General features: G+C 35.8%; 1 protein-coding gene and 1 long non-coding RNA gene across 2 annotated transcripts; both read left to right on the top strand.

The window, feature by feature from the left end:
• Positions 1-2264: 2264 nt before the first annotated feature.
• On the top strand, positions 2265-15725 carry LOC125668345 (uncharacterized). Its single transcript, XR_007367543.2, has 4 exons — positions 2265-2502; positions 2738-2833; positions 9094-9175; positions 15497-15725. It is a non-coding gene; the product is annotated as an uncharacterized LOC125668345 (long non-coding RNA).
• A 4232-nt stretch (positions 15726-19957) lies between these two features.
• Positions 19958-20645, top strand: LOC125672361 (uncharacterized). Its single transcript, XM_056163738.1, has 2 exons — positions 19958-20012; positions 20113-20645. The coding sequence occupies exons 1-2, from the start codon at positions 19958-19960 to the stop codon at positions 20604-20606; spliced, it is 549 nt and encodes a 182-aa protein (XP_056019713.1). The 3' UTR covers positions 20607-20645.
• Positions 20646-61913: the final 41268 nt, after the last annotated feature.

Here is a 61913-nt window from a genome sequence, read left to right as displayed (position 1 = left end):
ACCACACACGTTTAAGAAAAACTAAATGCATAGTGATGTAGAGCAGAAAGGCCTCTGCCCAAATTGTAAATTTCATGATCCCCGGGGTAGGGGCTCTGACTCCGAGTCGGGGTCAAACTTAGTACATTGTGTTTATGTGTCAAACATCTTTAGTGCTATTGATACTAAATTGATAGATCGGGTAGTCCTTTACCAAAAATTGTAAATTTGATGATCCCCAGAGTAGGGGTTCTGACCCCAGGGTCGGAACTAACTTAGTATATAGTATCTATGTGTAAGTTTGTTGATACTTTATAAAATGTAAATGCATACTTAGGAATAGCGGAAAAGATGTACAAAAAATTGTGAATTTCACAACCAAGGGTTAAGACTTTAAGATGGGTCCAAATTAGTCATATCTTTTAATGCTTTAATGTTAATACACCTGTTATTTAAAGCGTTTCACCAGTGTATGCACTTTTGAGGGCTGTGAAGTTTTAAGAACACAATCATCTTGTTTTATACTGTTGCTGAATATTAGAATTTAGCTTAGATATTCAAAACAGGAATCTTTTTCTAGATTGCATAGCCCATATGGAGTAGTGATACTTTTTCACTAGTATTCAGGCGACCGGTAAGGCCTGTGGACCTCTTGAATATTCCTATAAAGCAGAATTTATTGAAAAACTTCTGCGTGAGAAGAAAAAATCTCTTGCTGTGGCCTTCAATTCGACATTTATACATGTTTATATCGACGACGTTTTATTTATTAACAATAATAATTTTCATTCATATGTCGATTCAATATATCCCTGTTAACTCGAAATAAAAGACACCACAGAGTCGTCCACTTCTGCTTCATACTTAGATACATGTATTTTATTGAAAGTAGATATTAACAACAAATTAACAACTCAACTTCATGACAAACGGAATTATATCATCTTCTCCGTCGTCAACTTCCAATATTTATGTACATATGTAGCAATATTACATTATCACTTGCATATATTGTTTATATCTCTCAAGTGATTCGATACGCAAGAGCTTGCAATTGTTCTGGATATGGTCAGTTTTGAAATCGAGGCAGGCTACTGACAAACAAGTTGATGGTGTAGGGCTTTCAATACTCTCGTTTAAAGTCCGCAATTTCCATGGTCGTTATAACGATCTAGCTTGCCAATGCAACCTATCATTGAGTCAAATGCTGTCTGACGTGTTTCATACCGATTCTTAGGCCGTTCTTGGCACACTCATTTTGACTACAAGATAACTCCGTTTACCTGATCAAGGTATAAGGCGCACGGCAGATGTGACCGGTCGACAGGGGATGCTTACTCCTTCAAGGCAAATGATCCCAACTCTGGTACGTCCAGGGGTCCGTGTTTGCCGAACTCTCTATTTTGTATTGTTTATAGGAATTATGAGATTGATCACTGTTTATGATCTTCACCTTCAATACATACAATCGATCTTCGTCACATTCAATATTTTCACTCGGAAATCTTGACCTAAGCAGGGTACCCATGACCGTAATTGTATGGGTTCTTGATCGTGTGAACGCTAACTGTTTTAAGGTCATAAGCTATTTGTACACTTTTCAAAATTGCCTGTTCCATTTGATCAAACTTCATATGACACAAGTTTCAAGTCTAACTTGTGGTTAAACAAGAGAGAAGGTGACCTGCGTTAACCCCTACAGACTATGTTCAAAAGAGATCCAAAGATTTGCACCAGCCATATCGGGATGCACCAGTGCATGAGATGATGGTGGATTTGAATCACAAGTTTTCTGGTATTCCACAATTCATTAATAAAAACAACGATGTGGTTTGAAAAATGTCGCCTGTCTGGATACACATATTGCATTTTTCTTAACATGCGGATAAAAAAGAATACTACTTTTGTAGCAAAAATAAAATAAAAAGTTCTGCGTGCAATTAATTCATCTGAATTTTTAATAGATCAAATAAACGTCAGATAGTTTTTATACTTCGTTACGTCAAAAAATATCTTATATATCGTGTTGAAAAGAAACTTCTTGGAGTTCCGTGAAGTTTAAAATGTTGCACTCATTTGACCTTTGACCCATGATTTCACAACCAATATCATTCTCAACATAAATGGCCTTCACAACCAATGTCATAATGAACAACCAATAATCTCCTAAATATTCCTACGGGCTGATATACCCAATATCTGGTTTCGTGGTTGCCTCGTCAATACCAACATGACGATGTTGAATGGTCATAAAATGCACTCAAAAATGTGTCATCAGAGAAACCGTTAACTTAAATTTTTCGACACAGACGCTTGAGCTAGATCATTTCCAAAACTTTAATCAGTTTAAGGTTTTTCACAGTGCATACTAGACCGTGGTTAGGTTTATTTCGTGCAAAGGATAGTTTTTGTGTTGTTATTTAGTAGGAGTGTTTAAACATGTTACTTCACGGCCACAGCATACAATAGTGGATGTAATTGATAGCTGATACATTTTTGCACATTGTCATTATAGCGGGGAAAGTAAGTACTCTTTATCATATATTCTTTAAAATGTTTAGAGAAACGTTATATAAAATTTATTTGCACATGATGAAAAAGTCACCGTTGATATCTTTTTCTTACCTCAAAAAGTATACATCTTGGTCAGAGACCGATTGCGTAATTGGATAATAGATTTAAGATGTTTGTATTGTTTGTTGCACGTCGTTTAACATGTACCTAATGTAACTGTTGTCAATGACTTGATTTTATCTAGGTGATTTCAAAACAATTCAAATGATTGCCAGAAGTGTATTGTTCGCAGCCGTTCTTGTGCTCCTGTTCCTCAGTTTTAAAAACTCTTCATCTCAAGGTATTCATTTTGTTTATATTTAATCACTTTTCTTACGGTGTGAACGTATAACTCGTCCCATTTTTCCTGAATTTTGGTTGGTTGTATATTGTTTAACATCCATCCGAAGAATTTTTTCATTCATATGGAGACGTCGCAATTGTCGAAGGGCTGCAAATGTTAGGCCTATGATACAGGGACTGTACCATAAACAAGGGGTTTGAAAAAATAGTTGCCAACTGGAATAACGTTTAACTAAATATAAAATATATCTTTAAATCAACTGGTTTTCCAGCTAGGTTAAATCAACCGTCTCTCATATCCAGATTTCACTGGATAATAACACTATGTTGTCATATTTAATTTATTGATATACAGCATTGTCCTTTCTGACTCGTGTATTTTGAGTCTACCAAAGTGTAAGTCAAGTCCTGACCTATATTAAAGACGAAGGCAAGTTACTGCTGGAGACGAAAACACCCATATCAAATACCTTTACACCCCTGTAAACGCGCGACCATTAACTCGGACGCGATTGGTAACGCGGATTGTTTTTTCTGTATTCCTTTAGCATGAGGTAAGAAAGAAATTGCGATATTTTATATTTCAGATATTTCTCACGAATTTCGTGATCATGGGACAATTGATAAGTGCTCATAATATTTATTCACCTGTGCATGTCACGCAGAACAAATTCATTTTCCTGTTTTCTTTGCATTTTCCATAGATATTTTCACCTAAACGAAGCATGTGACTAATATAAAAGTGAACTTTCGTACTTTATTTAATGAAAAAGAATGTTTCGAAAACACATGTCAATTCTCATTGACATTAAGGTCATAATGCAGCAATTTCTCTAATCGTAGAGTTGGTATCATACCCTGTAGCTTTCGGTTTGATTTGTACATCTCTCAAGAATTTATGCGATTGGTAACGACGTAATAAGCGATCGTGCAACCTACAATAATGATAAACATGCGATCCTACAACAATTAGCAGAAATTGCCAAAATAACAGAATTCCTTTTTATTCACATTGTTTCACAGTTGTCGGTAAACACATGGTTTCTATGTGATAGTCTGATGGTTTGAGAGCAAAACAAAATGAAGTTCGCGTTCATTTAGAAGACAGTCTATACATTAAATTTTAAGAATCAATTGTAAAACGTGGATCTATTCTGGCCAGCGGTGAATTAAACTACATGTACTCTGATGAAAAGCATGTCAATGTAAAACTTATACGGTACCAATCTACCATCACGACAGAATTATATCAAATTGAATGAAGACTTCGAAACTTCAGATTTCAGATACATACAACAAAGATCAGCAAGGTGGTTTGAAATACATGAGATTGATCACTGTTCGTTATCTTCACCTTTCATACATCAGCAAAGGTAACAGGAAGTACGTGTTATGCATCACTTGGAGTAGATACTTTGAAGAAACAAAAACAAAAATGACAGCGTAATATGTGGTGTAGATTGTAGAGCGACCTAATTTTGACGAGGAAACCAAAAAGCGCATGGAATATAGAGTTTTACACGAAGTTGATGCAATCGCTACCACCACGTCTAAACTTTTGTCTTGCATATTCCCTCCATATAGCTACTTCGAAGAAGGTTGTAAAAGTATCTATTCAAACAAGGATGAAAATTGTACGATAGTTAGCCCTGACGAAAGTATTAGATCCCTTGAAGATGAAAACCCGTGCTTATTGTATGAAAATAAATGCAAACCATCGGAAGCATTTTCTAAACATGCGTACGACAAAATACCGAAGTATTATGCTGTTCAACTTCTGTCTTAGATGAAAGCCTATGACTGTCAAAAACTTTTGTTCACTTGTTGGTCAGAGGTTTCACTTACAGGTTTTATTGTTGAATTCGACGAAGAGGTGTGGAACATATGTTGGGATGAGCTTTTGAACGTTTATATCAAATTGAATGAGGACTTCGAAACTAAATTAAGTGTCGAATCCAAGAATATCAAAAGTCTCACTCAGAAATGTTTTGATGAAAAAGTTAGTTGTAGAATTTAAATTCTGCTTCGCAATACCTCCTCATGATACGAACAATTCGCTAGGTGTTTCTTATCTGCAACTATTGAAATTAGCCGATGAAGGTAAACGGAGCAAATACAATGCAGACTTTAAACAAGAGGCCCAAGGACCTAGAATCGCTCTTCTGATAAATTGTACAACCCCACCATTTCTATTCTTAGCCTCTTAGTATTCTAAATCTTTAGTTAAATCCTAAGAATTAAAAAAAAAAGTAGGTCAATGTGACCTACTTTTTGGTTTACACATTTTGAGAACCCAAGAAATATCAACTGACAAAGTTTGATGATTTTAAGCCAATTAGTATCTGATTATTGAAATATAGCTGTCAAATTCCAATCGTAGGTCATGGTGACCTACTTTTTGGTCAGCGAACTCCGAACATGCAAGACGCATCAACTGACAAAGTTTGATGACTGTAGGTCAAATAGTATCTGAAATATATAAATATAGCCGTCCAATTCCAAAAGTAGGTCAAGGTGACCTACTTTTTGGTCGAAACCCTTCGAACATGCAAGACCCATCAACTGACAAAGTTTGATGACTGTAGGTCAAATAGTATCTGAAATATATAAATATAGCCGTCCAATTCCAAAAGTAGGTCAAGGTGACCTACTTTTTGATCGACACACTCCGTAGACTCAAGATGCATCAACTGTCAAAGTTTGATGATTGTAGGTCAATTAGTGACTGAAATATATAAATATAACTGTCAAATGCCAAAAGTAGGTCACAGTGACCTACGTTTTGGTCGATACACTCCGAAGACTCAAGATGCATCAACTGACAAAGTTTGATGATTGTAGGTCAAATAGTGTCTGAAATATAGTAATTTAGCTGTCAAATACCAAAAGTAGGTCACAGTGACCTACTTTTCGGTCGACACAAACCGAAGACTGAAGACGCATCAACTGACAAAGTTTGAGGATCCTAGGTTTTACAGTGCCCAAAATATGCATCTAAAATTGAAAATGTGAAATTTGAATATCTGCAAAATTAAAAAAAGTAGGTCACTGTGACCTACTTTTTTTATAAATATGTTTCAAGGCCTCAAGATGCATCAACTTACAAGATTTGATGATTCTAAACCTCTCGGTATTTGAAATAACAACTTAAAATATATCTATAAATGATAAGCCATAAAATTAGGTCACGGTGACCTATTTTTCAGTTGACGCATTTCAAGGTCCCATGATCCACCAACTGACAAGTTTTGATGATCATAGGCTTCAAAGTGTCCAAGATATGCATCAAAATTAATTTTAAAATAAATACCTGCAAAATTCAAAAAGTAGGTCACCGTGACCTACTTTTGAGACAACTTGACACAAGGTCCTAAGATGCATCAACTTTCAAAATTTGATGATCCTAGTCCTTATAATGACTAAAATATCAAAGATTTAAGGAAATATAAATTTAGGTCAACTTTGAAGTGACCTTGAGACCACGCCCTTTGCCCCAGGGTAATGCCTTGAACAATTTTTAATCTACAACATATCCTCATCCTTATATGTAAGTTTGGTGATAATCTGCCCAGTGGTTCTTGAGAAGAAGATTTTTTAGCAACCACTACTTTTGTTTGTATTTTCCTGATTATCTCCCCTTGTTAAAGGGTCACATCCCTCTATTTAGTATGTATGAAAGCCCTTGGGCCAATGATACCCTGTAACGAATTTGAAAAAAAAATGGCCAAGGGGTTCTTGAGTTAAGCCCTTTTTCTAAAAAGTTTACGCACACCGCACAAATGGCCATAGCATTAGCTCTTTGAGCCTTCGGCTCAGAAGAGCTAAAAAATTACAAGATCGTTTAATTTCTTCTGAGTCGTGGATGTGTATAAAATACAACTTGAATTCAATCCCCCTTCCAACCCCATATTTGATAAGGTCTCCTTAAATGTCTATCTAGTCAATTAAATAATGATGTCGACTATACCCAATTACTTATATACTCATGGACAAAAGAAACGTTACACCAAAATGTATAACTGTAATTTTATTTCATGAAAATATAATATAATTTGGGAATAAAAAAATAAAATTTGAATGTTCAAACACAACAAATATCTAAGGTTTCCCGAATCTGAACATACACAAATTACGGAGTCAAAGCCGGAAAGTGTTAACTTCGGATATTCAATTCACAATGTCAATAACGAGTGAAAGAACCAATGTTATCGATAACAGCTTGACAACGACGACGCATAGAAGCAATGAGACGATTGATGGAGACCTGAGGGATTCTTTGCCATTCTTCCTGCAAAGCAGTTCTAAGCTGTTCAAGCGTTTCCGGTTGATTGCGGCGTTGTCTTACTCGACGGTCTAATTGGTCCCAGAGGTGCTCGATTGGCGATAAATCGGGCGAAAGTGCTGGCCATGGCAAGATGTCGATGTGATTGTTGGCAAGAAAGTCTCTGTTGGCTCTTGCAACGTGGGGGCGCGCATTATCCTGTTGGAAAATTCCGCCATTTGCAGCGATAAAGGGACGGACATGTTGTGCAAGGATTTCATTACGGTATCGTTGTGCATTTAATGTCCCAATGATCGGTACAAGATCTGTTCGTCGATTACCACTTATTCCGCCCCACATCATTACACTTCCGCCTCCAAAGCGGTCATGGCGTAGCACACATCCATCAGAGAAGCGTTCACCGCGTCTACGGTACACGCGTGTTCTGCCATCCACTCGGCGCAGCATGAAACGTGATTCATCACTAAACAGAACGTGATTCCAGTCTGCAAGCCTCCATCTCAAGTGACGTCGAGCCCATTGAAGTCGTTCTCGGCAGTGTCTTTGGGTCAGCATAGGTCCTTTGTATGGGCGTCGTGCACGTAGACCTGCAGCCGACAAACGTCGTTGAACTGTTCGGCGACTGATTCGCCGCAATCCAGGAATTCCAACAGCAGTGTTTGCTGGATTTTCCGTTCTGTTCCGTAGATGACGTAATCGTATCATGCGGTCCTGCCTGGGCGTTGTTACCCTAGGTCTTCCAGATCGGGGGCGGTCTGCTGTTGAATTTGTTGTGTTGAAACGGTGCAATAATCGAGAAATCGTGATCCTTGCAACCCCAAATCGCCGTGCAACGTCGGCTTGCGACGCTCCAAGTTCCAACATGCCAATTGCTCTTTCGCGACTGGAACTGTCGAGCCGGGGCATTGCAATACGCGAAGATGTTGGAAAATTTTGATGTTTTTCTTACTGCCTGAATCACCTTGAGTAGTATTTGATAAAAATGAAAATGATTTTCTTTGCACGTGCAATGCGATATCCACGAAACCATGTTTACGGGTATCAACGATAAATTCACGCATGACTAGGTTTTAACATTTGTTGTGTTTGCCAGTGTAATCAGTAAAGCATGAAGTGTTGTTAAACAAGTTTTTATTTATTTATACGAAAAAATATTGTTTTACTATAATTTTTTCATGTGTAACGTTTCTTTTGTCCATGAGTATATATAGTTGTCCGCACTTTTTGCATTATACGATCGCTTTGTAAACAAAACGATCCCCCGTTGACGATCGCCTCTTTATGTAAAATCTATTCAGAGACGCTGATAAATGCACTTTTTCGTAATGCATGTAAAGTTTGTGTTACTTTGATTCGTAAAATAACAATAATTTTGCAATTAAATGAGCCATTATAAACATAAATGATTTGACGGCAAGGACTTTCAGAAATTGGAGCAAAATGCATTAAATGGATTGCATATACACTAATATTTGTGGGAATAAATTCTTCTAAATACATGGTAAGGCTCATAAATTGTCAATACTATACTGATATCTTGTACAATTTTAAACTACATAAAGCGGCGACACATAATATTAATAACATCAAAACTTACGCGCTATCAAACTATCGTTCTAGATAACTGCGCCCGCGTTACCGATCGCGTCCGTGTTAACGATCGCGCATTTACAGGGGTGCTTTATCTTGTCATAAATTGTCCATTTTGACGTTTGTATTTTTGCTTTGTAACTGGATATTATTCTTTGCCATAAATTCCCGGTATGATTAAATTTGTATCTTGAAAATGCTATTTCTCTGTTATGTTTTTCATTTCTCATTTAATATACACGCTGTTGTTCATTTAATATACACGCTGTTGTTCATTTAATATACACGCTGTTGTTCATTTAATATACACGCTGTTGTTCAGTATCATCATTGCTAGTAACCCAGATCCATTAGTTTCCAATAAAATCAGTTTATATTCTTGACAGACGTAGATTTCGACGAGTTCTACTCGGAAGAAGTTCCTGTTCTACCCCGAATCTGGTGGATTCTGAAAAAAGTAACGAAAAGGTGAGCAGTTTTTCCAAACTTTAAAAGTTACCTTCACCAACGAAATCAACCCAGATCACGTTTGTCAATATATATCAAAAACATATACATGTACACAGGCAAATAAGCTTCACGTGAAATGCTGTTCACGTAAATTTCATGTGAATTTTATTTTCGTGTGAAATCATATTTGATGCTCTTTTCTCGCCTCTTTTGGTCTAACTCTGAGGATGTTTGGGGAAGGTGTTCATATCAGAAACATCGCTGAGTATTATTTGTTGGTTGTATGGTTTTCTGAAGAAGTGGACAGACCTTAAAGTGGTTTCACCACAAACGCTAACAGAGCATACATCCAATTTCCTCAACTCCTAAACGATAATTATAGTTGTAAAAAAAATAATAAACCAAGACAACATTTATTCCAACGTTCATTGCTGGAAATATGTCTATACCTGTCCAGGCTATCCTTAAAAAATGTTTGTTTGGAATTTGCCTGGGGGGGGGGGGTCTCAGACCCAAGAGGGAGGGGGGAAATTATTTTTTTTTTATTGTAACAGTAGTTGAATTTAGAATTGATAATAAAAATCACAATATTAGGCAGTGTATAGATTTATTTTTTTGGAATTTATTTCCTTTAATTCTGAAACAAACAAAAAGAACAAAGGTAACTGTTCCTATCAAAATTTTTATCACTGAGTCTGCTTTAAAGGATTTTTCTTTGGAATGTCCAGTCCTTTAACAAGGCAGTCAGCACAGACTGGTAGAACTGCACGAATTTTTTTTTAATACATGTTGGTCCATCAGCTGATGCGCAATAACAGCATAGATCTTTTCTTGTATCCCTGGCTGCTTCTGAATAGTAAGCAAATACCATGTACATTGTACAGTTCAACTGTAAACGGACAAACACTTTTCCATGAAGTACATCACCTACAAAGAAATAAAAAAAGGTTTGCATGCCATTACAAATATCATTTTTATTTTGATATGCTAATTTTTATATTTCTTTTGAATTTTAAAATACATTAAAAATTACAAAGCAAATTATATCTAACTATTTAATATAGATGATATAAAAAAAAATAATATAGATGATATAAACCTTAGTACATGTAAGTGTAAAAATGCCCTACCTTCAGGAAAAAGTAGAGATCTACATGTGTAATCATACTTTTCTAGTGTCCTGTGTCCCGAAGTGCCAGAGTCTTCTTCGAATAGATTCATCTTATTTTTCCACATTCACAGCATACAACTGTTGACCTTACATGTTGGGCAGTCAGAGAACTGTGCTTTACTCCCTGATATTAGATGCAACATCGGCCATGTTTTTCACAATACAAATACATTAAAGGAAATACCTAGCAGATGTTCTGTCAAAATGAATACATATATCGAAGAGTACCAGAAATTAGTCATTAAACATACCTGTGATTCTTCTGCAACTGGCTGTAGAAACCTTGGCAGAGGGTCGTTTACTGTCTGTTGTTGGTTCACCCAACACCTCAGTCAACGGCTTGTAGTGCAGTCTGTCAGCTTGCAGGATAGGATCAGGTAGCCATGGCAAGTGCATTGGAGAACAGCACTTAGGGTCCTTACATTTACGAGTGTACTGGCGCTGACGACAATGATTCTCTATTAGTCTTTGGTATCCTGAAATTAAAATGACAATCTACATTAAAATACTGTCTAAAGGACTGATTGCAGAAATTTGATAGAAAGAGGCTTCTAAATCTAATACTTTTAAAATAGTATGAACAATTACCCTGTTTGTTGGTCAAGTGTTTTTGCTGATACTTTCCAGGTTCAAAGGTCAATAAACTGCTGTATCTGTTCTTCTATAGACTTTACAGTCTCCGCCTCCTCACCAGCAGCATGTGGGCACTTGAAAGGCAGACCCTCGAGTGCAAGTCTACGTGTGCGGTTTTGGAGTATGTTCTTTATCTCAGCAAGAGATTCCAACCACTTCATTCAGATCAGGCCCTTTTTCTGATATATTTCTAATTTGAGCCATAGTATTTTCAGGATTTGCTCTGTATTGGCATCATATTGATTTCTGGCAAGTGAAATGTTCTAAATAGACAGATTTAATACCGATATTATCCGTTCAACTGGGTTTGCCGATGAATGTCCTGGTGCTATTCTTCCAGCAATCAACATGTCGAGGTTTAAATTCCTTAATAGCACAAAGAGTTTCACAGAATGGTATGTGAGACTGTGGTCAGGTCCACCATAAGAATATATCTGTTAGTCCCCGAGGGTCTCTACAGCCCAGGAGCTAAGTACTTTGTAACTAGCTTGAAAATATGGATGAATATTTAATTGCTGTGATAAAATTTAGAAATTCATTTCAAAATTAAGGATTATCTCCCTCATGCATAGCTCTTATCCTTAGACGAATTTGACTCCACTTTTTTGACACGATGTTTTTCCCTAAAATAGCTCTGAGAGTTTATTGTTATTACGGATTTCAAACATTTCGGTTGAGCATCACTGAAGAGACATTATTTGTCGAAATGCACATCTGGTGCATCAAAATTGGTACCGTGTAAGTTTTACATCATATGGTGTTTATATATGATCTCAACTGATTCGATATGCAAGAGCTTGTTCTGCGTATAGTCAGTTTTTAAATCGAGGTAAGCTACTGAAAAACAAGTTGATGGTACAGGGGTTTCAACAGTCTCGATTTAAGTCAGCATTTCGCAAATTCTATGGTCGCTATAACGATCTAGTTCGTCAATACAACCTATCATTGGGTAAAATGCTGTCTGACGTGTTTCATACCGATTGTTAAGCCGTTCTTGGCACACTGATTTTGACTGCGGATAATTCCGTTTACCTGATCAGGATATAGGGTTCACGGCGGGTGTGACCGGTCAACAGGAGATGCTTACTCCTCCTAGGCACCTGATCCCACCTCTGGTGTGTCCAGGGGTCAATGTTTGCCCAACTATCTATTTGGTATTGTTTATAGGAGTTATGAGATTGATCACTGTTCGTTATCTTCACCTTGCATCATAAGGACAGGCTTAACTGGCAGATCATTTTCTGTACACTTCTGTTAGTTGGGGCCTTCCAAATGAACACCAAGCCCCTAACTGATCCTCCAGGATTAGACAAGGCAGTCTTTTGAAGAAAGTCAAATCTCTCAAAGTTGGTTTTGAATGGTAATTCTACACGAATGTCCTCATCAAAAAGTATATATTCATAATAGTTCATCTTAACCAAACATGTGTCAAGGATTGCATAGTTGGGCAATACTTTTTGTGTCTGTGGAACATAGTATAGAAAAGCATCCTTAGATACCTCTCGGAAGGTTTTGTGTACATTGCTGGTCATTGTTTGCCTTGTCCAAGTAATCGACATAACTATCAAAACACTTTGCCAGTTCAAGAATATCCTCCATGATTTCTTTCCACTTCCTTGCAAATGGTAGAGATACCAATTGAAATAGAGCTGTGCTGTGAGATTTTAATTCCACTGATAATAATCTTTCTTTTTTCCTTTCTTGAAGTCAATGTAACCACAAAATCTCAGTAGCCTGCATAAAAAGTAAGCTTTTATACAGAGTCAAAAATATAACATATCAAAATTAATTTTAAAATTTGACAAACTGCAAACAAATCAAAAATGTGTAATATGAACAAAGCATATTTTTCAGCTATAAGGATACCTTAATTCAGATTCCTGGTTATTTTTACTTGAAGCTATTTTCTGTTGAAGATTATTCAAATTGTCATTGACAATGTACCACAATGCATTCAACAAGATATTTACATTCTTCATAACTTCATAAGTCATTCATGGAATTTGGGAAAAAACAGTCTTTCTGCCTTAAAAGATCCACCATATCATTGTATAACTGATCTTTAGCTCTGACGAAATTTTATACCATATATCAAAAGTTGAAAATATTGTATTGACAGTAGTAGAGATGTGTTTTTATGCTTCATGATATGAAGCAGTAGTAGAGACTGAATTTTTATCCAGCATACGAATACCTGTACGCCAATTGTATCTTGTCAAGTCAAAGTCGACCACTTTGTCAATTTACTACCATGTTTTATCTAAATTCTTTCTATTGTTTTATCATTTCCTTTATAGCTCTTGCAGGTCTTTTATTAGTATATTATCAATGATTATTAGCACAAACATTGTACAGCGCATAGAAACTATTTGTAATTTTGTGCTTTATAAATGAATAAAATAATGTTTTTCACTAACTGGCCATGTACACATTGTACACTATCAACAGACATCAAAGGATTTTATTTTAAAACCAATTATACAAATATACAACTCTCTCTATAAAACATGTAGGTATAAGGAGAAATACAAACCTGTAAACCTAGTGTCATTGGTGTTTTTCTCCACTGCTGATTTCTCACAAAGTGTCCGAGTTCGCATGATGTGATCGAACGCATTGTTGCCACATTGATGAAGCACAGAATCAACACTTTTCCTACTTACAATTTTGAATGTAACATACTTCCAACACATCGGACTTTTCCAGTTCGCTAGCGATCTCCAGAAGGATAGCATTCCACGTGTTTTGAGGATTGAAACTGTATATTCTGTTGCTGATTTCCATGTCTTTGTCAATGAATAAAGAAACGCACAGTGGGATGTTTAGTTCCTCGGCAGAGGGACGCTTTTTGCATCGGTCTGACATTTTGGCGGCTTCTATTGGTCAACGACGATCTTTTAAATGCTTTGTTACAAAGAGCAAGAAAAAAGGGTTTTACTGATTCAACTTGTTAAAATGAAGATATCAAACCTGATGTGAAATGGCGAGTTATTAGATGTCGGAGCGAAACTTCATGAATACAAATTAAAAAAATTATCAATAATTTTGTCAATACGATTCTTCCAGCGGACATAATTTTAATGAGGCGGAAGGCAATTCCATATAAACTATAATTTTATTTTGGCCCAATAAAGAAAGCCTTCAGTCAAAAAATCAGAACACAACAACCACAACTAGGTCAGAGTTTAAAGTCCCAGAAAAGAAAATCAATTAAATTGGACTTCAGCAATCAAAAACCCGAGCTATCTGGATTAAAAACAAGGAAAAGCACAAAAATCAATGATACTTATGACTGTACTGATAATGAAAGAGATGCCGCGGAGTGAAAAGTGTTGTGTTTGTCACAAAGTTCCAACCAGATGAATTCAAACATATTTAGTTTGACCTTTGTAAAACGGACTAAAAGTGATTATTTGAAATTGGACTCTCTTAAGATACTATACGCCTGTTAAAGTCATTCGAATCAATGACAAACTCATTTGTCCTCACCGCAGATGAAATATAAAAAGTTATTATCAGTCACATAAAATTTTATTTATTTTGTTGTATTTTCTGAAATATGTATCGGAACTTTTTATTTCATTATATTAGAATTGTTGAAATTCATTTATTGTTCTGTTAATTATAAGTCTGTTCACATTTCATGAGTCCCGTGGTGACCCGGGTTAGAATAGATCCATACTACCCCCTTGCTTGTCGTAAGAGGCGACTACATGTAAATGGGGGCGGTCCTTCGGATGAGACCGAAAAACCGAGGTCCCGTGTCACAGCAGATGTGGCACGATAAAGATCCCTCCCTGCTTAATGGTCATCAGCGTCGAGCATAGGCCTAAATTTTGCAGCCCTTCACCGGCAGGGCATATAAGTGAAATATTCTCAAGAGGGACGTAAAACAATATTCAATCAATCAATCACATTTCATGAGATAACAACCTTTTTTCACAAATGTAGCACCATTAAGCCGCCATACAGTGTATTTTTATTAATACCGCGGTATCGTAGGAACCTTGTTTTCAAATGTATATGTTATGGCCTCACAATCGATCACTTGTAAACAAGCAATTGCACTGATATATGTTTGTTTAAATAAACAACACTATAAAAAGTATTTACAAACACTAACGACTGCCTGGAATCAGGCCGACAAATCTTTAAATTGATTGTTTTGCTGTTTTCCGCCACACTTAACATTTTTTCAGTTATCTGGTGGCACCCAGTTTTTATTGGTGGAAGAGAGAACCCAGATACAATGTAACTGGGAAGAGACCACCGACCTTCCGAAAGTAAACTGGGAAACGTTAGATCACTTACCGGCGCGAGCGGGATTCGAACCCACGGAGACCAGAGGCCGTGTAATATTGAGCACGATGCTCTAACCACTCGGCCACGGAGGCCCCTACCACTTTTTAAAGGAATCGAAATCAGTATCATAGGGCCCCGGCATATGATGTTTTTGCTACATGTACTTTAACATTTTCTAAAAATCCATTCCATTCCATTTTGTATATGTACAACAAATTTATTTCGTATTGCAGAAGGATAATCCCTATGTACTTTAAGCTTACAGTGGAGGAAGAGCTGGGAGATGATTTTTTTGACGGACCGCCTTAAAGAAGAATGGCGTAATTAATTGACTTCATGTATCTAAATAACAGTATACATTTAAAGAAGTGTTGCTGTAGATCAATGTGATATAAATGAAATACTCCTCTCCGTTGTATCGAGTTTTATAGTTGATAATAATAAAAGATGTGTTAACGTGAATTACCACAATTATTGTTAATTATTGAAATTAAGAATACGCACGTGATTCTTATTGTCCCGTGGGGTTCCGAGGTAGAATAGGTCCTCGGTATCCCTTGCTTGTCGTAAGAGGCGACTAAATGGGGCGGTCTTTCTGATGATACCACAAAAGCCGAGGTCCTGTGTCACAGCAGGTGTGGCACGTTAAAGATTCCTCCCTGCTCAAAGGCCTTAAGCGCAGAGCAAAGGCCTAATAATAATTACTGCCATTCATCGTGAGTTCCAATGTATTTAGGAACAAAATGAGTTTTGCTAAAACGTCTGTACAACTTCCTGTGAAAACATTGATCTTCCAAGCTTTTTTGTGAAGAAGATATGATTACTAGTTAGTCGTTCAGTACACAGGGGCTAAACCCAATTGGGATGAACTCTGTGATACCATAAATATAGAAAAATATGAGGAAGTAAGTAGTTTATATTTGATGTGAACTTTTAATTAATATATCCGAAATCTTCCACATTAGTCTGAATTTCGCTGCTACCATGGGCGAGAAACCACCTGGTGACCTAAATCGGTAATTGGCCTAGTGAAAATAAGCAGGTGAAATCGAGAGAACGATGACGTATATCTCTGTTAGATGTATTCTAAGAACTTGTGCCTTGAAAGTTGGCATGCAAGTAGTTAAAACATTAATCTATGCAGGGAGACCAACAAATTACGCACACCGCACCTAGTTTCTGATTTTTAGGCGGGTAGCTTTTTATCTGGGTCAGAGTTAGACCCCTTTCTACTTATATTTATGGTACGGCGGCGTAGAAAGGCCATATATAAATATATTATTCGTTCGGACGAATTAGCTATTTGTTCGGACAAATTAGTAATTTGTTCGGATGAATTAGCAATTTGTTCGGATGAATTTGTTATTGGCTATAAGGCAACGCCAATGCCGTAGTCAAACATCGTAAAGTGTTGGTAGGGGAGCACAAAACTTAGATTGGGGCACATGCTAAAATGGGATTCAATTCTAAACTTTTCCATATAAACGTCATGAAGATGGCGACGGTAACCTACATAATCACCCCCAACCCCTGAAATAACAAGCTAAAAATGGTAGGAATCCCTACACCCTGCTCATTCTTAAAAGTTTGATGTAGGCCTCAAGTCGTCCCCCCCCCCCCCCCCCCCCCCCCCCCCGGGCAAAAGTTTATTAAATGAAAATTTTCTGTATAACGGGCCATAACACAATCAATAAGGAAATCAATTTTTGTATGGGACGACAATAATGCAATTATGCGCCAATCAGAGCCTATCTAAGTTTTTCAACGCAAATCTGTATATCCGAATTTTATACCAATTTTATGGTATACCTTTCTTTATAGCAAATAACAATTTTTGAACAGAAATTTCTTGCACTAGAATTAAGGGGAGGATGTTATCAAACAACATTTGATATAAAGATGAGGATCTCGTTTGGGGTTCCAGAAGTGTAAGGAGGGGGCACATACATACTCTTGTCCCCACTCCCTACTTTTGAAAGTGTTATGGGGACACGAGCAGGCGCGTGGCCTCGTTTTTGAAAGGGGGAAGCTGGGGGCCACCCAAAAAGGATTGGGGGGGGGGGGCAGCCAAAAAGAGTTTTAACATGTAAAAAAGAAGAAAGGGAAAAATTTTAAAAAGTGGGGAAGGGATCAGCCCCCCTCCCTCTGTTGCTACGTCCCTGACGAGTATCCGTTGTCAGCCCTCCCTACAAGCCTATAGATATCGGTATATATATGATGAAAATGTTCCTTAAATTCAGCATACATACATACAGACAGACACACAGCGAGTAGGAATGAATGAACCCACGGGTGATGGAGAAAGGAACGAAGCGTAATCAACCGTGGGCTTCCGACGATGCCGAAATATATACATGTAGATGTAGGTGGGTACCTGTAAAGTGCGAAACGAAACGAAACAGATTGTATAACCGAACTCTTTTATTAGAAATGGTATCTTAGGCCCCTGTGAAAATTACCACATATAAATAAAATTCACCTCCCCTTTGATGTAGGCTTTCAGCTTGACTGATACACAGTTTTAAAAGCTGGAAAGGGGGGAGGTGGTGAGTAAGCAAAATGTACATATCCGAAGTTGATTAAATATCATGTGCAATTAGTTTCAGATCCATAAATTTCAGAACGGAGAGTTACAGTCTCAGAGGTCTGGCGAAACACACTAAACAAGGGGTGGGGTCGCTGGCGTTGGATCCGCCTTTGGACATAGATCCATTGTTCTAAGAAACTGGTGTCTGAGAAATTTGAAAGCAGGAAGAGGTGTAAACCTTTTATTTTATCTCTAACTGCTGAGGTGCGAGTACTTTCAATAATGGAAAAAGTTAGATAGTATACCATATTATATCGAGGTATGCTAGTGACAAACAAATTGATGGTACAGGGGTTTCAACAGTCTCGATTGAAGTCAGCATTTCGCAAATTCTATGGTCGTTATAACGATCTGGTTCGTCAATACAACCTCGTATTGGGTCAAATGCTGTCTGACGTGTTTCATACCGATTGTTAAGCCGTTCTTGACACATTGATTTTGACTGCGGATAACTCCGTTTACCTGATCGGGATATAGGGCTCACGGCGGGTGTGACCGGTCGACAGGGGATGCTTACTCCTCCTAGGCACTTGATCCCACCTCTGGTGTGTCCAGGGGTCCGTGTTTGCCCAACTATCTATTTTGTATTGCTTGTAGGAGTTATGAGATTGATCACTGTTCGTTATCTTCACCTTGCATACATGATGGTCAACTTTCGAGTGAGGCAATTGAAAAACTGGAAGCAACTACGGATTTCAGCACTTTGAGTAAAACTGCCATTCTTGAACTCTTAAAACAAGCCAGAGAGGAAGTTTTATGGAAAGAGACTTCTTCAAGACTAGATTTTGACGATCCTAAGAGTTTGTCAGATACTGATTATTACAACCTTACAGGTCTTGTAAAAGAACAGTTTGATGATCTGATGAATTCAGTGCACAACATAAAAACAACGAAGTCCAGGTCCATTCGAACATGTGTTGCGATTCTTCTGACAAAGTTAAGATCAGGACTAGACAACCAAATGCTGGCAACTCTATTCAATATGAAAAAAATTCAGGTAATAATTTAAAAGTACATTTTCAACAAGAAATAATTTATTTCAATTTGATCTCTGCCAATATATGTATCGCTTATAAAGTTTTAACGGTAGTAATGAATTACTTATCTTATTCATCCAAATCCAAAGGGAATATGCACTGACAAAATGTTTCATATATATGTATTGTTAATCCACGTTTTCAATTTAACATTATTATCAAATTCTAATGTTTTTCATAGATAAGAAGAGCTGTCCATTCAGCTAGAGAAGCACTGTTAACAGAATTCGTTCCTCAAAATCTTGGATTTGCACATGTCAGCAGAGACGATGTAATTCATCAACATACACGGCCACTTGCCCAAGAAATCTTTTCAGATATGTCTTCCTCTCCTGCTATTCTAGTACTGGATGGGACATACATATATATTCAAAAGAGCGGTAATTACACATTTAGCCGGAGATCTTACAGCCTCCACAAGCATCGTCCTCTCTTGAAACCGATGATGATTGTCTCAACTACAGGCTACATAGTCACTGTCTTAGGACCGTACCTTGCTGATGCCAAAAATAATGATACCTCTATACTGAACCATTCCATTCGTTCAAACACAGAGGAAATCAAAAGGTGGATAAAAGGAGATGATATTTTCGTCGTCGATAGAGGATTTAGAGATTCGGAATCCATACTACAAGATATGGGGATTAAGTTAGAAATGCCAGCTTTTCTTCAAAGGGGACAAAAGCAGTTAACTACAGAAGAGGCAAACTGTTCTCGATTAGTAACCAAGGTAATACTAAGATTTAGATTAGAATAAGAACTGCAGCATTTCTAAATATTAAATCAACTCGCACTCCATTATTATTTTAATAAAAATGTAAACCCTATACTTCGATATTACTTTTTAATTAAAAAAAACACCGTAATATGTTATTAGGTCAGGTGGGTTGTAGAGTCCATGAACGGGAGAATTAAGACATGGAAATACCTAGGGAAGACATTGCCTAACAGCCAAATAACATTTATTGGTGACTTTATTCGCATAGTCTGCAGCATATGCAACAAATATCGAGCACCTACATGTATAAACAGTGGCACGTACGATAAAGACATCGAAATAAGCCTGTAAAATGACAGCCCTCGCCAAGCAGTCCAATGATCTTCAGGAATTTGTACAGAAATATGGTTAGTATTATGCCAACTAAGAGTGTTATATATACTAGTATGACTTTTATTCACACAATAGACATAAAATCTAATTGTTTTTCATTCTATTTATGAACAGGTTTGGATAAACGATCAATGAAATGGGTAAAACTAGATGCTGCATCCGATGACAACATGCCATTCCAAAAGCTTTCAGAGGAAGAAATAAGAGATCTTACCATCGGTGTTTACCAGCTGAAAACCGCAAAATCCTATTCAGCAGAACATTTTACGGAACAGGGTTTGTTTGAGGTCCTTGTCAGCGATGGGATTTCAAATATAATAAGTGCCAAAATTCAAAGTCGCCAAATAAGTGCAAAAAAGTATGCTCTGTGGGTGAAATATAATGATGTAACAATTTCAGCGTGGTATTGCTCTTGCAAAAATGGTGCCCGCGTTGTCGGGATGTGTGGACACATTGCTTGTATTGTATGGTATTTATCGTTTGGAAGGTATCAAAGATCTATTTCCGGTGTCAGAGACTGGACGGACACTGTTGAGGATGCTGCTAGAGAGGTGGACTTTCCTGATAGCGACAGTGACGACGATTGTGTCAGTAATCAAGAAGAATGAGTGATTTCTGCAGATAAATTTAACAAAATAAAATTGGACATTGCAGTTTATATCAAATATTAATACAAATGTAGTAAATTCCACTTTCAACAGCTTTCTATAAACTTCATCAGAACATTCCCTACTGTGTAAGAATGATATTCAGAAATTCTTCATATTGAGAAAAAATATCAATACCCAAAATAAAAGTAAACAATTTCTAACAATTGGTGGAAACATTTTTGATAATTATGCTGTCATGACAACTGGGAAATGTCATCATTTTAACAAAATCTGTTTATTGTAAGTAGTTTGTGCACCATGTTTTTTCTTAGTTTTTAAAGATAATTGAAAATTAAAATACACTCAAAGACGATTTTGTAGGATTTATAGCAAAATCATTCGTTTCCATGGCAACCTGGATTGACTTTATGTCTAACCCTTCTTGAGAGATTATAGTATCTTTTTATTTTAATCTATTTGTTCTGAAAGATTTTGCTTATCGATAATGGATTTAACACACCTATCTTGAAAATATAATTTTTCTTTCAAAATCTAGGGGTAGGGGTTGGATTATATTAAGCGATTGAACCTATATTTAAACTCTCTATTGTACATTTAATAAATGAAATATATATGAAATTATGCTATTTTGTTATTTTACATAGTCATATGTATTCAATTACAAAAGATAAGAATTTTGCATTTTGGGCCGTATAAGGCACATACCGTACTTAGTTCTTTACTCGTTCTACCTTCTGTCAATTCAAATGAGGGAAAAGTTAAGACTATCATACATATCAACTGAATAATGCAATAAAACGCACCAAATCGACGAATTTCAACATTTTATTATATTAAATAAAGTTTTGATATATCACATATTGCATGGTGGGATATACCGGGTTACCAGTCGAGGGTTTTGGAGAATCCTGAAATTAGATCACAATAAGGTTTTAGTATCTTCCACAAATATGTAAAACAAGGTATATAAAACGACGTCGAGAACTTCCTTATCCACACTGAAATATACAGATCGAAAATGACGTTCACTTACCGGTTAAGGATTAGTGTCATGCTACCTCCCACTGAAAATAATAAAATATGTACATATATTTTCTTCAATTTTCATATATGCAAGTCGCTTTAATTTCTCGCTTGTTTGCCATTGTAACATTTAACACATTTAACAGGGGATGCTTACTCCTCCTAGGCACCTGATCCCACCTCTGGTGTGTCCAGGGGTCCGTGTTTGCCCAACTATCTATTTTGTATTGCTTGTAGGAGTTATGAGATTGATCACTGTTCGTTATCTTCACCTTGCATTTGAATTATATTGGAGTATTTTATGCCCCCCTTCAGAGAAGAGGGGCATATTACTGTGCACCTGTCGGTCGGTCGGTAGACCACATGTCCGCTCAATATCTTGAGAACCAGGCACCTGATTGTAATGATATTTCATATGTGGGTTGGTTATGAGTAGAAGCTGACCCGTATTGATTTTCAGGTCAATCCACTCTTGACATAGGAAGATACTGTCCGCTGAATATCTTAAGAACCCATTCCTAGACGGACATTAAACTTGGTACACTGTGAGGAGTACATGGCCTCTATTGATTTTGAGGCCACGTGGTCAAGGATCAAACTGGACATAGGATTATACTGATGACTCAATGTCTTGAGAGCCTTTTTCTTGACAGATATCAAACTTGGTACATCTCTTGGAAGTAAATGACCCCTATTCATTTCAAGGGTACAACTGGACATAGGAATATACTGACCACTCAATGCGTTGAGAACCCTTTACTTGACGGATATCAAACTTGGTATTGCGAGGAGTACATGGGCCCTAATGATTTTGAGGTCACATAGGTCAAGGGTCAAACTGGATATGTCACCATTGACGTTGAAGGGCTGGAAAACTTAGGCCTATGCTCGACGATAAGGGCCATTGAGCAGGGAGTGATCTTTATCGTGCCACACTTGCTGTGACACAGGACCTCGGTTTTTGCGGTCTTATACGAAGGATCGCCCCATTTAGTCGCCTCTTACAAGCAAGGGGTACTGAGGAGCTATTCTAATCCGGATTCCCAAGGAAGAGGTGATAATTATACGTGTAGATAATAACGTTCGAGTTCCATTCGTTACTTCATTGATATAAATTAGGCAACAAAATACCTTTATCCATACCTTCAAGTTCATCCAATGATATAGAATTGATGCTCACAAACTTTAATGACATTTTTGTTTGTTTTAAAATCTCGGTGCAACTTCCCAAACGATGTCTATTTTATGATATGAACAACAATATATTATATGTACTTCCTTTGACGAGAGTTGCTGAGGTGTATATATTGTCATATAACACTGGGCGCGCTTGATTTGTCTACACCGTTGAATCCTGGTGTAGTCGGTTTACATCTTATAATCAAGCGCAGTTTGGTGTATTGTAGAATATTCAATATGGATGTTCAGCAGGTGAAGATATCCTCATTGGAGAATTAACGATTTTGATGCAAATAAATCACAAAATAAATAACTATTAGAATTAAGACTTTTTAAAACAAAAATGCATTTTTGATGTGCCTTTATAAATACCTACATACCTCTGAAAAATACCAGGTCATACTCCAAAAGATTTGTAGATTTTTCTTTTTAATGATTGTATGAAATATCAATCGTTTTCATTTATTCTTTAGAAAAATATTTTAAACTCTTGTAAATGATTACATACAAAATTTTCCGTCTCACCATTTGTCAGCCATATTGAATTTTTCAGTGCATTTACCAAAACATGCCCTTAATTTAACGTCCCTCTCGAGCATTTTTAACACATATAGAGACGTCACCAATACCGGTGAACGGCTTCAAATTTAGGCCTATGCTCGTCGCTTACGACCATTGAGTAGTGAGGGTTCTTTATCGTGCCAAACTACTATGACACGGGACATCCGGGGTTTTTTTTAAGGTCATCTCCTAGGACCCGTGACATTCACGCCTGATGACGAGGGTTTGGCGATGGAACTGTCACTACTTATTTTATCGACTTAGGTCTGTCGCGGTCAGGATTCGAACCCCGATCTTCCGCATGCGGCGCGAATGCTCTACCTCTAAACCACTCCAGGGGTTTACAGGGTGTAGAAGGTGTACCAAAAAGTGTACACCTTTTCACTTGATTACGGAAAGGTGTGCATTTTGTGGTCGGTGTTGACAACTCAAGCGCGCCCTATGCATGAATAAATTAGATTCCATAACATAATCTTTTTTAACAATAAAACGTTTTATCAAAAAACCATAAAGAACATTCTATTTAATTTTCTTGGCTTACTGCTGATTCCATTATAAAATCACTTGTACATGCGGAAGCTGACCCACACCCCTCTCCTGTATGTATCGTCACGTGCTGCCATATTAGGTAATAAAGGTAGCATCATCGAACATGGTTTAGTTTTTTCTGTCAATTCGAGAAGAAAAACCTCGTTGTTTCTGGACTTCACCTCACTTATTTACTTTCTCTGTGAACCTCAGGGTTCACGAAATGACTTTTGTCACTAGTGGAGCAACAATAAAGTACGAAACGACTATCAATGCTCTAGGAATAGCTTAATTCATAAAAGTAATATATATATGAAAATGCATGTGGGTTTTTTTCAATTCGTGTATTCCATCCTGGAACCCATTTTCAAATCGTTTTAGAATAGAATGGAATATGATATTTATTCAACTAACATGACAAAGGAAAGCAAAGACAACTACACTGTATGATGAACAGAGAGTTAGCCGTCAAATCTATCAATGCATAACATACACACAAAACATATGTTCATGCAGTTATGCCAGTACAAGCATAGTAACTATGATTGATGTTTTCCGCCACACTCAACACTTTTTCAGTTATCTGGTAGCGCCCAGATTTTATTGGTGGAAGAGAGAACCCAGATACATCTGGTGTATCTGGGAAGAGACCACCGACCCTCCGAAAGTAAACTGGGAAACTTTTTTACTTACTGGCGCGAGCGGGATTCGGGATTCGAACCCGCGCCGACAGAGGTGAGAGGTCGTGTGATTTTGAGCGCGATGCTCTAACCACTCGGCCACGGAGGCCCCTCATAGTAACTATGTTGCAGTAATCAATTATGTTGCAGTAATCAAATTGTATGTTATACATGCACATAACTATATAGTATATGCAAGGTAAAGATAACGAACAGTGATCAATCTCATAACTCCTATAAGGAATACAAAATAGATAGTTGGGCAAACACGGACCCCAGGATGTATGTTGTTTTCTCTATTGAAATTTACAATTAAATAATCGGCATAATAAAACAGCAAACGCAGGATCTTCATTTGACATAATCCATGTAAACAGATCAGCATTTTTAAGCAGTACTAGGTTGTGAAAGGTTTTATATACTAGTATCTTATTTAAATATTCTCCTCTATGATTATTATCACATATTACTCCTAGGCAATTGATCCCGCCTCTGGTATATCCAGGGGTCCGTGTTTGCCCATCTCTCTATTCTATATTGCTTATAGGATTTATGAGATTGATCACTGTTTGTCATCTTCACATTTCATAGTGGACATTCGAGTAGAAAATGTAATTTATTCTCTGTTGAACTTGAAATACAGTGTTGACAGACTCCCTAACATCTAGTAAGAATTTCATTTTTGTTCCCCGCGCAATGAAGTTGCGGATGGTATAATGTTTTTGACCCGTCCGTCAGTTATGGTGGCTGATTTGTGCCACTTTACAATTTGTCGCCTTTTCGAGGCACAAAGACGACAGAACGAAAAGACGACAGAACAATAATTAGCGAATTTTCGTCTTGAAATAACGAAAAGACGACAAAATACAGATTTTCCCGTTATTTTGCTATCTGATCTGATAGGAAGTCAATATAAAATTTGCTGTGTTTTCGATAATTTGTAAAATGGCACAAATCAGCCACCATAGTCAGTCCCTTTTTGGTCAGCGCAACTCCTTCGAGACCGCTCAACAGAATTTCGTGAAACTTTGTAGTTAATAAGGATACACTGTATAGATGTCCATATTCCCAGGAAATTCTGATAAAATATCACATTAGAACATGTCCACTGCACACGAGATAAAGAATATAAAAATTAAGAGTAGGGCAAACATGGGTCCCTGAACATACCACAGATGTCTAGGAGAAGTAAGCATCCCCTGTTGACCAGCCTCACCGTCAAGGTCGATTCGATTCTTCTAATATATATACGAGGGCTTTTCAATGTGTATTGTACCACAGCGCGATAACGCTTTGTATGTTTCGTGGATGATGATACTCTTGAATAGCTCTATTCAATACCTTTCCAACGGTATAAACACAGCCTTCAGATCCACTTAGTTTTAAACTTATAGTCATTTCAATAGCGCCAGTCGTTGACCACTGTTTAAAATTGGTTGAGAAACGGGTTGAGAATATCGAAGAAATTAGAGCTTATATAAAGTTCGCAAAAAAAAACTTTGTCATTCGGTAATGCAAAATTTTTACTGAATTGGGGGAAGTCTATGGGTCTGATATTACATCAAATGAGACAGTTCGTAGGTGGAGAAAGAAATTTCTGACAGGCACATAGTCCGTCTAAGATGCAGCAAAATCTTGCCGACCTGTGACTTTTACAGGCAAAGCAAATGTCTCAAAAGTCAGGGAAATAATTGAAAGTGATGGCAAATACACGATTCGTGGTATTGCTAAAACTGTTGGTATATCACTATCGCGGGTGTATTTCATTTTGAAAGTACGAAAGATTTCTGCCAGATGGATACCGCATGTATTGACAGATGACCAAAAACGGGTACGAGTACAGACCGCTAAGCAATTGCTCAAAATGTTTCCCAAATTCAATCAAAGACAATTTGCAAACATTGTTACTGGTGACGAAACATGGGTTCACTATTTCGAACCAGTAAGAAAAATTGGAAACAAAATACGGCTAACTAAACACGGTAGAAGGCCTGTAGTTGCCAAAAGAACCATAAGCACAAAGGCTCTTTATTGCATATTCTTTTCATGTGATGGTATAGCCGTACAAATTCCGGTGTCGAAGGGCAAAAGTGTTACAGGTCGGTATTACCGAGATGTAATACTAAATAAGCTCAAGAAATATCATAAACGACGCCCTGTGTCAGGATTTAGGCATGTTCGTCTACTTCATGATAATGCTCCATCACATACATCTGAACTTGTGAAGCAATTTTTGAAGTCGGTGAAAGTTACCGTCTTGCCACACCCACCATACTCTCCAGATCTAGCCCCATGCAACTTTTTCCTTTTTCCAAAACTTAAAAAGTTCTTATCTGGTCGTCGTTACAAGTCCTGACAAGCCCTTGGCTCAGCCATCAGTCAGTGTCTCAGAGGTCTACCTAAATCAGCGTACCGTGGCGCATTTCAGAAATGGATTCAGATTCTGAAATCATGTTTTTCAAACCGCGGAGAATACTTTGAAGGGATGTAATGTTCATTTCACTATTTGAGTCGAATGCTTTTGAGATATCGTACAATACACATTACATATCGAACAGCCTTCGTACAAAATAAGTTATTTTGGTCAATCATCAAAGTTAGCTGGAGATATACGGACATTTTGTGTAAATTTTTAAAACATCTGTGTCCATGAGAAAAGCTTTAAAAAGTGTCGCTCTTCCTTTATATATAATTAATTTTCACCGATGATTGTTTCAGAGTAGTACCCAGGTAAAGTTTAGCTTTTCTTGAAATTTCTCAACCCAGTACCATGTAACAGCAGTATCAAGATAAGATGGATGTTTCCAGTTCCATTTAGGAAGAACCGGTGTTACGCTCTGTTGTATGAGCTGGAGGCTATCTAAAGTCCTTCCTCTAATTTCATTTACCTAAAACGTTTTTCGAATAATAAATGAGATTTTTCTCTGGATGTTTGTCGACAGTACTGGAACTAGGATACTACCAGAGTATTTTAAAACTTTTAAATCTGAGTTTAGATCTAAAAGCCCACAGGTACATGTAACGAGGTGGCCAACAAAGTTCTCTGACCACCAGTTGCAAAATGTACATTAACATAGACAAGCCACGCTCATAGAAACGTGCAATTCATTCAGCGTGTATATCTTCTATAGTCTAAGCAAATTCAAAGGGTTATTCGGATATTTGAAATTAACAGATTAAATCGCCCGATTCCTGATTTATAAAATGTTTTAAAGAAAATAATTGTAATATGCAAATACGTGTAGTTTTCTTTACCTGATTCAGATATATACGAAACAGCAAGGATGTTTGAATTACTCGAAATATTTTAAACATATTAATCTGATTGATATTTCTCCAAGAAATAATGATTGATTGATGGAAGGAATGTTGTTTAACGTCCTCTCGAGAATATTTCACTCATATGGCGACGTCCAAGAAATAAATTTACAGTAAAACCAAAGCATGTATCTAACGTCAGAGTGCAGTTGTAATTCTAAATGAAATATCAGATCTAAATACTATGTATCTGTTCCGAGTATTCCTCATGTGTATTTCTATTTTCTATAAAGATACACTGATAAAGCATAATCATTGGTATGTTCACACCATGCGATTCTCTAAGTTCGATCCCGGCAGGCCGCATGTACATTTATTTGATTTGCTTTCAATTATTAGTTTGTTATTAAATCATTATCGTAGATTTATTTTATCTTATTATTGTTCCCTTTTTCCAAAATGACATTCTTGTCGACCGGCTAGAACTAAGTCTATCTGTAAGATATATTTCAGTCTTGTCTGACGTGGAGTTTCATTCTATTTGTGTGCATGTAATATACACGTACACTGTAAAAATGCATGGGGAAAATTCTTCAGAAGAGGTGGTTTCTTTTATTTTATCTTCAATGTGTCTTGAAATATATAAATGTTAACGACACTCAAATTGAACGTGATAATGTAACGAAAAACGCGACCATTTCGTTTTAACTTTCAATTTTTTTAATCAGACAATAGAATCAGTATTTATGTTTCTCAGTGGTGCACAATCTCACCACAGCTCTGTTTTTGCTGAGTTGCAAGACGAATAATCGTAATTCCATGATTATACGATTTTTGCATACTGCTACTCTTTCTTTTATTTCCATAGCGAACGAAATTTTTATATGTTTTTTTTTTCGTCGTGTTCTGTTACTTTCTTTCACAAGTCACTGAGATAGTTAGTACAAAATAAAAGTTCATTTATTTGCTGAATGGATATTGACGGGGCTTTCATATTTCCTTGTGACAAGACCTTTCCTTGCCTACCAGAATTACGTTTCTGTCATCAGTGTTTCACATACACATTAATTTTATGTTGAAATTATTTCATGTTTGAATCACTGCCATGATTAGCAGCATAATGCCTAAAAAGTCAAAGCGTGTATGGCATAACTACCGTTTCGTACAGATTCTGTAGACCGTTCACAAAGTGGGCAATGTTTCTTGCAAGGCGTTTTGTACAAACCGTTCATCGTTCCGTGCAAGGATCGTTTCGTATCAATCCGTTACAGGGTATGTATATTGTTTTCAAAGTTCATTGTTGCGCGAGTTGCAATTACATATAATGTAAATTAAATCACACTGGACTTTTGAATATCCAGACATTTCAGTTTCTGAACGAAAGTTTTGGGAAAGGATTTTTTTTAAAAAGTTGTGTATCTTTACTGGTGCAATCTAATACTATTAAATATTCCCTCGGTTAACAAAACGTCATGGCAGCAAAATAAACTCATGTACGTGGATTGAATGACTGGATACTTACAAATGAGTTATATTGAGACCATGTCCGACTCTATCATATCTGGCCGCCATATAGTCCATCATCAGCAAGTCTGCCATTATATTTCGAGGCTTCCTACTGAAATGAATAATCTTATTTTAAAAATGTTTAGCAAATTTAAATCTTTGCATGCCACAAATGTTACTGAATTTTCGATTAGCCCCTTAAACAATTGCATGGAATGAATTTCGCTACCCCGAGGCATCATTTCTGAATCCGTATGCATGTATGTAAACGTTCATGTGCATTATCAAGTAATAGTGTTGGATTTATTTTATTAATAAATCTACATTAATGTATATTTAATGTTTCAATATGAATTGCCATTATTTTGAAATGTGTTATATGCCCACAGGCAGGTTTTTTTTTACAAAGTTGAAAGACTAGCGACAATACTTGAAGGGCATTTGTGGGCAGTTAGTGACTATGATAGATTGAAAGTAGAAATAAGGAAATAGAGGCAGAGCATATACTTTTGAACAAGTCGGCAAAGGGTAAGCAAGTCATAGTGAAGGCAATAGAAATATGATAAATATTGCATCATTGTTGTAAGCTTTTTATCACATCACACAGTGTTATCTTACAGAAGTGATTTATAAGCTGTACATTTATGTTTATGATTATAAATGTTGATATATTTCAGTGATCTATTCGGGCAATAATTTTTTTCTTTTCATTTCAAATGCAGAAAAACAAACAAACACTTACAAACACATCATGGCTGGAAGATATGGCAACAAACTATTGATAAATCATTACATACATTATCTTCAAATAAACATTTCCAGTTTAACCATCTTGTTTTGAACACATCGACTTCGTTCAATGTTTTATACATTTTGTCTTCAAATTTATATGTTTTCAAGTGCTTGACTACATTCTGAAATAGTAATTTTTCTTTTGGAATATATTATACCTTTTGCCAAGCAATATTATTAGATTTATGGCTTCATCTTCTCCAGGGAGACCTAGTATTACTGTAATTGCATCTAATTCTAGTCTTTTTCTACATTTTTTCAAATATCCATTTTTCTAAAAGGGACCATAATGGACTAACATTTGGGCAATAAAAGAAAACATGCAGAATTGTTTCAGCTTCAATTCGACACAGAGAACATAAATTATCATCTCTGATTTTTGACAGAAATAAGTACTTATTTGTGCCTAGGATTCTATGAATAATTCTAAAATTGGACCATATTAACCTTGTATCTCATTTTGGTTTATTGTACTTATGGGAAGACAAAAATATGTCATATATTATGCCTTAGAACCTTTCTTATGCAATATTTCCATAAAATATGGCTGAAAGGGTCTTGTAGTGGAGTTTGACTTGTAATTTTTAACATTAGGCCAAGAATGCCATATTGCTCTTTTTATTTCCACATAAAAAGTGAAGTGGGGGGGGGGGGGGTAAGAGAAAAAAAATTCAATAATATCTTTAAAACGCATATAGTTGCCATTATCATCAAACAAGTCACCTACAATAGTAAACCCCTTTTCATACAAAGACTTTGAAAAAGATCACCATCCTATTTTGAATGTTGCATTGTTTTTCTTGAAATTACATGCATTTCTATTTCGTTGTCCCATATAAAGTTATAGTGAAAATTCAAATGCATTATGGTTTTTTTTAAGTTTGCAGTGTATATTATTCCAAGTACTGTAAATGGTTCCTCTGTCCACTAAAGTCCTGTATCACTACAGAATGTGTCTGTTGAATTAATTTTGGAACCAATTCATGAAGCGTTTGTTTTTGTGATGTTTGGTTTAAGTCCTGAAAATTTGGAAAATTGAAAAAGATCTAAAGGACTCTATAAGCTTTTTTCTAACCATCTAGAAATATTACAGTCTCATCAGTATATTGAAGTAAACATTTTTTCTTTGCCAATCTTTATTTCTTTTATGTTTTTGTTTTTTCTTATCATGTATCCCATGATTTCTACACAGATATTAAATATATTGGGAGAAAGAGGGTCCCATTATCGACAGCCCCTCCCTATTTTGAAAAATTGTGTAAATATACCATTTTGAATAACACATAACTGAGCTTGATTATAAAATACATGTATCCATCTTATAAGGTCAGGACCATAGTTGAAGAATTTTAGTGATTTGTACATAAATTTCCAAGAAATTGAGTCAAATGCTTTTTTAAATCAATAAGCATGCAATTAATTTCTGGTATATTTCTGTTCTGCACACATTGAAGAACATCATACATTATACGTGTATTTTCACCAATAGATATATTTTTGAGAAATCCATTTTGGTTGACACCTTGGGAGAGGGTGAAAATAGGTTGTGCCTGCTACCCAATCCCATTCACTTCTCCGATGAATAAGGTTTAAATTAATTAAAAGCTTATTACATAAACCTTCACTTGCTTGAACGGTAGCTCCGTCAATATATTATTCCAATATCAGTACGTCCGCATTTATATTTCTAAGCTTCCTACTAAAATGAATCGTCTTTGATTTACTGTGTCAAATAATAGTAGTCCATTATTAGTCATTTCGAGGCTTCCAACTGAATGAATGGTCGTTTTATTTACAATGTCAGACAATTAATGTTGAATTATGTTTCATTTCTTTCATAAAAAGAATATTACCTTCTTATTGCGTTTGTCTCGCCTCTCAATACTGCAGTTCCCGAGACAAAAAATGTCAGGAATACACTCAATACTAGAGCAAATGTGACAGCGCTACTCTGGAACATTTTTTTTTTTCTGTAAAAAACAAATATGCAGCTGATTATATAATAAAATAGTCGACAGCAATCAGTTCTCACATTCAATGTAATTATTTTACGTCGTCCTTATAACTGAACTTGAGCAATCACTTTCCATCAGGTAAATTAAAAGATGCAAAGTCATATGATAGTTAATATATAGCTGCAATAATGTAGCCCTATCCGATTTTTTTTTTTATTCTGACGTTTTCGGGATATATAGGGCTACAATTCCATAGGGAACCAGGGGCCTGTTTTACAAAACAACTTACGACAGGGTCGCAAGTCTTAAATTATATTACAGTTATTACTTTGAGTAAATGCAAGGTGAAGATAACGAACAGTGATCAATCTCATAACTCCTATAAAGGTGAAGATAACGAACAGTGATCAATCTCATAACTCCTACAAGCAATACAAAATAGATAGTTGGGCAAACACAGACCCCTGGACACACCAGAGGTGGGATCAGGTGCCTAGGAGGAGTAAGCATCCCCTGTTGACCGGTCACACCCGCCGTGAGCCCCATATCCTGATCAGGTAAACGGAGTTATCCACAGTCAAATCAGTGTGCCAAGAACGGCTTAACAATCGGTATGAAACACGTCAGACAGCATTTGACCTAATGCGAGGTTGTATTGACGAACTAGATCGTTATAACGACCATAGAATTTGCGAAATGCTGACTTCAATCGAGACTGTTGAAATCCCTGTACCATCAACTTGTTTGTCAGTAGCTTACCTCGATTTAAAAACTGACTATACCCAGAACAAGCTCTTGCATATCGAATCAGTTGAGATATATAAACACCATATGCAGGTGATAATGGAATATTGCTACATAAATGTGGGAAGTTGACGATGGAGAAGCTGAAATCATCCCGTTTGTCATACAGTTGAGTTGTCAGTTTGCTGTTAATGTCTACTTTCAATAAAATATCTTAAGTATGAAGCAGAAGTGAACGACTCTGTGGTGTCCTTTATTTCGAGCTCACAGGGATATATCAAATCGACATATGAATGAAAAAATTTCTGAGGTTAAATTTTCAACATTTTCAAAAAATATTTTGCATTTGGATTGAAGGATCTTACACTAAACTAGAAAATCTCAGTATGTAAAATTGGTCGTAAGTTGTAAGTTCTTTTGTAAAACGCGCCCCAGGATAGGAATGGTTGGAAATCAACTACTATTCGAGTAGAGACTAGACAAGGAAAAAAGACAAATTTATGATCAGGTTTAGGTCTTTAACCAAGTCATTAAACTGTGACATTTAGGTGATCATGAATAATTTAGCTATATTGTTGTATTACTATGCTAGATGTTTTAATGAGTGTAGTACTCTTATCTACAGAGATACATGTAAGAAACTTGGATGTAAACTAACAATTCATGCTATTTTTCTGAGTCCAAGGGACATAACTTAATGAAAAATCAACGGACCAAGACGAAATTCGAACTTGATCTGTAACTTGTTATGGCAAAGCAATGTACCAAATAATTATTTGTAAGAACAGAGAAAAAGGTCCGGAAAACTGATAATTCATGCTATTTTTCTAAGTCCAAGGGCCATAACTAAGTGCAAAATCAATGGACCGAGACGAAATTCGAACTTGATCTGTAACATGTTATGGCAAAGCGACGTACCAAATATCAAATAATTATCTGTAAGAACAGAGAAAAAAGTGCGGAAAACTGGACTGACGGACGGACGGAGCGCAAACCTAAAGTCCCCTTCGACTTCGTCGGTAGGGGACTAATTAATGACTGATAATAAGTTCCTTGTATTAGTCCCAAATGTTTGTTTATACACCAAAAGGAGTACCAACTTTGTGCTTGGGCATGTCTAATAAAGGTGTTTTTCATTAAATATCATGTACAGCATGTAAAATTCTTCATCTTTTTGTTTTTGCGAGATCTCGTATGTGGATCTACTGAAAAACCTAAACATTGACAATCAGCGCGAAAATGTAGTTACTCGAGCCATTCCCACAGAGAAAGGAAAATCATATTGTTGCAGAAAAAAATTACACTCTGCTGTTCGTTCTTTAACTTGATATCAAATTTAAACCTTTCCAATACCGACGAAATAGCTTTCTCCTCCATACTTGTCCATTGACGTAAATACTGTTATATGGCATTTGCAAATTATTTGACAATCGTAAGTTTGAATTTCAGTACATCAAATATGGCGCACCAATATGAATCGAGAAATTGGAATACACAATGTATATCGAAATTGTTGAAAACGGTAGAATAGAGCCTCACAAATCGTAAGTTGCAGGTTGTAAATTTATATATTGACTAGGAAACACAGAATATAATTTTATTTACGTAAAGAAAGTCAGCAAATGTTTAGACTGATCGAAAATGTTGCTGCACCATTACGGAGACCCTAAGGAAATGTAGCCCTATCCCTAAAAAGAGAAATCGGAGAGGGCTACATTATTTCAGCTAGTTAATATAGCATACATGTATAAACAGAAAGACGAAAAGGTGAAGATAACCAACAGTGATCAATCTTATAAATCCTATAAAGAATACAAACACGGAGCCCAGGACATGCCAGAGGTGGGATCGAGAGACGTCACCTAAACTACAACAGGTGCGCACGATTCACGTAAGAAGAAACGACGGAGCGTTAAAGAAGTACTCTACATCGTTATAAAAGCTTACTTCCTTCTAAAGGGACTGGTTCACGATTTTTGAGAAAAATATTTTTCATTTGTGATGTTAAACATTAAAAATATAACTCATTTAATGTTGACTTTCTGAATGCAAGAATAAAAGCAATATTTTAGCCTTAAATCTGTGTTATGTAAATAAAGATTCGAGTCTTTTAATGTATACAAACAAACCAGTGAAACAATAATATTGTAATATAAAGCATCTTAATTCTGCAGAATCACAAATTTTAACTTTTGGATGACACATTTTACCCAAAGAATGGTTGAAATGTGAAAGATATGATAAACTTTGATCAATATCCATTTCTTTTGAAAATTTCGTAAACAACAATATACCACAATCTTCGTTTACAAAACAAATAATAAACTCCCTAAAATGAGCTTATGTGATAATGTATAACCTTAATTTTCATTGAAATCTTTTAAACATATTAGACAGTAGATTTTGGTCATTAAAAGTGAAAAACAAAATTTTGGGGGAAATCGTGAATCAATCCCTATAAAACATGGATGAGAATATAAATATCAGTAACATTTGTCTATTCATTTAAACAACACATCGCCTAGCTCAGTAGATTGGCACGTCGACTGCTGAACTGTAGATCGCGGGTTCGAGTCCAGCAGGGGTTTAAAAAAATTCAGATTGTTATCTACTAAAACAGCATTTTTTGACTATTTTAAATAAAGTAAATTTAAAAAATTTCAATTTCAAAGTATTATTGTACATATCCTCCACTTTTCACTTTTAGAGCGAGATTAATATAAGCCTTTTGGCTTGTTTCTCAATCTATTACATGTATAAGACATTGTTTGTAAACATTATTATATCGAATTATTTACGAACAAATATTGTTTAAACTAAAGAAGATTTTTTCAAACTAAAATTTAGTGTAAATAAGTTATTTTATGAAAGTTTAAAATAAAGAGAGCGGATGTAAATTTGATTAGATTTTGTCGGTTAGCGTATAGTTTTCCTGATAGATTATAATAAAAATGTTTTAATCCAGCATTTTCTTTAGGGTTTAATGTTAAATTTATAAAGAAATTTTTGAAATGCGCAAAATGATTTTTAAAACTCTACTCGTGAATCATTTTCTATGTTGATGTCTTTTGTATAAGTTCTGGTCTGGAGGTTATAAAACTTCTACCGTACTCATAATCAAACTCGGCCATATTTGTTTTCTTTACAACTCTCAGCAAGCTACCAGCATATAAATCTTGAGCATGTACTCCATTTGAGTATGAGAATGATTATAAAAGTTTTATAACCTTCACTTTTGAGTATGAGTAAGATTTAGAGCTCAGAGTTTGAGTTTGATTATGAAAACGTGCTCAAGAAAGTTTTAAAACCTCCGGCCTAGTTTCCCTTTGATGAACGCTTTAATGCTACTAATATGTATCGGATACGCTAATGGAATTTAGACTACTATCTTTATTACAAAATATATACATGCATACAATAAGATATGATCTTAAAACAAAAAATTGTAACTATAAATGATTAAAATGTATATTATCATATTAGATGTTTTAAGAAATCCGACCTTGGCATTTTTCTAGTTCTAAGAAAACGGAAGAAGAAATGAATTATATTGTGCATGCAATATTTTGATTTGCGGTTTGATTCTAACATATCTTGCAATTTATTAATTCCTTATCCACCAATACATTGCAAAGTAATGCTCACTTTTACGCGTTCTACACACGTTCTATATGTGATTTGCCATTATTTCAGCATATACATGTATGTATGTTGAACATTATATGCTGCATTTTACTTCCGAATTCTATCTTAATGTGTCCGAATAGTTTAACGTGTTGCATTTTTGTTCGATATATTTATATATCTTTAATATTAATTAAAGTGACGTATTTAAACCCAATATACAACTAGAATATTTGCGTGAAGCAATCGTACATTTAATTGTGAAATATTTGAAAAAGAAAGAAAAATCCATACTGTTTATCTTTTGTATCGTTTTCATTTCAATTTCTTCATTGTAATGATGTTTTAACTAACTATTTGAACGTGTAAATATCTTAATATTTTATTTTCAGTCAAGATTATTTATTTATATTTATGCGTTAATTAAAAGCATTTATTTCCACTTGAAAAACTATGAAATAAATGCATACCAAGCATCAATATTAAGTCAATGAATATTACATAAAAACTTTATCTTTGTGTCAGCATAAAGTTATGTTTAGATAACAAATAATACTCTTTTGTATCTATAGGAATTGTGCGATTGATTACTGTTCGTTAATTTAACTTTGTTTTATTTTAAACATATACAACTGTAGACAAAATTTCTTATATTCCTAAATTCTCCAGAAATATAAATGACTTACATATGTAATATCTAATTGAGATGTAATACACTGGTAATTAATCACTAAATATTGTAATTCATTTCCAAATGATATCGGTATGTTTAATTAGAAATAGTATTTTAAAATTAATTTTTTTTTAAAAATCTATTTTTAGAATAAATAGCCGGACATGCTTACCTTTTTTTGTTTCCCGATTGTTGCCTAAAATTCAAATGTACAAAGACAAATTCACTTTTATATGAATGGAAAAAACACTATGTTTGTTCACAACAGGGAGACTTCCGCAACAGACTTCCAATAATATATTTCATTGCTCAATTGTTGCCAAATAAGTAATGTTGACATGCTGATGGTCAGAACATTCGTCAATTATATTAGACATTTTGATATATTGAAGTAATTTTTGTTTCCGAAATTGTCAAAAGTATGAGTGAGTACTTTTTGTTATTGATGAAAATTACATTTTGTATTATGACACTCCTATCTCCGGCACTTTATACATGCAAACCCCTACGCTTTCCCCCGTGAGCTAAGGTATCCTTGAATCCTTCATGAACTAACCGTTATTACTGTAATGATAATTTACACCGATAAATGGTTTAGCTACCAAAGAAAAATAAAAAAGGCCTCCTTTTAATATATCAAGATGAAAATTCCGGACGCACGTATACAGTGGAAAGAATGAACATATGGATGACAGATTTTTAGAGTGGACTAAGTTTGTTTTAAAATGCCATTCCGAAACAACAAAGTAAATGATATATAATTTCAGTGGTAATGCAGAATTCAATAAATTTAGAAAAATTCATTGACTTTTTAATGATATGATTTCCTTGTAAACGCATGAAGGCATCTTGAAGTTGCATGACGCTGTAATTTAAAAAGCGTGGATTAGATGTGAAATATGGTAAAATTAAAATATCATGAATGCACTGAATACCAAATCAGTATTGGGGATAAGCATGTATACGATAGTTTTCATTAACCGTTTTGCATCTCATGATTCTATATTAATTTTGTTGCTGTTTGTTGTTTTGCGTGCCGTCGAGAATTTTTCACTCATATCCAGACATCACCAGTTGTAGGTGAAGTACCACAGATTTGGACCTACACGTATGCTTAACGCTCAGGGTGAGGGTTCTTTAACTTGTAAACGCCTGTCACGACACGGGACCTCCGTTTTTTCAGGTCATATCAGAAATGCCCGTGACTCTCGCTTCTAAATACCAAGCGTTCGGCGAAGGGACAATCACTACCTATATTCACGCCTTAGGTTTGACGCGACCATGGCACGAGCGCGGCTCGAACTCACGACCTCCAGGTTACGAAGCAACTACCCTATCACTGAACTACCGTGATCGGTACTTTACTCCTATGATAGATAATTTAGGTGATGATTTATCTACAGCTCGATGTCCCTTGATAACATCCCAAAAGCCACTCCATCATAGAACTAATTATCATGATCAGAAACTCACACGGGAATCTCTGCATCATAGAGCAACTTATCGTTATCATGCGGACTCTCTGTCTGAGAAAGAAACATATCTGAGTAAGTAACGCATAACCTGAAAATGGAAAGTAAATCGATAGAGGAAGATTCCAAGTTAATGAATAGAGATTTAATATCCTACATTTAAAATTGTATTTATTTTATTATGGTTAACATACATGTAAAACTTAAAGACGTATATTAATTCTTATATCGGCTTGGATATTGCCCCAATGTAATGGCAGAGGAGAAATACATAGCGCTCGGAGAGAACTTGCGTGTCCGAGTGGATGACCACCATTCTCTATCACATAACCACTGCCGATCACAAGAATCGAGCCCGGGTAACAGATGTGAGAGGCAAGTGCGTTAATCACAACACTACTCGGACACCCGATATTCTAGTATTAGGTACAACGAATGCATAAAGGTAGTGGACTGGACCGAGTTTGAAAAGTTATCAAACAAAAGTTTATAAAATATCTGAAACGGTTTAATGCACGGATTTGACTTTTAAGCCTCTAATCGTTAACGATGATCCTTATCACATGGTGTTACTATTGATGCGAGTTTGATTTTTTCAGAATCAACATGGATGAAATAATAATGATTTTGAAACTTTTTCACGTTTTAATACATATATATGTCCGGTGTAAGTGACATTTGAGCCCCAAATTCAAAAAGGTTCATTTTCATACCATCCGAAATCCGTGTCTGAGGTTTCATTACTCCAGATAAAAACAAAAAAATAATCAACTCCCAAATTATGTTTCTTATATCAGTTTTTCTGTTGACCTGATCTTTGATCGCTAATCTCTAGAGACGATCCTTGACTCATATGCTCATAATTGGTGTAAATTAAATAAATCAACTTTCAGCATATGATAAAGCAATACTTTCGAAAGCTTCTGAACTGGACGAACGGACGGACAGAGAAGGTGATTCCTACATGTATAACCCCCACCCCCCACCCCCACCCAGAAGCAAATCTTGGTAAGGTATTATAATGTTAAAATAAACAATGTCGAAATCGCAAGGATATCTGCTCTGTCAAGCCCTGATACAAGCCGGACCATTTTTCAAGCCAGACCGTGTCCACATTCAACTGCTGACGACCCTCAGATGAACAAAGAAAGGTAACGAACAGTGATCGATCTCATAATTCCTATAAAGAATACAAAATTCAGGAGGCCAAACACGGACCCCTGGACACACCAGAGGTGGGATCAGATGCCTGGGAGGAGTAAGCATCCCCTTTTGATCAGTCAGACCCGCCGTGTGCCAGATAGCTTTACCCATGGGAATTCTAACACACTGTTAGAATATCTGATAATCAAATACTACGTAAATATTGTCTTTGGGGAACTATATCTGCCGATTCATCTTTTTTGCTCACCTGAGCTGAAAACTCAAGTGAGCTTTCCTGATCGCTAGTTGTTCGTCATCTGTAAACTTTTTAGATTTTAGACTTGTTTTTAGAACCACTGGGCCAATTTCAACCAAACTTGGCAAAAAACATCTTTTGGTGAAGGGCTTTCAAGTTTGTTCAAATAAAGGACCATAACGATAATCACAAAAATTGGGTAGGGCCATTTAAAAACCTTCTCAAGAACCACTGGGCCAGAAGAGCTGAAAACATGAAAGCTTCCTGACATAGTGCAAATCCAAGTTTGTTCAAATCATGACCCCGGTGGTAGGTAGAGGCCATAACAGGGGATCAAAGTTTTACATGCGAATATATAGGTAAAATCTGTGAAAATCTTCTCAAGAACCACTGGGCCAGGAAAGTAAAAATTTACATGAAAGCTTCCTGACATAGTGCAGATTCAAGTTCGTCAAAATCATGACCTCAGGGGGTAGAGTAGGATGGGGCCACAGTAGGGGATCAAAGTTTTACATACAAATACACAGGGAAAATCTTCAAAATTCTTCTTCTCAAGAACCACTGGGTCAGGAAATTACAAAGTTAGATGAACGCTTCCTGACATAGTGCAAATTCAAGTTTGTAAAAACCATGGCCCCCGGAGGTAGGATGGAGCCACAATAGGGGATTAAAGTGCGGTGGTCTAAATGTAAAGCGTTCATCTCGCATGCGGAAGGTCGGTGTTAGAATCTCGGCCGCGACAAATATAAGTCGTTAAAACAGGTAGTGACAGTTCCATCGCCAAAACGCTCGGCATCAGGTGTGAATATCATGAGTTCTCGGAGATGACCTTACAAATAGATGTCCCTTGTCACAGTAGGTATTGCACGCTAAAGAAACCTCACTGCTCAATGGTCGTAAGCACTGAGCATAGGCCTAAATTTGAAGCCCATCACTGGTATTGGTGATGCCTCCATATGAATGAAAAATTCTTGAGAGGGACGTTAAAATTAATCAATATAGAGAAAATCATTAAAGATCGTCTCAAGAACCACTGGGCCAGAAAAGTTTTGTTTATATGAAAACTTCCTGACACAGTGCAGATTCAAGTTTTCCCCGGAGTAGGATGGGGCCACTGTAGGGGATCAAAGTTTTACATACAAATAGATAAAGAAAATCGTTAAAAATCTTCTAAAAATTCATTGGGATAGAAAGGTTTACATTTACATGAACGTTTCCTGACATAATGCAGATTCAAGTTTGTTCAATTCGTGCCCCCCACCCCCCCACCCACCTTGGGGGAGGATCGGGCCATAAAAGGCAATTAAACTTTTACATACAAATATACATGTATAGAGAAAATCTTTAAAAATCTCAAGAATCATTGGACCAAAGAAGTTTACATTTACATATATAGATTCACGTTTGTAAAAATCATCGCACTCGGTGGTAGGTTGGGGCCACAATGGGGATCAAAGTTTTTCATGCAAATATATCTAGGAAAAATCTTTAAATATGGGCCAAGTGACTCGGGTGAGCGATGTGGCCCATGTGCTTCTTGTTATGATAGTACTTGTGCGTAAAATCATTGTGGTATTTAATAAACTGATTTTCGGATGATTGAGCAAAAAAATCCATATTTCCGTATTCCATTTTTGTTGATAAAGCAGCTGTCTATGATGTCATAAACATGGTCGTTAAGTTTTCATGCGAAATGTTTGTGTGAATTTTTGCAACGTCATACATTTTGATGTTGTTGCTTTGAAGACAGATTTGTGATTTTTAACCCACTTTTGATTCTTGCATATGTTGTGGCACAATAAATCCGAAGTCTCTCCTTCACAGCAGTCAATGCCTTTGTAAGGGCTTGGTAGAACATTTAGGTTTCAACAATCTCGTTTGAAATTCTATTGTCGTTATAATGATCTTATTTGCAAATAGGTCCTGACATTAAATCGAATGTTGTCTGACATGTTTCATACCAATTCGTACGCCGTTCTGTCTATACTTATTCTAACTATTAATTACTCCGTTTATCTGATCCGGATAGATGGCTCTCAGCGGGTATGACCGGTCGACAGGGGATGTTTACGCCTCCTAGGCACCTGATCCCACCTCTGGTGTGTCCAGGGGTCCGTGTTTGTCTTCCTATTAAATTTATATTCTTTATGGGTTCTATGCGATTGATCACTGTTAGTTATCTTCACGTTTATATTTACTGGATCCTGCAATGTACCTCTGTAAAGGTTTTAGTGTAGTCTAGTGGAATACAGTATATGTACGGTAATTCACATTCCTCCGTTCCATTGAATGGGAAATCTAGTGTGTTTAAAACTGAAACATAATATTGAAGAATTTTATGTTTATACATTTAAGAAAACTTTGAGTATAATTCGGATTACCAAATGTGGAATTTATACCACGTTCGTTTAAAATACCAATGTAATAATGACTCCTACAAAGACAATGCTGTAATCTTCGTCAGCTGGAACCAAAACATATTTCTCATGTAACCTATCTAATTCTTTTATCACTTCTGGTTTACTAAACACAAAAGGATAGATTGTACGCAATTTTGTTTCAATTCGTCTAATACGAAATTTTAATATTTCTCTTAAACGTATTATCCATTCTGACAATGTATCAAGTTCTTCTTTTCTTTTTCATATTTAACCGAATTCGTAATAGATACATGTATATTGAAAGACACGATTCTGTCAAAATCCCCGGCAATCAAATCACACTAGTCAGCTCTGGAGAACACAGCAAAACGACAGTCTACTCGGAGCCCGACCAGCAATTATAACAGTTACTGCTGCTGTCTCCGATGCTTAGGACCGCAATTGTCATTGATCAAGTTCTTTATCCTGAACTACTTCTTCTGACAGCAGTGCGCTTTCCTCTTCTTACTTATTATCCTCTTCTGACATATGACTGGGAGTTTGTGGGTTTGAATCCCGCTCGTATCTTGAGCCGATGAAATGGGTAGTAGAGAGCTATTAAGGACAGATTATTGTCATTATTCAGATATATTAATGCGTGCACATATTGTCTTTATACATGTATATGAATTCAAAACAATTGCAAGCATTTTGGATTAAATTTACCTGTAATCGTCAGCATTCACTTGCCATAACATTAGCAAGTAGATAATAAGTAAAACTACATGTTCATGTATCACAAATTTAATTTATGTATTTTAAGTATAAATGTATAAAATGCCAATAGGGGATGCTTCCTCCTCCTAGGCACTTTATCTAATCTCTAATGCGTCCAGGAATCTGCGTTTGCCCTACTCTATATTTTATATTCTTTATATGATTTATGAGGTTGATCACTCTTCACTTTTTCATTACAAACCAAGAATATTACGAAAAAGGAGAACGAGGGAAATATTAAAACTTAATGACCCGAAAATATTCGATCGTCAAAGCTTGCTTGATACTTGTGCACAAAACTCCCACTTCATTGTATTTGTTAGAGCATCCATTTCCATTCAACAATTTTCTTTTCTTCAATATCCGTTATCGTTTAATATTTAAACACTCTCCACCAACAAGGACATGCACATTTTGACACCTTCGCTCTAAACACAGGCCTGAGCGCGATTGTTTTACTTACACTGTCTCTACACATTTGTTTCAAATTAAATACAGCGGTGTACATCGATGGGTGTACATTTTTCTGCAATTATTCCGAGACAAGTGTAGATGGATGTAGTGCAAAAATCTAACGTGACCGGAAAAGATGAATTAACGATTAAAACATGGTCATATTGCAGACGGAATGATACTAAATACAATCAAATACACTGGAAACGTATAGGTGTAAACCCTCTGTGTACAGTTCAGTAAATACGTGCCAGTAAAAGTTAGAAAATCTTTATAATCAAAGCTTTAGAAAACATGACTAATTAACGTGTAATACGTACAGGTAGACATTTTACTTGTATCGTTATTCTCCAAATATTTATAATTAGTAGGGATGTCAACGAATATTCAACTCGACTATGTTTCGATACCATCGACGTTTGACTATTTTGTTTATTCGATCAGTAAAACTTGTATATACACTGTACTAACTTTAATACATGTGTTCTAGTGGGTGAGGGCCGATTTTACATTTAATTCTGAATAACGATGGTGTCGTGAATGTCATCTTAATTGACATTGGGTGCTAAGCCGTTATTTACATGTATCATCACCCCGTACTTCACATGAAAAACATTGATAACATTAAATGTAGATTAAATTTGCCCTGAAGCGGCTTGTATTAAGTGTATCTGATTTGTGTTGTTCGAGGGAATTAAATACGTGAGTAAATAATACTAAACGATGTATATTACATTGTACAAAGGAACATCACCGTAACAGGGGTTAAAAAAGTTCGAATATTCTTCGACTTAAGCTATCAAATAATCGACTTACTAATTTTGACATCACTAATAATTATAATAATATTTATTATACATCTATATACATGTAGAATTTTGTTTATCTGAAATTGACCATCAATTTTGACTACATTGAAAACAATGTACAATATGTTCCCAAAATATAATATGTCTTATGTTGGCGAAGGGAGAAGCAGCACTTCTGTTAAACGTCTTACTAGGTTTGACGCAGCGCTGAGATTGAAACCTCTCAGTTTCAAAGCGAGTATTCTAACCACTGGACGGCCGGGACCGGATCCTAGGTTTGATGTTTTATCATAAAACGTTACAGCAGCACTCGATGTTCAACAAATATTGCGAATTTTCCTGTCAGTCCAAAAGTCGCTTATGCGCTCATGAACACCACTGTCTCAGACAATAATCTATTGCTCAGAGGGGTCCAATCCAATATTGCCTGAGAAACAGCTGCTTGTATGTCTGTGGTACAAGTGACTTTAAGAGAAAATTATCTTTATTCAAGAGGACTGAAAAAAGGGTCATATATAACAACTCAACGGAAATTCATTATCGCTGATAGTGCATATCCACTCGGGAATTTTCGAGACAATGGGCAACAAATCGAGTTTAATAAACGTGGTTGATTAATTGTATATTGTTTAACGCCCCTCTCGGGGGTTTTTTTCCCACTCACATAGAGGGGGTCATCATTGTCACTGAAAGGCTGCAAAATTTAGGCCTTTGCTCGGCGCTTACGGGCTTTGAGGAGGGGGGTATCTTTAACGTGTCACACCTCCTGTGACACGTGGCCTCGGATTTTGCAGTCTTATCTCAAAGATCGCCCCTTTAGTAGTCTCTTACGACAACCAAGAAGGTATTGAAGAGGACCTATCCTAACCCAGATCCCAACGGTAACCAGCACGTAGAGTTTATGTCTCAACTGATTCGTTACGCTAAATGATGTTCTGCACATGATCAAATTCTAAACTGAGGTTGGCTACTGACAAATAAGTTGCTATTACAGCGTTTTTAATAGTCTCGTTAGAAGTAATCATTTCGCAATTTGTAAGGTCGTTATAATAATGTTATTTGCAAATACCACCTGTGGTTAGGATGGATACTGTCTGGCGTGTTTCATACCAATTGTTAGACCGTTCTTTACATACATATCTTAACTACAGATTACTCCGTTTACCTGATCAAGATAGAGAGCTCACGGCAGGTGTTCAGGTCAACATGGGATGTTTACACTTTTAATTTGCTCAAATGTCAAACCTTAGAGTTATAGGAAATCATTAATGTATGCAGAAAGAGGATATAACGAGTGTTGCGTTAACTTGACAATTCAGGATATCTGAATTTGTACGTCGCATTTAAATTGTTTTTTCTCATGTAGAGGCGTCACCAGCTTAAGGCGAATTGCCACAAGTTTTGACCTAGGTCAGAGCAGTGGGGTCCTTTATGGTGCCAAAGCTTATCGTGACACAGGACCTATTTCAATGTCATATTCGAAAGATTAGTTAAAATTCAATAATTAACAGAATTTGCACGCAGTAATCACCATCGTCGCAAAACACGGTTTTGAGTCCACATACGTGATGATGGAGAGAATCGACGAGAAGAACTCGTGCGTAACTGACGATGGGTAATCGTGTAATCAAACTCTTCTAAAATACTAAGTCTTATATAAGATAAAGTTATTAAAAACGCCTGCAAGAAACTATTGTATAATACACGTACTTTTTCGAAATTGACATTGAAGTAGACATGCATTTGTACTAAAAATAGAAAGCTTTGTTTCTTCTCAACCCCAAGAAAAAAATGAAAAGCAGATTTTCAGTGCGTTTAATAAAATACTTAATCTTTACACAGCAAGAAACACATTCTTTACCCAGAGTTCCGTGCGCTACTCGCACTATACCCCTGTCAACGGCTTTTTACAGAAATCCTGTGAAAGTTTCTAATATCCAACATTTATGTTTTGAACTAAATATATAGTCATATTTAGTGTTTGCCCAACTATCTATTTTGTATTGCTTATAGGAGTTATGAGATCGATTACTGTTCGTTATCTTCACCTTTCATATTATGAAATGCTTTTGGTACAATTAAATTGATGCTTACAGTAAATTGTTTAAAATCGCTGTTTTCTGATCCTAAATTTGGAACTACTTGGTAATATGCGTATGAATGTAGGGCATTTACGTGGTGGATATTTAATGTAAATATGGAATCAAAAGTAAGAAAAGCTGTAAAAATACGATAAAACGTGTAAAATAAGAGACAAACAGCTAAATGGTAAAAATGTACTTAAAGTGACAGTGAGTTATGAAAAGAGCCGGATGTATCACTTCTTGTCAGAACTTTTAAAGGAAATGAGAAGGGCTCTTTATACCACGTGATAAACGTAATAAGCGTTGACAGAGATGCAAGTGAAGCTTGCGTAACACGCCCTCTGGTGAAAGAATGCAAGAAACAAAGACTTCGAATTGTCCAAATTTTCTGGAGAATGAGTTTAAAGGTTTGCGAGCAAAAACGACCATTTCTCTTAGTTATTGATTAATGGCAACGTTTTCTATAGTTACTAATACCATGAATAAGACTACATTCAATTGCAATTTTCTTCTCTTAGTTTTCTCTCTTTTTGTAAGATTGAAAATCTTGTAAAATTGTCAAGTTGTACATAAACTAGATCACCAGTAAATTATCTCTTTTTTGTTGTACATGAAAGGTGAAAATATGGGTATATACCATAGGTGAGATCAGGTGCCTAGGAGGAGTAAACATCACCTGTCGACCGGTCACACCCGCCGTGAGCTCTAAATCTACATCAGGTAAAGGGATGTAGTCAACATCAGTGTGCCAAGAACGGCCTAACAGTCGGTATGAAACACGTCAGACAGCATTTGACATAAAGATAGGTTATATTGGCAAATTAGACAATTAAAACGACCATAGATTTGCGAAATGCTGACTTTATACGAGACTGCTGAAATCCTTGTGCAGTGTAACATCAGCTTGTTTTTCAGTAGTCGGACTCGATTAAAAATTTATCATACGCAGAACAAACTCTTGCGTATCGAATCAGTTGAGAGATATAAACACCATATACAGGTGATAATGGAACTTTGCTACATAAATTAGGGAAATTGACGATGGAGAAGCTGAAATCATCCCGTTTCTCATACAGTTGAGTTCTTAGGTTGTCGTTAATATTCATTTGCAATGAAATATCTAAGTTCGAAGCAGATCTGGAGGACACTGTGGTGTCTTTTGTCTCTTGTTCACAGGGATTATGAATGAAAATGATTATTGTTAATAGATGAATCGCCGTCGATATATACTGACAAACAAGTGGTGCAGGGGTTTAAACAGCCTCGTTTAATGTCAGCATTTCGCAAATTCTATGGTCATTATAACGATCTAGTTTTCCAATACAATCGATCATTGGATCAAATGCTGTCTGACGTGTTTCATACCGATTGTTAGGCCGTTCTTGGCACACTGATGTTGACTACGGATAAATCCGTTTACCTTATCAAGTTATAGGGCTCAAGGCGGATGTGACCGGTCGACAGGGGATGCTTACCCCTCCTAGGCACCTGATCCCACCTTTGGTATATCCAGGGGTCCGTGTTTGCCCAACTCTCTATTATGTAGTAATGAGATTGATCATTGTTCGTTATCTTCACCTTTCATGAGAATGAATCATCAAAAATATCCCTTATTGGAATATGGCAGTCTTTAATTTGGGTATATGAATTTTCATTTCTGTACCAAAGCTGACTACTTAACGACTGTACATATGACACATGTTTGATATCTCTAAGGATAATCGGAGGGACACTAACCATTGATTCTGTTAGAGCCTGTGTCCCTTATAGACTCCACAGAATGACACCTTTTTTATACTAGACGACGTGTCAGCCAGTATTGTATCGTTAGTGTTTCTAATCGGGAGACAAATATCCTGTATAGAAGACTCCTCAGAAGTTGCTGGGATGAAGGATGTTGGGGCCGTGTTAATGTTTGGAGATTTTGCATAATGTAAACCAACATTTATTCGTGTATGCGTGCGAGAAGTTTTCGCGAGAACCTCATCATTGCAAATATTTCTTGCCACAAACGAGACAAAGTTCTTTAATGTCTCTTGTATTTGTACAGTTTAAATTAGGATAACCTCTGTCTCGAAAATTAGTCTCCGTAAACCAGTTCATCACTGGTAATTTGTAAAATAAATTCGTCGCGAATAAAGCTGATCTAATTTACAATATTATTTGTCTCAATAGAAGAGCATTGAAGGTAATTAAAAATTCAAACAACTGTATTGGATAAGACATCTTGCATATCGGTTGCTCCGCTATTAATAATGCGATATAACAGAAAGTCTTATACAAATCGGAATCAGAATGCCAGTTTGTAGCATATTCTTCTGATCTTTATCAATGATCATAGACTCGCAGTAATCAATTTAATAAGGATTTTAAGAAACGTGAAGAAGTTTGATGGTGAAATGGAAAGTCATCAATTTTCTCGTATGAATGTACAGCAACTGGATTAGCAGTGGATACACAATGTTATATTTGGATATGGTATCACGGTTACTAGGTAATTCGAACTGTCATTAAATGCAATACGTTTCTTCATATTTGAGTATTGCTAATAGAACATATGGTCTACCATGCCGTGAGCTTATGTACATTACACCATGGATGGTCTTGAAAATTGACAGTTTTATTCGATTTTTATTTTTTATGCTTAAAAACTAGACAGACTGCATGGTGCGTAAGCATTACCGATGAAAAATATTGATTGGCGAAATAAAAGATAATTATTTGCTCAATGTAGAAAAAATGGATGCCGCACTTAGTAAAATATAGAAATGTTCTAATTATCGATTTATCACATATATTCAGGGGCGGATCCAGGAATTGCGGTTACGGGGGGCACCACTTTATGAGGCAGGGGGTCTGGGGCAAAGCCCTGGTGGGGGTCCAGGGGGCGAAGCCCCTGGATTTTACAGATTTTATAGGGCTTGAAATATATCTCCTATTTAGTCTTTTGTACCATTTTATATCATTTTATGTGAGGTGAAATTACATAATTACCAACAGACTGTTTGAAGTCCTGATTACCAAAGCCTTCGAAGATATGTGAAGGAACTCCACCATCCAGAAATGTTTTTCAGTATATGAGATTGTACCTCGAGCCTCTTCACATCGGCAAATTAAATGAAGTGCATTAACGGTATATGAATATATGCATGTGTGACGTGGTTCGAGGTATATCAACTCATTTCACTTTCATAAATTGAAACACAATTATATTCGCAATTTAATCATTTCATCGCAGGTGGTTAGTCTATATGTACATTTAGTTTAGTGTATTCATACGCATCAATTAGCCCTCTTTTTAAATTTTAAAGTACATGATCTATACCTTTTAAATTAACCTTGAGTTTCAGTAAGTAAGAATGTTTAGTGGAAAATAGAGTGATTTTTGTCTGTACCACAGCCTTGTAATGGAAATATGTTTTGCACCAAGGTTAAGTAAGATCACACTAAGGAAAACAAAGGTCATCGGTATAGATATTAGAAATTGCTGTACTGAGCATCATTTGCGGTGGAGAAATATCAGACTGACATTTGATGGAAAGGTGGCTTGCACGTTAAGATTAAGTCAGAATGGTAGAGAACACTGGTATTGGAAATCATTATTAGAACTGTGCGAATAACTGAAGTAGAAACCCAGATTTGGCACAGAAATTTCTTTTTGTTTGGGTTTTTAAGCTGAAGCGGCATTCAAAGGACAAGGTACGTTGGCCCCGCGTCCAAATTAAATGATATTTCTCAAAATTCTTTCATATGGTGTATACTTCCATAAAATGGTGATGATGGCTTCGTAAAAAGCTTTACTTATGTATAAAACATATGTAAATACAGTATAGTTTATGATAACGTTGTGCCATTTTGACGTTACTTTATGCGACGTCATGAACAAGAAAGCTATGTCATGAACTCAATATGAAAATAGTCCAATTTATGTCGTCATATGCTCAAAGTTTTATTAAACAAATGTACACTATGATTTTTATTCGAAAAGTTTAATTGATTTTTTCGGAAAGTTTTAATCAATTGTAGATGATTCGATGCGGCGGATGCTGTGATTTGAAGGAAGATTAGTGTAATTGTATCTAAGAATTGTAGAGCAACCCATATATATTCATTCAATTTTAACATTGAATTTACATTTGCATCCAATTTGCATTGTTTTAATCTAAATTAAATGAATATCATATATGTACGTAGCGCGTGGTTACCTTAAGTTATTCTTGTGTGTATATGTACACTTTGTTCTTTTTTTTTCGAGCGCACTAAATGTTTTCAGTGAAGGAACACGCACTAACCAATGCTACATTGGATTGTACATGTAGTAAAACGAACATGAAATCCATTCAGAATATATGTAAAAAGAAATATTATTAAACGAACTTTTTTAAAAATTCAACACATGACAATGGGACCGAATGTGAACCTTATAGGATGTGATAAGATTTATAAACAATGTGGTAAGTTCTACACAAGAGTTGACACTGACACCATGAAAAACCTAACAAAAAATAATCGTGTCGGTATTATATATTCAATGTTTTAGCATATACACTTGCATTTATTAATTAGACTCTTTATTTGAAAAAAAAATATACACAGGCTCCTGACAATTACCTTTATATAACAAATCTTTCAATGCATTAGTATTTACGCAAAGGAAAAAAGTTTGAATCATAAATCATATTCATTGTCTCAAACCACGTCCGAAGTCCGAATGGGAGAGGATCGTATATTTTTTACCCCCCCCCCCCCCCCCATTCTACCTTTTGATACATGCCGATTTAGTTGGAGATATGAAAGCAACCTTGGTTTCCCTGTCTAATAAATCATTAAACAATTCCTTTTCGGCCAGTTTCTAATGATGAATGAAGCAGAGACTGTCTATTAACAATACCAAAGTCAATCACTATGGCAGTGCATCAGGATATATAATGCCGTCAGTCAAGGATATTTATATTTTCCAGCAATTGTCAAAATAATGAAAGGTGTAAGATCTAATCAGTTTTTCACACTAAGTTTTTTCCACTATACTAGTGAAAAAGACTACTAGAATCTATAATTTACAAGTCCTGCTGATTTGTGACTAGTTCGGCTGCTGAAAATAGACGGCCGAGTCGCGATACGATGAGGGGAAGAGTGCGGGAGGGGTTTGTCTCCTCTTAAAGAGGGTGGGGGTCTGGGAAAAAATTTCCAAATCTAGATGCAAATTGTTCATTTCAGACAAATAAATGAAAATTTTATGACCAAATCTAGCCTCTTTTTCCTGATTCTCTCATGAAACCATCATATTTATGCTTGAATATTATGAAGAATACGTCGATGTGTAGCATAGTACCGTATTTTGTCGAATATGTTAAGCACTTTTTTAAAAAGAAAATTACTACAGAACTTAAAATTGTAGAAAATATTATATTTAACAATATGTAAATAATTAAATTATTATAAAACAGCCAATTAAGTTTCATTCGATCTTACATTCATATTAGATATTCATCATCGTGCAAAAGGGCCACGATATCATCAGACCGTGACCATGACCGGCACATGTTTTCGAAGTCATGGTTGTGCACAAGGACTTAGTCACTTGATTTTGTCAGACACCTATTCAGGGTACTTTCTGCATGCTGCACGATTTCCATGGATCTGGGAATATGCGATTTTCTTTTGTAGTAAAGGACACACGACTGACCTACTTCATCAATCTAAATGCTGCGAAATTTCGGAGAGTTGTGTTTGAATTTTTCATTTCCCTACCGTCTCCAAATAAGTTTAAAGAACGAAAATATCGAGTGTTCAAACTTTAATGCTACAAAATATCATGCTTTGCTAAAATTAATATATTATTACCGCACTGTATCCAAATTCCTGTGCTTTGTTGAGAACTTACATTATTTCCACAAAGATTTCTAGTGAAATTGAAAAAAAGCCAAGAATACTGCTTGGTTAGAATGTTTACATTAATCACCGGTAATTATGTAAATTGGGAAAAGAATATCAAACAATCGTTCCAGTTTTATACAAATGATAATATTGTGCTCAGGTTTAGTCCTCATTACTTTGCGCACAAATTACATGCAACTTTAATTCCAAAGGAGAGGGGGTGTCCGGACCTCCCCTCTAGATCCGCGCATGATTCGGATATAGTCATTAAATTAAGCGGTGTTTTGTGCACATGCCACTAAATGCTAAGTGACCGACGGTGAGTGGGATGGTTAAAGTGTAAATGCAGGAAAAGAAAGTTCTCCTTATGTGTGAAAATCGCGTTCTATTACTTAAACACCAGTTCCACGATTTAATGATGAAAATAGTAACCAGCTATCATGTGTTTTTAAATAAGACTATGTCACAGAACACGTGCGTTAGTTATCGACAAATCTAAGGCCATTCTATAAACAAATTATTACAGCGACGTACATGTAGTAACAGGGGAATTTGGCATACACATTCTTTTGTTTTAAGAATGTAGTTTTTCCATAAATTTTACATGCGAATTTTGATTTATCCCCCCCCCCTTTATGGTAGAACTGAATGCTTGCGAAAATTTAAGCATGAAACGATTAAAGTTGTAGATCTGTTGACATTGATTGTATATGTAATGATCGGGGTTCACCGGGTTTTGTCCTCTTGGAACACACAGTACAAGCGTATACTTCATCTTTTAGCTTACAAATGAGTAATAATTTAGATATCTAGATACGACATCGTCCATCTATCAACTACCAACATTCACTCTTATAGCAGGGTAGATGGATGTGAATATTCCATTACCATATATATCATGGAGTAACTTCTCCTAAATGAGTTCAACAACTTTGTAATATAAACGACAGATCGATGAATTGGAAATGTTTTGATAGGAAACATGCATGCCATAAAACTACAGGTACTGCAGCATGTAAATAATGAACATTATATTGTAATGAATTGATTTTCAAGTGTATATATTTAAAGCCTGTATGTTTACCTTGCGACTAATTCAATTTTTACGGGGAAAATATAATTGAATTTTGAATTCGAACTCTCGCACTATTATGATTTGGTATAAAGGTACCGATTAAGCTATCGCGCTTTCATTTTCGATATCATTAAACTGTTTTATTTTATAAACAAAGATTGCATTCGGTTGCACACGTGCATTTTTTTAAAAAGCCAGGCCAAAACCATAATAAAATTCTTACTTAATAACATACATATTATGTATCATGAGTGAATTTTTAATTCAGATGGACAAGCATTAGATGTGTCTGACATAATGCTTAATACAATATTAGAATATGCTGTACATATGCATATTATTTATTCATTAAACTTGTATATATGAACAACATCAACGTTGGAATTTGTATTACAGGTGAACGCGGGAAATAAATTTAATAGTCTGCTCATTTACCAACCAAGTCGAAATTTTGCTCATTACTGACTTTCAACATGATTGATTTGTACACAAAACATCTTTGTGGTTGTTGCATGTGCTCTATCTTAAAAATGGATTCAAAGGCATAAAAAACGGCTAATTTCCGCGATTTCGGTAAATCATGTCAATCGGGGAGAAGGAAAATGACGTCATAGAACATATTACGTCACTAATTTTCACATATATCATCAGGGCCAATGCCCTAGTGCATAATCATAATGATTAAACGAAGTGAAACCACATTTTAAATTTATCCTAATTTTGTGGCGAAATTTGGGCCTTAATGTACCTTGCTCTTTCAGCCATATATCGGCTTTGAAGGATGACTCTAAAATGACCTTGCGAAATTGAAAAATAGATATTTTAAAAAAGAAGACGTGATGGAATACACAAATTTATAGGATATGTTTTTTTTTTTCTTTCTTTTTTTCTTTTTAAGGTTTTGTACATTAGATAACAGGGTGGATGTTTTACTCAACTCGTATATTGCAACACCCAAGAAATTTTCTGGCTGGACCTGACCGGTCTCCCATAGTAATGTACATATTAATTATAGGAAATAAGCCTAGTGGTAGAGCGTTCGCTTCGTAACCGGGAGGTCGTGAGTTCGAGTCCCGGTCGTGCCATGGCCGCGTCAAATCTAAGACGTTGAAATAGGTATTGCTTACTCCTTTAGAAGTGAGAATGACGGGACTTTCGGATATGACCATTATAAATGGAGGTCCTGTGTTGCGGCAAGCGTTGGCACGATAAAAAAAAACCCTCACTGCTACGGCCTTGAGCGCTAAACTACAGCAGGAAAAGTCTTACTAGTATTACTCAACATTACAATAAACATATCGTGCATTAGTAAAACATTCTGATCACCTACATGTAACACGATTTAGAAAAAAAATGCTAGTAAAAGGGTGGGTTTTTTTTTCCATACTTGCATCTGAATTTAAGTATTTGCAGTAATCATATCCATAACAAGTAAAAACAGAGAAATCATCCAATTATCTATTGATAGAAGGGAAAAAACAAAGGCTACTGACAAATAATTTGATACAACACTCGTTTAAACTCAAGCATTTCGCAAATTGTTTGAGCGTTATAATGATCCAATTCAGCAACAGAAGCTGTCATTGGTTAAACTGCTATCTGACGTGTCTCATACCAGTTGAGATTGTTCTTTACACACTGATTTTGAACTGATTACTCCGTGTACCCGATCGAGACGTAGGGCTTACAAAGAGTGTGACCGGTTAACATGGGATGCTTACTCCTCCAAGGCACCTGATCCCACACCTGTTACTGCATGTCCAGGGGTCTGTGTTTGCCCTACTTTGGTATTATTTATAAGAATTGAGATTGTTCACTGCTTGTTGTCTTCATCTTTTCATTATTTACATTCTCTTGCAAAATACAGATGTATTTGCATAAGCAATGCAGCACATATAAGTCATAAGTAATGCACATGGCATGCTCGCCAAGAAAACACATCAAATAAGGACAACTGTTTACCTTCAGTTGCTGTAACAGATCGGAAAATGTAATCCTACCGAAATATTATTCTTTATTCTGATTAATCCATGAAAATAAACTCCAGTTATATTGGTATATTAAGGTGATGACATTCTTTACAGAAGCTGCGACACACTTCGTCTGTGCCATTTGATCGGGGTTTTTTCAATCGGGAGATATTATATAATATTGAATGTACTTTTATTCATTTATTGGACAGGTTATTTCGGTGGAAAAGGAAATGAATGATTGATATAAGTATAAGCTTACACGTATTAATGCATTTCAGATATTGTGAATTGACAGCATTGTTGGAACTTACAAGGGTGACATTTGGTGCTTATATTTGAATTCATAATATGCATAGAAGTAATAGAATATTATAAGTTTGGACCATAAAATATTCAATTGTAAATCATTGAAAAGTTTATCATATTGCAGGAAACTCAAATTTGAACAACCCATTCTTGATATAGCGATATACCTTTTATACATACTCAGTACTGTGTTGAAATGAGAGTAATTGCTACCTATTTGCACCCATTTCATTAAGTCCTAAAGCTGAAGGAGCTGGAATTTACATGTATAACCCTATTTGTAAATGTGTCTGCAACATCTGTCCCCGAATATTAGAAATATGATTTAGGTCAATGCAGAAATCAATTCATTTTGAAGTACATCTAGAGGTGCGGGTTGTTTTGTTTCATTTCATCAAATTACTGGTAATTCGAAAAGTAAAGGCACATAGCTTTTTAGCCGAGTTGCAACGAAGTTGAACTCGGCTATTGGTTTGGTGATGCAGGCGGGCGATTGGGCGTCAACAATTGGTTTCCGGATGATAACTCAAAAAGTTTACAATCTAATCAAATTAAACTTTGATATATTGTTGGGTACCAGGTAAGGAAGACCCCTATTGATTTTCGAGGAAAATGGTCAAAGGTCAAGGTCACAGTGACCGAAAATAAAATGAAAATTTCAGAAAAATTTGGTTTCCGGATGATCACTCAGAAAGTTTAAATCCGAATCAAATGAAACTTTGATATATTGTTGGGTACCAGATAAGGAAGACCCCTATTGATTTTGGAGAAAAATGGTCAAAGGTCACAGTGACCGAATAAAGAATGAAAATCTTAGAAAAATTTGGTTTCCGGATGATAACTCAGAAAGTTTAAATCCGAATCAAATGAAACTTTGATATATTGTTGGGTACCAGATAAGGAAGACCCCTATTGATTTTGGAGAAAAAAGGTCAAGGTCACAGTGACAGAAAATAGATTTAAAATTCCAAAAAAGTTTGGTTTCCGGAGGATAACTCGAATTTTTTTTTTAATTTGAATCAAATGAAACTTGGATATATTGTTGGATACCAGCAAAGCAAGGTCCCTATTGATTTAGGAGAATCAAAGGTCAAGGTCACAGTGACCGAAAATAGATTGAAAACTTCAGACAAATATGGTTTCTGGACAGTAACTCGAAAAGTTTAAAACTGAAATTAGTTCTTCACAATTATATATATGCCACATCATTCCTGACTTTACACTGTATCCCATGCAACTGGGCTCATGCACCCCTGGGTGCATATATTGATTTTTATTTATTGATATCTTTGTTTGACGTGTTTCATACCGATTGTTAGGCCGTTCTTGGCACACTGATTTTGACTACGGATAACTCCGTTTACCTGATCAAGTTATAGGGCTCACGGCAGGTGTGACCGGTCAACAGGGGATGCTTACTCCTCCTAGGCATCTGATGAAATTTTGTCTAGCCTTGGTTTGTGAACATACATGTGTCCTCGGTTGCCATTGTGTGATATTTGATAAAATCCCAACACGAATATTACTGATTTATGAGTATTGATATCTTATCGTTTACGTCAATTTGAAATTGTTACATACAGATGCATGCTTAATTTCAGATAAATATTCATGATGTCAGATGTACACACACGATATATAGAGAAATATTTATATTATAATCATTATGACATGTTACAGAAACGTGTTGGGGTTAACACGCATAATAGACTTGCTATCCATGCGGTTTTTTTCGAATACTTAACATTCGTGAATGAAGTTTGTAAGCTTAAAGTAGCAACAACCGCGCTCGCTAGGTGGTGCGTCATGTTCTATTTTTATTTCTACAGGAAAAGTGGGACGAGGTTCCACCCTGTTTTTTACGGGCTAGTATGGATAAACCTAGAGTCTACGAATGATGCGAAGTTGATCGTTCGGATCTAAAATAGCTATATTTAGCGTATCTCACGTGATTAGCCACATACCAAAAAATCCCTTTGAGATTGAAGCGGTTAAGCAGAGCAAATATATGTAAACATTGACTTAACGGTGAAATACGCAACAAAGAGGGACATATTAATAAATTATATGCATAAATAAATTATACTGAGGTCAAACATGGACGATAATTGCCCATGTTCATATAGTATTTGATTGATTTCAATATCCAAGGAAAGATAACTCTCATTATTAACGTACTCACAACGTACCGGAAGTATACAATAATACGATGTTTATACATCGCATGTATTTCTGAATGATGAGTGAATCTTTATTTTCATCAGAATCTTTTTCATCACACTCACAGACTAGGTCCCCATACCCTTACCAGTGTCAATATGTGACTGATAGTAGTGCGGTATTTAATTTGATATAGTCTAGAGGAAATTCGAAATATGGTAGTGACATTTCTTCCTCACTGAATCAGCTGGATTTTTAGTGTTTAAAGAAAAGTGGAGTATGGACTGGGGGTCTAAAAATGCTATTTGCCAAATTTTCAACAATTTTAATTACAAGGCAAGGCAAATTTAAAAGGGGTCATAAGCTACAGATGATGCAATTTTCACTTGCAAGTTGCATTGTCACAGTGTCACTAGTTACACTTAGTGACTTACTTACAGATAAATAAAGTAACTAACAGACAAATATTTTATTTATTTATCTATCATTTCAGTTTTTTAATATCATGGTTTGTACTTGAAGAGTCATTGCAATAAAGGGACATTATAGGAAAAATCTGATAATGCAGTTTTTAAATTTCTGAATTCTGAAAAAAATATCTAAATAATAAACATTTCAACCATTCATTCTCATACAAATTCTGATACCACTCAGCCCCCATACTGACCAGTGAGTTAATCTGCTTCTGTCAGTTTTGATGCAACTCAGCCCCCATACTGGCCAGAGAGTCCATTGTTTCGGTAAATTCTGATAATGATGCAACTCAGCCCCCCCCCCTTCCCGACAGCTCTACCAGAAGTTTTCGGTAAAGACTTGCTAATGTTTAATAAATCAGTTTTCCTATTAGTTTTACTTTTGCTCCTGTTCATCATTTCATTAGGCTATGGCCCAATCTGATTAAATTTAAGATCTTTGATCCACTCCGTATGCCTCTTCCTTTCCTGTATCTGTGAAGTCCAGAGGTGAGATATATTCTTTCCAAAACAGCTAAGAATGTTCATGGAACAATTTAGTATCAATTTTTTCCTTTCTATGTTATTTGCCTTATTTCAAGAAATAACTTTGGATGTGAAATGGAACATTTTCCGTTTTTGACAACCTGACGGTAGAGGTGTTTAAGACACTATATCTCATTTTCTGTAAGAAAGTGGAGTAAAAGGAATTCAGATTTGGATTCAGTATACTCAAAATTGGTAATTAAACCTGATTTTTATTGTTTTGGGTAATGATGTTTCAAGAAATAAAGTTGGGTCACTTTTTGATGTGAAATGAAACATTTTCCGTTTTTGGCAACCTGACGGTAGGGGTGTTTAAGACACTATACCTCATTTTCTATAAGAAAGTGGAGTAAAAGGAATTCAGATTTGAAATCAGCATACTCAAAATTGGTAATTATACCTGATTTTTATTGTTTTGGGGTAATTTTTAAAAAATGGGTGGTGGTTGCTACTTAGAGGCATAGGGTCTAAGATATTATGGAAATTTTACATGTTCCAAAAAGGTGGCGAAATTTAAGATCCTAACCAGAAAATCACAAAAAGTTCTTCAGAATGTTTATAAACACATTGGATATGATAGTAATTACAAAATAATACGGAAGTTCCGAGTTCCCCAAGAATTATTTCCCTTTGTCGAACTCTTCCGTAAATTATGACGTAAAATATGATGACAGTGGGTACATTTGCTAATTACTATCGTTGTATTATTTCTTAAAAGATGATATCCAGAGTTTCTGAGACCATCCTATCTCAGGGAAAAGGCAACTTCAGTGAGTTTATGAGTATTGGATAACAAAATGGCTACAACAAATATTGTTAATTGCCATCTTTCTTTGATAATAACGTCACTCATATAGAAGAGGAAACGAACAATGATTCAATAGCCAATTTGATGATCTTATTCAAACAAATTATGCTTGATATGGCCAGAATATGCATACCAGTGATTGATATAAACAAAAGTTACGCTTTTATTACATTAATCGTACGTAATCGTTATGTACAATGCCAGTCTACGATATAATGTATACATTGTGTACCCACCATACGTCATAAAATGCGAAAGAGTTCGACAAAGGGAAATAACTTTTGGGTAACTCGGAACTTGCGTATTCCCTGTTCTCATTTGCCTAAACTGGTACCCTGTTGACTTCGCATCTCTTATGTTTGTGTGTAGCCACCAATCAGCGGGGTACCAGTTTAATATATTGTCCTCCAGACAAAAATTTTATAAAGGGCTAAAACGTCAAAATGACTTCAATTTCAAAGCGCTGCAGCTATAGATAACTCATAATTAATACTACAAAATTTTTTTTTTTTGGAGTTCTTGCAAAATATTGTGGTGTCATTTTTGAGATAAAAGATAGACCCTATGCCTTTAAAGGTAGATGTGCTGTATTAAACAGTATTTTGTTTGATGTTTATAAACTAGAGCAAAGCTTTTTTAGTATGATAAACTATGAATAATAATACGATCTGACAATTTCGACAAATTATATACACGTACGGGTATTAAAGGAATATTGGTCTACTGCATGTAACGAGAAAATGATGATTTTTAATGCATATTTATGAAAGAGTGACATTTATGGTGGTTGTGCGCAAGCGCGAGAAAAATATTAGTAGAAACATCATGGAAGGTACGGTATATAGTCGTACTGAATGATGATTTCATGTTTAAGCATAAAATTTAACTCCCCTTCTATTGCTCAATGTGGTTCTCTCTACCCTGTTTAAATCCGTCTGATTGTGTCGCTAAATGTGTCCCGTCAACAGCCTACAGGCCGCGCACACTTTCATGTTGCCTTGTAGTTGTTGTTTATTAGTCAAAAGCAAATGCAGCTTATAGACATAGTATACAATGTAATAAATCTAAAAACATATAAAGGTCAAGAAAGAATAGGAATGGTGCTTATACATTGGTACTTCTAATTTCAAAGGAATTCTTAACAAATTTACCCAAATAACATAATTCTTACATTCCTTTACATCCTATGTCGATGAAAGTTTAATTACAGTGATTCCGCGTTATAATTTAAAGACAGAGGGTCTGATATAATAATACTTTTTCAAAAAATTGATAAGAAGAATTAATAGTTGTTTACTTTTGAAATTCCGCGTTCAACATCACGTGATCATAAATATTTCGAAATGGGGCGTTCACTATCCGACCCGGAGAATACATAATTGATTAGGAAGTTAACGTGATTACTTTTTAATCCTAATGAGCTAAATTGCAAAATTTGCAGAAAGTGTATAACTTATATCGCTTGATATAAAATGCATGCTTTTTATTCCTACGGGGATAGCTAAAGAATGTGTCATATTTATAGCTTTAAAAATCTTTGGTATTTATGAATTTTGTTTTCTGAAAAGACCATTCCATTCCTTAGACTATATAAATAATGGAAAAGGGGCAGATCCAGGAATTGCGGTTAGGGGCGCAACTTTATGTGATAGGGTGTCTGGGGGCCGCCTTGATGCCCCCAATGGGGGGGGGGAGGGGGCAGGGGGAGCCCAAGGAATCCCCCTATATAAGTAATTCAATAAAACAAAAGATTTTGTCATTTATTTCTCAGAGAGTGTAAGATATTGTTTTTTATATCCTTTACATTTTTCTAAACAAGATGCCACAATTTACCTTAAATGGGGGGGGGGGGGGGGGGGGGGGGGGGGGGGGGCTGCTGCGCCGGCTTTGAATTTGCCACTAATGGTATAATAACAATAATTAATTTTCTATCTATTTTATCCATAGCTTAGAGATATTTGTATTGTGGTAGAATATCGTTGATGTGCTTTGCGCGTGAGGCATGACGTATGTTTTGGATTAGGAAGTTTGAATTACAATCCTAGATAGGAAAGAATATAAACAAGTTTATTTATGATGGTAGCTCATTACTTTGAATTCTATACTGTATTTACATATGAATCACAGCATCCATGTTTAAAAGGGAACTCCCATAAATAAAAATTCTTTATTCAAAGGTAACCGAGAAATGATTTTAGTCAAAATAACACGGTCTTAAATGATCAATGGT

The sequence above is a fragment of the Ostrea edulis genome, chromosome 4 (genome assembly GCF_947568905.1).
Source record: "Ostrea edulis chromosome 4, xbOstEdul1.1, whole genome shotgun sequence".
NCBI classification, from domain to species: domain Eukaryota; kingdom Metazoa; phylum Mollusca; class Bivalvia; order Ostreida; family Ostreidae; genus Ostrea; species Ostrea edulis.
Note: the sequence above shows the minus strand (reverse complement) of the source record. Positions and strands in the feature narration are given on the sequence as shown.

What these genes read in the sequence shown, in the direction of transcription:
- LOC125672361 (XM_056163738.1), top strand. Translation starts at nt 19,958, where the DNA reads ATGACAGCCCTCGCCAAGCAGTCCAATGATCTTCAGGAATTTGTACAG. An exon ending in GGAATTTGTACAGAAATATG is followed by an intron (nt 20,013 to 20,112) that starts GTTAGTATTATG and finishes ATTTATGAACAG; the next exon opens with GTTTGGATAAACGATCAATG.